Source organism: Camellia sinensis, chromosome 11, assembly GCF_055761805.1.
Source record: "Camellia sinensis isolate YWXY chromosome 11, ASM5576180v1, whole genome shotgun sequence".
NCBI classification, from domain to species: Eukaryota; Viridiplantae; Streptophyta; class Magnoliopsida; order Ericales; family Theaceae; genus Camellia; species Camellia sinensis.
The window spans coordinates 94,273,979-94,346,067 of NC_138971.1; the positions used below are offsets into that span (position 1 = coordinate 94,273,979).

At 37.4% G+C, this 72,089-nt stretch overlaps 2 protein-coding genes across 2 annotated transcripts; one reads left to right on the top strand and one right to left on the bottom strand.

Annotated features, from left to right (window-relative positions):
* Positions 1 to 14,062: 14,062 nt before the first annotated feature.
* Positions 14,063 to 36,627, top strand: LOC114257019 (serine/threonine-protein kinase VIK). The gene is made up of 11 exons (XM_028196731.2): positions 14,063 to 14,650; positions 16,139 to 16,213; positions 22,371 to 22,487; positions 25,614 to 25,708; positions 26,953 to 27,073; positions 28,154 to 28,233; positions 31,561 to 31,620; positions 31,792 to 31,913; positions 32,010 to 32,095; positions 32,178 to 32,293; positions 35,883 to 36,627. The coding sequence occupies exons 1-11, from the start codon at positions 14,360 to 14,362 to the stop codon at positions 36,007 to 36,009; spliced, it is 1,290 nt and encodes a 429-aa protein (XP_028052532.1). The 5' UTR covers positions 14,063 to 14,359; the 3' UTR covers positions 36,010 to 36,627.
* A 2,609-nt stretch (positions 36,628 to 39,236) lies between these two features.
* Positions 39,237 to 42,606, bottom strand: LOC114257020 (transmembrane emp24 domain-containing protein p24delta9). The gene is made up of 4 exons (XM_028196732.2): positions 42,140 to 42,606; positions 41,837 to 42,046; positions 39,649 to 39,725; positions 39,237 to 39,551 (listed from the first exon to the last, which is right to left on the bottom strand). Exons 1-4 carry the CDS (start codon positions 42,356 to 42,358, stop codon positions 39,407 to 39,409), a joined length of 651 nt encoding a protein of 216 aa, XP_028052533.2. The 5' UTR covers positions 42,359 to 42,606; the 3' UTR covers positions 39,237 to 39,406.
* Between the last annotated feature and the right edge of the window lie 29,483 nt (positions 42,607 to 72,089).

The following is a 72,089-nucleotide window of genomic DNA, read 5'->3' on the forward strand; positions in this document are numbered from 1 at the left end:
AATCAATAAAACATAACCTAAAACTCATGTTAATAGGATCTCCAAATACATACATATCAATCTAGACATAACTAGATTCTTGATTCTCAAACATAACTAAACTTTCTTATGCATTCGACATCACATATATATGCATGGTGAGTTCTTCATAATTCTCATGAGAGACAAAAGATAATTCCTCCACATATATGTATAGACAACTTAGTTCAAAATCATCCAATTCAAAAGCATGTTCCAAGTCCAGGTTGTGCAATTATGATGGAATCACACTCAAATTCGAGAGAGGAGTTAGAGAAGCTAAAGAACTTATTTCTGAGCTTAGATCTTTCCAATTCTCACTAGATTATTCAATCTCTAATCTTGTTGAAGTTTCCCCTCTAGGTCTTCTCTCACTCAATCCTTTCTTGTTCCACTCTTCCCTTCACTTGTCTCCCAAGAGGGTTTTATGAGAAATTCCTAAGTCTTCTTCAAAGAGGCTTCTCATAGACATATATATATATATATATATTGAATAAAGACAAAAATCAATTGTTCAAACATCCGAAATTGAAATTTCCCAAACATGCTTAATATTACATAAAAATTATGTTGATCATATATATATATTCAATTTCAGTTAATTAAGCCCCTAAGACTTCCAATTTCTGCTTCTAACTTAGAGATGTAACAGATATTTTCCCTTGTTGAACAGATGAATATCCTTAAACATGGGGTTTACTTACTTAGCCTCAATTTCTCAGGGAATTTCACAACAAGTATTCAAAAAGCACAGAATAGGGTCTGAAAACATATCAGAAAACATGCACGAGGGTCGGGTCATTACACTCTCCCCCCTTTAAATAAGTTGGGTCCTCCAAACTTGTTTTACCTTAGGGTAGAAACAAATGTGGATACTGGTGTTGCATTTCCTCATCTCTTTCCCAAGTCGCGTCAGTTCCGTAATGTTCTTGCCATTCCACTTTTACCATTGGAATTTATCAATTTCGTAATTGTTTCACTTGCCGGTCCAATATACGGATTGGTTTTTCCTCATAAGTTAACTTGTCATCCAACTCAATTTGGTGGTAATCAATGACATGTGACAGATCTAGAAGATATCCGCGAAGCATGGAGACATGAAACACGTTATGCACTTGACTCATAATTGGCGGAAGAGCAACCCGATAAGCCACTGGACCTACTCTTTCCAGAATTTGGAAGGGACCAATACAACGGGGTGTCAACTTACCCCTTTTTTCGAACCTTGGGTGGCCTTTCATTGGAGTGACCTTCACAAAGACATGATTATCCGCCTCAAATTCCAAGTCCCTCCGTCGGTTGTCTGCATAATTCTTCTGTCGACTTTGCGCAGTTTTCAATCTTTCCCGAATAGTTTTAACCTTTTCAGTTGTCAATTGAACAATTTCAGGCCCTAGCAAGGATTTATCTCCAACTTCAGCCCAACACACGGGAGAGCGACATGGTCGTCTATACAAAGCTTCATAGGGTGCCATATCTATACTCGAATGGTAGCTATTATTGTACGCAAATTCTACCAACGGTAGGTGGATTTCCCAACTTTCTTGAAAATCTAGCACACATATTCGGAGCATATCCTCTAGAGTCTGTATCGTTCTCTCGAACTGACCGTCGGTCTGAGGGTGGAAAGCTGTGCTGAACTTTAATTCTGTACCCATTGCTCCTTGTAAACTTTGCCAGAATCTGGAGACAAACTTCGGATCTCTATCTGATACAATTGAGACTAGAATGCCATGAAGCCTCACAATTTCGTTCACATAGAGTACCGCCAGTTTATCCGCATTGTACTGAGTTTTCACTGGTAGAAAATGAGTGGACTTAGTTAACCGGTCTACAATGACCCATATAGAATTCATACCCCGTGGTGTCCGTGGTAACCCCACAACAAAATCCATGGTTAGATGTTCCCACTTCCATTCCGGGATTGGAAGGAGTTGTAATAATCTTGCTGGTTTTTGATGCTCCGCTTTCACTTGCTGACATTGCAAACACTTTGGAGACGAATTCTGCAATCTCCTTTTTCATGTTTGGCCACCAAAAATTTTGTTTCAAGTCTCGGTACATTTTAGTACTTCCCAGATGCATAGAAAATCTTGAGGCATGTGCTTCTTCCATCAATTTCCGTTTAAGCTCCAATACGTTGGGGATACATACTCGATTTTGGAATTTGAGGACCGAATCCACTAACTGAACCCCGATTTTGGTTTTATCTCAAACTCATCACATACCTTCTTTAGAGTATCATCCTCCATTTGATGTAACTTGATCTCTTTAAGTAAAGTCGGTTGAGCTATTACTGCTGCTAATACTACCTCCTGTCCATGTATCACAAGCTCCATATTCATTTTATCCAATTCACTTATCAATTCCTTTTGTTTCGTAACCAGGTTAGCCAAATCTCCCATATTTTTCCGACTAAGAGCATCTGCAACCGTGTTGGCTTTACCAGGGTGATAATGGATCTGTAAATCGTAGTCTTTAATCAACTCTAACCACCGACGCTGCCGCATATTCAATTCCTTCTGGGTAAAAAGGTATTTGAGACTTTTGTGGTCGGTGTACATTTCACAAGTAATGCCATACAAATAGTGCCGTCATATCTTTAAAGCAAAAACTACCGCCGCGAGCTCAAGATCATGCGTAGGATAATTCTTTTCATGGAGTTTAAGTTGTCGTGAAGCATAGGCAATAACCCTTCCACCTTGCATAAGCACACACCCTAATCCTTTATGGGACGCATCACTATAAATTACAAACCTGTCGGTACCAGACGGTAAAGCCAGAACTGGAGCTGTGGTTAACCTCGGCTTCAATTCCTGGAAAGCAGATTCCCGCTCTTCTGACCATTCGCATGCAACTCCCTTTCGAGTCAGTTGTGTAAGTGGCACGGCAATTTTGGAAAAATCTTGAACAAACCGTCTGTAATAGCCAGCTAACCCCATAAAGCTACGCACTTCAGTCACATTAGTGGGACTTGGCCAATTCATGATCGCCTCAATCTTATGTGGATCAACAGAAACTCCTTCCTTTGTGATAATATGCCCCAGAAATGCCACCTCGAGTAGCCAGAATTCACATTTCTTTAGCTTTGCGTACAATTTCCTTTCTCGGAGGGTTTGAAGAATTAAGCGAAGATGGGTTTCATGAGCTTCCGCATTCTTTGAATAAATGAGAATATCGTCAATAAAGACCACCACAAATTCATCCAAATAGGACATAAAAACACGGTTCATCAAATCCATAAAGGCTGCTGGGGCGTTAGTAACTCCAAAGGGCATAACCAAAAATTCATAATGACCGTACCGGGTTCGAAAAGCTGTCTTCTCAACATCGTCAGCCTTGACCTTTAATTGATGGTATCCAGACCGTAGATCAATCTTGGAAAAGACTTGTGCCCCTTGAAGCTGATCAAATAGGTCATTGATTCTTGGTAATGGATACTTATTCTTGATGGTGACTTTGTTCAGTTCCCTATAACCAATACAAAGCCGGAGTGTCCCATCCTTCTTCTTCACAAACAGAACTGGTGTACCCCACGGAGATACGCTCGGACGGATGAATCCTTTGTCCAGTAAATCTTGCAACTGCATTTTCAATTCTTTCATCTCAACTGGTGACATTCTATACGGAGTCTTAGAAATGGGTTGAGTTCCTGGTGCTACTTCAATTGTAAACTCAATTTCATGGTCTATTAGCTGCCCTGGTAATTCTTCCGGAAAGACGTCCGGAAATTCACAGACAACAGGGATCATGTCGGTATTCCTATTCACCACTTGTCCCTCTAACACACTACATAAATACCCTTGACACCCTTTCTGAATTAATTTACAAGCCTTTGCTGCGGAAATCAAGTAAGGTGGAGAAGTCACTCCATGTCCCTGAATGGTAGATTATGATTGTCCCGGAGGGTGGAAACTAATTTGTTTAGTCGAACAATCTATGGTTGCGCCATATTCACTCAACCAGTCCATTCCCAGAATAATATCAAAATAGGCCATATCAAGAGGTAACAGATTGGCATATACCCGAATATCCTCAAGTTGGAGTTCACATGCAACATACACAGAAGCATAAATTATAGGGTCTCCCAAAGGTGAAGACACACACAACACATAAGACAGTTTTTCTTCAGTCTCATCTAAATTAGGAGCAAATAGTTTCGACACAAAAGAATGCGTAGAGCCGGAATCAAATAACACACAAGCAAAGTGACCATGAACCATAAATGTACCTGACACTACCATTGCAGCATTTTGCACATCTCCTAGACCAAAGCAAATACCCTGCTTTGCCTTGCAGTATCTTTGTTATTAGTAGATTTGACCGGTGCCTTGGTGTTGGTGGTTGGTGCCGACCCTGCTGAACTGGTAGCAGTCCTATTGCCATTTTGTTGCTGCTTCCTCTGAGGGCAATCCCTTATCACATGACCTGTTTTTCCACAATGAAAGCAGGCTCCAGACCCCCGATAGCACGTCCCACGATGCCTCTTTCCGCACTCTGAACATATGGGAATCGAACCTTGACTGGGGTAGAAGTAGTCGAAGTTCCTGAATTTTGTTTCTTGTTTGGTGGAGTAATTGTCCCCTTTGACCATTGGATATTCTGTCTCTTTCCTTTCCATTCAGAGATTCGGTTCTGATTAGCGAGGTTTCCTTCTGCTATGACCGCCCTCTCTAACACATCGACATAAGTGGGTAGTTTCAGCATATTGACCTTGTCCAGAATAGCACCCCGTAGTCCCCCTTCAAACTTCCGTGCCTTCTTATAATCCGTGTCTACCATATGAGGCGCGAACCGGGCTAGTTCCGCAAATTAGGCTTCATACTCAACAACGGTCTTATTCCCTTGTTGAAGAGTCTCAAATTCAGTTACCTTCTTATCTCGTACACTTTGAGGGAAGTACTTATCATAAAAAAATTCCAAGAACCTCTCCCATGTCAACCCTTGATGCATAGTTCTTGTAAGCATCCACCACCTCCGCGCCTCGTCTTCAAGAGTAAAGGCAGCCAGTTGCACCTTTTAAGCTTCGGTGCAAGGAAAAACTTCAAATAACTTCTCTATTCCCAACACCCATGCCTCTACTTTCATTGGCTCTATTCCTCCTTTGAAGGATGGCGGCTTTATCTTTTTAAACTCCTTAGTGAGGGTAATGGTCTGGCCTTCAATATGAAAGTCTTGTACTACAGGTGGAGGTATCAGTTGTGGTGGCGGTTGATGTTGGGGCTGTTGCTGTTGTTACCGTAATGTTTCCACCATTTCCATGATCATTCTCTCCATCCTGTCCAGCCGTGCTGAAGTAGAATCTTCCGCATCTTCTGTCCTTGTCCTCACCATAGCCTACACAACAATCAATTATATCCAATAGACATAATTCCAAATTGTTAGCATTATCAGAGTTCATATAACGTTGCTATCGACTTTTCATTTACTTTCAGGGTGTCATGCATAATGCCTAAATGTTTTCTAGACACCCTAAAGCTCAATGGGTTCGTGTGTGAGATAGCAACTCGTGCTCTGATACCACTTGTTACGCCCTCAAACCCGCCCCTACAAGTTTGGGCATGACCCGTTCGAAAATGAACATTTAACCTGTTGTATATAACATACGGGGCCTTATCGGAAGCATATAATAAGAATATAACGATACATATAATCTCCATTGAGCTATATCTACATGCCAGGACCTTACATGCATCACAAGCACCATAGAAAATAGATAAAGTTCCAAACTATATCTCGTAGCATCGGTTATATACAAACACACATACAGTCCCAGCCCCATCATGGGCTTATACAAAAAAAAATCATTGAAGTTCTATACTTTCAACCTTAAATGGGTAATCAAAGGTAAGCCAATATCTTAATAAACTTTACAAAAATAAATGGCTTCGTGCAGTGCCTGGACCCGCGAAGGTTGACAAAAGAAAACGGGTGTCAGGGCTAGGACTGACCACCTGGTTGGTTACCTACAGAAACAGACATAACACAGAGTGAGCCAAGCTCAGTGAATAGTAATGCATAAATAAAATAATGCTTGACTTGAAATAGAATACATCAAAGCATAAAAAGGTTCACACATAGTTGGTCTGAATCTGTATTAATTTCATGACGGTCTTGGCTCATTCTTGAAACATGGTAGCTTGCGACATGATATCTTGAAACATGATGGCTATAAGCCCTTAAACGTAATGGCACAAAGCCCTTAAACATGGTGGCGTTAAGCCCTTGAACGTAGTGGCACGAGGCCCTTGAATAAGTTAGCATTAAGCCCTTGAATCATGTGGCACTAAGCCCTTGAGTAAGTTGGCATTAAGCCCTTGAATCATGTTTGTATGAACTCAAGAGGTGTCTCACACGGACTCTAGAGGTGGCTCACATCGTAGCACTTAGTTCCGCGCAGCACTTTGTTTCATATTACAATTCAGAGTCTTACTAAATGAATGTTTTTCATCTTTCCCATTTCTTTCTTTACATATTTTAAAACATAACATAGTTGCATTTTATGCATGAACATAATACTTATGACAATCATTAGCTACATTTGAAGCATATAACGGTACTACTACTCACAGTGTTGTGATGACGTGCTTGTTCCTCCCGTAGTGTGCCCTGCACACATTCAAACTTACAAATTAGTTCATTTCTCTTTGTTAAATCCTCTCTTGGTTCAATTCACTTCGAATTAATTTTACACATGTTAGTAGGCATAAAATGCAAATTCTAAAAATATCCGAGGGTTCAACACGCAAAACGGAGAAACCCGTATTTTCCCACATGTGTCGCACGTGCGGCTGGGATCCCCGCATGTGCGGCAGCTGGTCCCGCACGTGCCTTTTAGGCAGAATCAAAACCCCAAATTTGTCCTTCTCCCGCACGTGCGGCCACAACCCCCGCACGTGCGACGATTGGCTCCCGCATGTGCAGCCATGAACCTCGCACGTGCGGCGATTTTGCAATTTTAGTCCGAATTTTGCTTCAAAATCACACTCTTTTGGGACACTTCCACAAGGCTCAAATTAACATGTTTAATCAATAAAACATAACCTAAAACTCATGTTAATAGGATCTCCAAATACATACATATCAATCTAGACATAACTAGATTCTTGATTCTCAAACATAACTAAACTTTCTTATGCATTCGACATCACATATATATGCATGGTGAGTTCTTCATAATTCTCATGAGAGACAAAAGATAATTCCTTCACATATATGTATAGACAACTTAGTTCAAAATCATCCAATTCAAAAGCATGTTCCAAGTCCAGGTTGTGCAATTATGATGGAATCACACTCAAATTCGAGAGAGGAGTTAGAGAAGCTAAAGAACTTACTTCTGAGCTTAGATCTTTCCAATTCTCACCAGATTATTCAATCTCTAATCTTGTTGAAGTTTCCCCTCTAGGTCTTCTCTCACTTAATCCTTTCTTGTTCCACTCTTCCCTTCACTTGTCTCCCAAGAGGGTTTTATGAGAAATTCCTAAGTCTTTTTCAAAGAGGCTTCTCATAGACATATATATATATATATATATATTGAATAAAGACAAAAATCAATCGTTCAAACATCCGAAATTGAAATTTCCCAAACATGCTTAATATTACATAAAAATTATGCTGATCATATATATATATATATATTCAATTTCAGTTAATTAAGCCCCTAAGGCTTCCAATTTCTGCTTCTAACTTAGAGATGTAACAGATATTTTCCCTTGTTGAACAGATGAATATCCTCAAACATGGGGTTTACTTAGCCTCAATTTCTCAGGGAATTTCACAACAAACATTCAAAAAGCACAGAATAGGGTCTGAAAACATATCAGAAAACATACACGAGGGTCGGGTCATTACAAGTATGGAGCCGAGGTTGACGGTTGATCAGCTGGATCAGAAGTTGACCCTTGATCTGTCCGAGATGTGGATATAGTCTATGGAGTTGTGGCAGAAGGTGGAGAAAGGCTTTTCTTCTTCCTCTTAGGGATGTCGGGCGGAGCTGACCTATAGGTTGGGATAAAGTTGAGAAGCAAAGGCGCCTTCCGTTTATGGATTGGCAGGTTTAGTAGCTTCTTTAAATCCTTGCTGGGGAGGAAGGATTGGCGAAAATTCTTTGGAGGCTGAGGAAGAACTGCAAAGATAGAACAGCACAGACACTAGAACAGAATACTAAAAACTTTATGCAAGAAGATAATAAAACTTATGAAGGGTGGCCCTTACCACCTCTTTCCCTAAGAACTGTTCGGCTTAAAGGATAAAGATGGAGGTCATCGTTTGGCTGAAACTCCCAATTGCCCGAGACGATGAAGTAATCATCTCCAACGCCCTTGTTGGAGTCGGGGAGGTCGGCTACGATTTTATATTCAGTGGATCTCGGCTTGAGGTAATAGACATAGTCCGTGTCTTTTCTAAGGCGACACATGGTATAACAATACTGGAAATCGGCAAGCATAATCCTGACATTCTCTTATTTGACTAAAGTTGTGGTACCAGTAATAACTCGGTAAGAATTGATGGCGAGTTGCATTGGGTTCAACTTATAGAAGTGAAGAATTTGACGGAAAAAATGGTCAAGTGGAAACCGAAGTCCACACTTAATAAAAGCAACTACAGGGAAGGGCATGGAGTTGTCTGTAGGCATGATGGAGTCATCATCCCCAGCCAACCTCAGATTGACATCAGCTGGGATTTCAAACTCTTACCTAAAAAATTCTAGCTTGGAGGGAGTGTCTACCCGATGTTTCTACATACCCATGATATCAGGATAGCTAAAGGTATTGGATTTCAGAAAGAAGATGTATCAAAAAAGGGTTATTGGGACCTCAACAAAAACCTAGGTTTGAGCTGGTGCAGAAATTTGTAAGGGATGTTTCAGTTTTGCCCTAAATTATGGGTTCTACAGACAAATCCCAAACCTAAATATATGAAAACAAAGACTGAAGGCACGAATCTGAAAAAGACACAAAAAACAGAAAATAAAAACGGAGTTTCAGAATCAAGAACAGAGATGGTCTATCAAGAGCATAAAGAATACAAGGAGTATAGGGCCAAGAACAGTGGCAAAAATACAGGGAAGTGGTGAAACAATGCGAGTGTTCAAGATATGGGTAAAGGCAAAATCGTGGAAAAAACACATGTATGATTCACAGATTAAAAATTTGAACAAATGCAGTAATGGCAACAAGTTCAAGAAAAAATTAAGAAACTGAAATAAGAAGGAATAGTGTATTACCAGAGGAAGAACGAAGCCGGTGTTAAACGTTGCCGAGGTCAGACGATAGTGGCAGACCAGAGAATCAGCACGAACCTAGTCAAAGAAAGCAAACACCGGTGGCTGCAGAACTTTGGAAGCTTGAGCAATAGAGGATTTCAAAGGGTAAAGCAAGAAAGAGAGAGAAAGAGCTTCAGACGCGAAAGAGTAAAGTGAAAAGACGGGGGAAAAAGAAAGAGTTTGATTAAACTTGAAACGGCAGCAAAAAAGGAAAATTAATGATTCTAGAAAAACGAATTCGTCAGGCGGCGCATACAAGCGCAAAAACGATCTACAAGCACGTCTGGAGTACGATCCAGTAAAAAGAAGACGTGTGGCTGAAACAGTTGAGTTGTTTGTGCACAACAGCTCACAAAATTCTTGATCTTTAAGAAGACATGTCGGCCTAAGATGATGATCTCGGATTAACCCGATAAATTAGCATAAGGTATTAATATAGGTTCCATCACCTCAGAATGCCGAGGTAATAGAACTTAGGGGGCAGTTGTGGGGATATATTTTTTTGAGTACCAACACGTGGCAAGGTGACGCCGACGTGTCAGCCGAGGTGCCACGTGTCCTGGTCGTTATGCCAAGGTCATCTCGGTTAGGCCGAGGTTATCTCCGAAGATATCAGAATCCAAGATAAGCGGATAAGAGATAAGTGACAAGAGTCCTAGAATAAAAAGAGACTTAGCCCAGATAAGGATAAAGCTCTCAGAGAGTTTATCTTTATCTCTTGAGGAAGTCCAAAGTAAGTACTGAAGAGGAATCCATAGAAGTCAGGCTTCTATTAGGATTAGGATTGAGGTAACTATAAAAGAGAGGTACCCCCATGAGTCTAAGGTACGCAATTTATATTCTGTCTAGTGAGTTAAGCACTATTGATTATCTTTGAGAGATATACTAACTTGATTGTCAGAATGCCCCTGGGTGGACGAACCACTGCCGGAATCTTCTCTTTCTGTTACAGGTTAGCCAGGTGTCATCTATTCTGCCAGTGTTCTCCAGCTGAATACTGAGTCGGGCAGTGTGATCAGAAAATCACTCATACAAGTATCAAATCAATATGCATAGATATAACATAAATCAAAGTGACCTCCAGCTGAACGAGCAATTGCAATTGCAATTGAATATATAAAACAAACTTGAACTATTCTATATTATGTATATATATATATATATATAGATATGAAGAGATGAAGAGATTACTTAACTAGTATATCATTCACAGAATAGTGATATACTTAACCAGATTAAATAAAAATCCAGATCATTACCTCTCTTATATCAAAATCAAACAAATATGCATCAATGTATAAACCTATACACACATATATAGCAAGAATGCAGTGATTAAAACTTAAATAGATTGATACAACAATTGAATAAAACAAAAAGAAAAAAAGAATAACTCAAACTTCATGAACAGAACTAAAACACAACTCTTTAGAACAAACTCGAAACAAGTAAGCATCGATAATTGAGAAAAGTCGAAGCCAAGTACTCGCAAAATCACTAGAACAAATGCAAGTTAAATAAGCTCCAAGTTTTCAACAATTCGAAGAAGAAATTGAAAAAATCTATTGAACGAGTCGATGATTCTTTCGAAAATCAAAATGGAGAGAGTTGAGGTTTGAGAGCTGGAGCTATCAAATAAACAATATATAAATGTTTGTTATGTTCTTTTATGGTGGAGAGAGATAGAGAGAGAGGAACGAGAGGGAAATATGTTGTCCATAGTGGCAAAGGCGTCTTTTTTTTCTTTTTCTTTCTAGAAAGTCATCAATTCGAAGCTCTACGGCTCTATCAAAGTCAAATATGATTGAATCTGAAGTTCTATGACTGAAGCTTAGCACGCATGACTTCAACCAAGATCTGAACAATGAAAACAATGGTCATCCGCATATCTACACCAATCCTCTGTAGTCTCGGCCATTGGTCTCCAAATCTACACTGATCCGCCATCGTACTGCGCCATCATAACAAGGTTCTCTCGATTTTTACTTGCAGCTTGATCTGGAGACAGGGACGACGGAGGAGGCTAGAGGAGGATCATTGATGGGAGACGACAAAGGAGTGCGATGAAAGAGCAGAGAGAGAGAGAGAGAGGGGGGTTTAAGTGTTGGAAAAAATGGTTTTATGGTGACTTTAATGTGAAATTAAAGTAGGTCTCAACCATTGGTTGAAATGGGATTAAATGGGTTTAGACTCTTTGTAACAAGGTCTTTACACCACAAAAAGAATGACAAAAAATTATTAAGAATTGAATGAGAAATTGTCTCATAAAGATGATCTCATGAATGAGGTATTGGGAATTGTGTATAACTACCAATCCCACATTGGTTGTAGAGGAAAACTTTGATGAGAATTTAAACTTTAAGATTTTGATAAGGACATAAGTCCTTTGGAGCATCTAAATTTTTTGAAGGAAATGAGTTATGGGTGCTTCAAGGATGGACTTGGGCCAAGACTATGGTCTAAGTTGGTTATGAAAAAATTGTCACACGCATGCGCGCCGCCCTCCCGCCTGGGCTGGGCCGGGTCTGGGTCCATGGTCCGTGATCCGTGGGTACTTAGGGTTAGGCTTGGCCCACCCATCTTAATCTTTTTGGGCCAAGCCAGGTCTGTGGACTGCAGGAATATATACACAAAACCTATGTGTATAATAGAGTTGGTAACTCCTCTATTCATGATGGATTTAATCCATTAGTTTTGCAGGTTAATACATAATTGATTTCTGCATTAGTGGCCAACCTTCATGGCTAGAAGGTTTCTCCTCTCTCCTCCATTGTGTATAAAAGGAGGCCCATCTCCCTTGGGTTAAATTAGGGGTGCAACTCGGGCGGGCTCAACCCGAGCAACCCGAGCCCAGCCCGAGTTTTTTTAGGGCTTGGGCAACTATATCTTGTAATCTGGACGGGCTTGGGCAAATTTTTGATGCCCGAATTGCAATTCGGGCCGGGCTTGGGCAGAACCAATGGCCAACTCGAGCAACCCGAACCCGAATTGAATTTAATATATTATATAAATTATATAATAAATTATATATAATATATATATAATTTAATAAATTATATAATATATATAAATTAAGTAAAAGAGTTAGTCTTAATTTTTATTTTTTATTTTTTTTTTGGTTAGTCTTCTATTAAGTAAAAGAGTTAATCTTAATTTTTATTTTTATTTTTTTTTTGGTTAGTCTTCTACCATTAGATTAGCATCTTTTATGCCTACCCTTAGATCTATCTACAGGTTTCTAGACTCGGACAATTCGGGCAATTCGGGCTAACCCGAGTTCAAAATACAAAGCTCGGGCCGGGCTTGGGCAGCAATGCTCGGGTTCATGGTCGGGCTTGGGCGGGCTTGGGCACTGCCAAATACAATTCGGGTCGGGCTTGGGCAGACCCCCAACCCGACCGAACCCGCCCGAGTTGCACCCCTAGGTTAAATACAGATTTTTTGCTCTCTTATTATAGTCAAGTTAGTCTCCTCCTATAATATATTTTTCCTGTGTGAGAGAGTGTTGCCATTGTTGGTTCGCCAAAGCTATCAGAAGGTGCTTCTGCGTTAGCCAGTCTAAACCGTCGTATCTTGGAAGACAAAAGTCGATGTACCTCCAACACCCATAATGAGATAGTTAATCTGTTTTAAGGAGACTGTGGTATCACAAAAGCTTCAGTTTGCGCTTCTTTACCATTTTATTGTATTGTCTATTTCTGTGTAATATCATTGTAAATTCCAGCATATTTTCTTAGTCTGTAATTTATTTGATTAATTATGAGTTTATTTATTTTAGTTAATTATATTAATTTATACAACAATATTAAAACAGATTATCTATTTATTATAAAATTAGATAATTAGATTCATATGTTATGTGTAATATTTTCTCTACAATTGTACACTGTTATTGCATCTGTAGAATATTTTTTTTTTAAAAAAAAACACAGAATGTGATTTATTTTTACTGGAATCCACATAGGAAATACCACTGTGGCATTCACATGAATTCATGAATACTACATACATGCTTGCAACTGCTTCCGAGGCCCATTGTTTGGTCTATAAAATGCTTGATTAAAATTGGTTGTTTCTAATTTATGCAAGCAAATTTAGATATGTATATTTGTCTATTCTGTTCATAGACTAGGAGTGTATGCTACTGTTGTGCTGGAAAAACAGACACTGCTCTTTATGATAACTGAATGAATCTTTATTTGGTTCCAAGTTTAGCAATTAAATGTATTTCTTATGGTGTTTGGTTTTAGTATAATTTATTTAGCAATGTTAGGAATCATGAAAAGTTTTTCATGAAAATAATCATGAAAGGTTTGTGATATTTGGATTACACTTAGAATAAAGCATCATACACTAGTCAAGGTAATCTAAGAGTCACAAATCTTTCATAATCATTTTTATGAAAAAAATTTCGTGATCCTTAACATTGCTCTAATTTATTTGTTAAGTATGATTTCTAGGCTCCTACCATGACTAACATGCTCATGACTATCAATTTTCTAGTCCAGGATTTTCTAAAAATCTAAAATTAGTTGCATGATTTTATTAGGACAACAAAAATAGAGTTCCAGTGCGGTATAAATAAAAAATTGTGTTAATATATATTAATTGGTATATCAATTAATATATTAACAGATAATATAATATGACATAATTTAAATTTTTTTAAATATTTATAATTTATATGATGAGTGAGATTATAATTTCAAAATAATAATATTATAATATATATTAATATATTAATTAATATCTACACCCTAAAAAATACCCTAGAATATCAATTCCCCGACCAACCATAATTGTAGTGGTGGACATTTGAAAATGGGCACGTGAATTACCCAAAATAAAGGACAAAATTGATTAGTGACAGAGATGTGAAAAATACTTTATAAATAACAAAAATAGAAAACGATAATGAATGCAAACAAAGATCTAACCAAAAACAGAGAAGTTTCAGAGCTTTTGTATTGACGGCCAGCACAGGAACGAACTTTGATCGTTCAAATCTCGCATTCAAACAAACAAAATCAATCAAAATTCTCTCTTCACCACCCAATCCGATCTTTCAATCAAATGAGTGGCAGCGAAGGGAGCTCTGGTCATTCGGCCGGAGATTCGGCGGCGGCGGAGAAGAAGGCGAAGTCGAAGGTGAGCAGAACGTCGATGATTCTGTGGCACTCTCACCAGAACGACTCCGCCGCCGTGCGGAAGCTGTTGGAGGAGGATCAGTCTCTGGTCCACGCTATCGATTACGATAATCGCACTCCGCTTCACGTCGCCTCTCTCCACGGCTGGACCGATGTTGCCAAATGTTTGATCGAGTATGGAGCTGATGTCAACGCCCAAGATCGTTGGAAGAACACTGTAAGTAAATGTGTTTGATAGAGTAGATTTGATGAATGAATCCATGCGTCGTTGAATTTGAAAAAACTGTTCTGATTTGTGTGTGATATACCGTATTTTTAGATTTATTACTAGTTTGAATATTTGTTTATGTTGTCTTGAGTCGATTTTCATTGGTGTATTCATCATCAGAGATGGTCTGATTGTTAATTTAGAGCCAATTGAGTTTCGTTAACTGTTGTTTATTGTCGTTTGCTTTTAGAAATGAAGTTTTCAATGCATATAGTGTGAATATTTGTTTATGTTGTCTTGAGTGGATTTTTATTGGTGTATTTGTATCATCAGAGGAGGTCTGATTGTTAATTTAGAGCTAATTGAGTTTCGTTAACTGTTGTTTATTGTCGTGTGCTTTTAGAAATGAAGACTTCAATGCATGTATGCTATACCCGTATTCTTAGATTAACTAGTTTGAATATTTGTTTATGTTGTCTTGACTGGATTTTTATTGGTGTACTTTTATCATCAGAGAACGTCTGATTGTTAATTTAGAGTTAATTGAGATTCGTTAATTGTTGTATATCGTCTCGTGCTTTTAGAAATGAAGACTTCAATGTATACTTGCTATGTGCATATATGTACTGTTTAGAACTCTAGATGATCTCTTGAATAAGCAGGCACTCTAGAGCCAATTGAAAAATCATCGTTGTTGTTTTATTCCCTTGTTTAGAGACTTCTAGCTAAGAATAGCATGGCAATCATGCAAAGTATGTATAGAGGCAATAAAAGGCAATTTCTTTAGGTGCCAGTGTTCATCCATGTTTTTACTGCAGAGCGTTGTGGACCCTCATCCTTGTGGAATGCCATCTTTGCATCCTTTTGATAGATGACGTGATATATCTGCTTTGTTAGTGCTTTTGGGCGTGAGAATGGTTTGTGAACTCTGTGTTGAATCTGTTATGGAGCTAGGCATGCTTGTTTTTCATAGATGCAACTGCAATGTTTTGGTTTATATCATATTCAATTAGTTTATGAAGTTTTTAAATATTTTAAAAGCAAGGCTTCTGTAATCTTGAACTCTTCTTTTGACACTAGGCAGACCTCAATGGTGTGCACTGAGCTCCACGTAAATAGTAAACTGTCTCATTTTTGTTTCCACTGACATTAAGATGATACTTGGTTTTCCTTAATCCAGGCTCTATCTTGTAACGAAGCACTTGCTACGATGTTTAAGTGGTTGAACCATTTGCGAATATGATTTTGTTTATATCCTTTCAAAAAGTGAAGTTAATGCTGCTGAGTTTTGTATTTCATCTGCCTTTATTACATTCTGTTGCTCTATTACATGAATAGCATTATTTTTTTCCCCATGCTCGTTCTTCTGCGTTACAAATTATCAATTTTTATTTTCTACATGCCTATTTCTTATTCATTCTGCAGTTCTCATCCAGCTTTAGTGTTTACAATTATGCTGCCAATGTTGTTTTCTGAACTTGATATCACTCATGACAGCCTCTAGCTGATGCAGAAGGAGCTAAAAAACAGGCCATGATTGAGTTGTTAAAGTCATATGGTGGTCTGTCCTACGTAAGTTCAATGCTTTCCATTGCACTCATTTTATTTATTGTCAAATTTGAATGTTTACTAGTACATTTTATATTATTTTGGCTTTGTGCTTGTATTGTGCTTGAATGTTCTTCTTCTTTCATTCATTTTTTCCCCTTCACTATTCTTTGTAAGCTTGGTGTGGTTGGTGGCTGTTTCACAAGCTGTGAATGTTGAATGCATCTCCAAATTGCTAATAATTGTTTATGTTGAAGCATTCCTTCAAATATGCAAATGTAAATTATGAAATTATGGTGCCTGTTGCTTGGTTTTGGATTTACAAGCTTTTCTCTAAGTTGTTTTCCAGAATTATCGATGAACCATAATGTCAACTTTATTCACACTGAAACTGTCTACTCTTTTTTGCTGTTTGTGCTCTTCTACAGTGTTGTTATAATTGCTCTGTTGAACTTGTGATGTGGATTGTATGCAGCATGATGTGGAGCATAATTAATACTTTTCCTATATTAGGGCGACTCCTTATTGCTTAATATCATAGTTGTCAAATCGGGATTGAAATCATGAATCAAAATGGTCTTACACCGAATTGCGAATTCAATTGAATCGTGTATCATAAAGATGTGATCACTTTTTCTAAATTACTTTGAAAAATATATCTACTCACTTAGATGTTAAATATATCTTATAAACTCTTGTATTAGAATCGTATGATTTGATTCGATTCAGTGGGTAATCGATATGAATAGGTTGCATGAATTGCAAACAACTGTGAATCGTGGGTGAATGGTTGATAGTGAAACGATCAATTCACTTGCGATTCGCTGAAATTGGTTATTAGCCTTCTTTTTTGCTCTTTATTTGCTAGAAAAGGGTTCACACAACCTTTTTAAAGTCTTTAGGGTTACTGTATGCGATCCTTCGACTTTGTCCTTCCTTATTTACTCTCAAAGACTCAAACCCTAGGGAAAAAAAAGAACATTCTCTCTCTACAAATTCTAAGCTTACACTTTCAACTTTGTCCAAGTGTTTACACTTATAAAAAGAATCTTTTGAAGGCATCAAGTGAGATTTTTAAAAAAGTTAAAGAGATTTGGGTTTCTTGACCACCCTTTGAGGTGAGTATTCTATTACTTTAATTGTAAAAAGTTTCAAATATTGTTGTTGAGTTATTGTTACTTGAAAATTGAGAGTTTGTCTTTATTTACTTTATTTATTAAAAATGGTTGATAAGAAATTTCTAAAGGAAAAAAGGTAAGATGGTGATCTTACATGAGACCCATGTGTACTTCTTACTTACTAGACCACATGATCATCGTTCAAAACAACATTTTCATTGATTTAGGTCTAAATATTTTATATTTAGAAGATATATTTAATATCGAAGTGTGTAGATATATTTTTCTATGTAATTTAGAAAAAGTGACTAAATCTTTATGATTCACAATTTGATTGTGATTCAGTATAAGGTCATTTCGATTCACGATTCGAATCCTGATTTAACAACTATGCTTGGGATATAATAAGAAACTGATTAAAGGTGATGCCTTAATTGTCATTCAAGATCAAGGCAAGCAAAATATGGCTTGCCTTGCCTAGACCTAGACATCAAGTTTCAAACATGTAAAGGAAGCTTTTTGGAACTTCCTTAATAAGCCAAAATATCTCATTTATATAAACCATATTAAAAAGGGAAAATAGGTTATTAAAAAATGGGATAGAGTCTGAACAAAATGTTACATGGAATGAGATTGCATCTCCCTTGCAAAGGACGGTGCTTGTCAGATTTGACAGGAAGATTTGTTCCTAGGGTTCTGTCTTTAGCCTTTATATTTTGCTATATTCCTAACCAAATAAATGAGAAAATATGAAACCGTGGTAAATGAGTCGATCCAAATTCATTTGAATACCAACACAGGATGTCTACCTCATATTGCATTTGCTAGTAAAATTGAAGTAATCAATTGGAACTATAGTTCTAATCATATCTTGGTATGCATTACTATGTGATGACTAACATAGTTCTTCTATTATATGTTTAGATATGAGAAAAACAAAAGGAAACAACTACTGATTGAATTCCCTTCCAGCCATCAAATTATCAGGAAGAGAATGCTATTTATGACCGGATTTATTTCATAGTGTATTGATGCCACAAGAGCCATGTGTATGTGGGGGACCCACCATAACCAAACCAAACCAAACCAAACCAAACCAAACCAAGCCTTAAGTTTCATCAAATGGGGTTGGCTACATGAATCCTTCTTCTCCACGCGGCCCTATCAAAGAACATTTCGTTAGTCAAATTAAGTAGATCCATATCCCTATTTACAATGCTAACCAACGTTAATCTAGGCCTACCCCGTCCCCTAACACTTCCATCTACCGTTATAGCATCGCATCTCTTCACTACTGCCTCTGTTGGTCTCCGTTGAATATAAACAAACCATCTCAATCAATTCTCTCTCAACTTATCTTCTATCGGTGCTATTCCTACCCATTCCCGAATACACTCATTCCTAATTCTATCTTGTCTAGTCTTGCTACACATCCACCTTAGCATTTTCATCTCAACCACACCCATCTTATCTACATGTTATTTCTTGGTTGTCCAACACTCCGTCCCATACATCGCTGGTCTAATAGCCGTTATATAGAACTTACCTTTAAGTCTAATGGGTATTCGTTTATTGCACAGTACCCCATACGCACTTCTCTACTTACACCATCCCGCCTTAATCCTATGGGCCACATCCGCATCAATCTCCCATGCTGTTGTGATAATCGACCCTAAATAACGAAAATGTTCACTCTTAGACAGTTCTTGGTTTTCAATTTTCACTTCTCCTCTGCTTTCATTGTTACTGTTACTTAATTTACACTCCATGTACTTTGTCTTAGTTCTGCTTATCCGGAATCCTTTAGATTCAAGAGTTTTTTTCCAAATCTCCAACTTTGTATTAACTCTTTCTCTAGTCTCATCCACCAGTACTATATCGTTTGCAAAAAGCATACACCATGATACACCTTGGGGGACCCACCATATTTTAAAAATAGTGAGAATTACCATGCTACATATAAGAAACCAGAAAGGGGGTGAAGAGTTCCAGTGAACAATTTCAGTGATATATAGCAGCCCTCTATTAGGAAAATAAGGTTTTAACAGGGATGTTGGATCATTAGAATGCCTCTTGGCAAACTTCTATAAGTTCAAAATTTACACCCGCATAACAGCATATCTTGGAGCGAATGAAATCGTCCAATGAAATGATCACACAGACATCTATGTTACTATTGAGCCAATTACTAAATGCAACAGCCAATGCAAATAAAAATTAACAATGTCAATATTTTCTAGTAGCCAACTTGACAGTATAATAAGAACATCAATATCCTTGTGAAACAAAAATCATTCCATTGAATAGATTAGACATAAAACACAAGCACCATAGTTTGGATTGTAGGAAGATCCTAGCAAATCTAGTGTGGCTTAAGATTAGCTCAACGAAACGACCAGTTGAACTGATTGATTCCTGTGATGAAAAAAGGCTAAAAGATAGATTGTATCATAGAACTCGTTTGTTTTGAAATCAAGCTCAATCTCACCTAAGTGACACTCTACATTTGTCGGGCAACCAAGCTACTGAGCTTGGATTCAAATCAACTCAATTGACACCAGTTCAAGATTGTTCACTGTGGAGGCAACAAACCTCAACCCTAATTCAGGGGTCATTAATTTCACAACTGACATTTGAGCAACCTACCACTCACCTTGATTCAGCTTGTTCATGACCTTACTATGGGGGTGTTTGGGAAGAGAGTTGGGCTAAAATAGCCCACTAAAAGACAAAATAAGCTAAAATAGTCAGTAAGACAATGTCACATTCAACCTATAATCATTTCATTTTTTCTTTCACAACTATCAAATCAACTATAAAAAAAGCCAACCAACTTCCCAAACACAACTATTTTAGTTAGGCTAAAATAGCAAAAAAGTCAACTTCCCAAACGAGGCCTATAAATTATTAGCTTCATCGGAGCACCATCAGATGAAATGAAATATTCCATATACAACGATAACACAATTATTATGCAATGATAAAGAATGCATATATTAAGCTCCGTTATCAAAACTTACGATTCACAATTCGATTTACAATTTTTTCAAAATCGATACGAATCTATGGATAGATCTACCTTGGAAGTGAATCTATGGTGAGTCGCACGATTCACGATTTTATTTACTTTTTATGATTCTTGCAATTTTTAAAACTATGTTGTTCGACTTGTTTTGATTCTCTCTCTCCCTCTTTAGTGAAAATGACATAAATACGACTTCGAATACGGTTCAATATGAAAACAACCAATATATATAAATGATTTGTTATTATTTTAATGATCATAAAGTTTTTAATAGGATTTGATTAGATTTAGTCAGACCCAACATGTTTTTAATATTTTTTTTTTGATATTTTTATATCTTCTAAAGATGTTTAAAGTTAAAATAACTTGCACCATACCACCACGTCTTCCTTAGGGCTTAGTCTGAAGGAGGTCATGGGTTCAATTCCCTTTAGGGGAATTGAACTAAGGGAGTGTAAGCACTTAGGTGCTTTGCCAAGGATGGAGAGATTTTTTGTCATATGTGCTAATCTAACAACTAACAACTAACAACTAACATTTGCCGATCAAAAAAAAAAAAAAAAAAAGTAACTTGCACCATAAATTATCTATTGCTATTTTATTGAAAATAAATATAGTTCAATATGAGTGAGTTTAGTTAAACCTAGTAGTTCCGCAAATATATATATAAAACACTTTTTTGAACAATAAGCAAATATAATTTTAAATGTTTTATGTTTTAAAATAAAATATTCCAATTAATCCTTTCTTATTATCAAGTCATTGTTACTTAGAAAGGTATGTATGCTTATTGTCCAATTATCAATATCATTGTTAAGTTATTGTTCTTGAAAGTTGAGGGTTTGTCTTTGTTTACTTTCTTTATTACGAATGGTTGATAAGCAAAATCTACAAAAAGGAAAAAGGGAAGGTTGTGATCTTACATGGGAATTTATGTTAACTTCTTACCTATTAGACCCCGTGATCATCATTCCAAACAACATTTTCATTGATTTAAGTCTAAATATTTCATTCCCAAGTAAAATGTATGCGTGATGCAAACTCTAGTGGTTTTACCTCTTTTTCTGTCAATATAGTCAAGACATGTGAGGTTAAACTTTAAGATGTTAGAGACAATTTAAAGTTTGTCTTTGGTCTTATATTTTTTCTTTGTTGCTTTCTGAATCATTATTTAGTTGATAGCTTCTGTGATGGTGTGCCTTCCCTTGGCATTTTATTTGAAGTATCCGTCAAAAGTTGGCTAACACTATCCGAGTCGTGGACACTGTGTTGGCATGGAGCTGCAGTTTCAACTTTGGAATATGTGCAGCTTTCAGATATGAAAATAATTGTTTAGTGTATATGATTCAAATTTATATGAGCATAATTACTTTTGAAAAAATTTCTCCATGAAGCTTACAATGCACCAGGTCTCACCTGCAAAAGTCGGACTTTAAATCTTCAACTGGAATGGATGTATGTGCTGAGAACAGAAGGCTTCTGGATCTAATATGGGTTTGGAACTCATGTTTTTTGGTTAAGAAAAATATCATTCGAAAAATGCCAAGGGGGCGTCACCCCACCCTTGAACAATTTTGGAGCAATTTGATGAGGTTGATTAGGTTGTGTAGGGATTGTCACTGATTAATATAGTAACTTGTGACCTAAGTTTCAAGGTGTCACGGGATGTAATTTTAGTGATCTCAGCGACAGCTACTGCATTACCAGCCAGTAAAGATGTTTAGGAGGATAATCAGTGTATCAGGTAGTAGTGGTGTACATAAACCAACATTGTGTTATCCTTTGGAATCTGTCCATCATATAAGACTAAAATCTACACAAAATTATTTAAAATTCAGTGGCCAACTTCAATTATTCATAGAGCTTGAACATGAAGATGCACTATACATTAGTCATACTCATCCATTGATCCTTAGTTTCTAGCTTATTAATGATCTACTATATAATACTAGATTACTTAATGAAAAAGTTAATATTCCTTCTTGATATTGTAATTATGTGCTCTTGGTGGGCTCTCATATCCTAGATTTTGCTGCAGGGACAAAATGGAAGCCATTTTGAACAGAAGCCTGTTCCACCTCCTCTACCAAATAAGTGTGATTGGGAGATTGATCCTTCTGAGCTGGACTTCTCAAACTCAAATATCATTGGGAAGGTATGATGTTGTTTGCCTAAATACTGTCAATACGCAGATTGAATTAAAATTGGAAGCTGGGATATAAGATTGGTCTAATGATCCACTGTTACCAGGAAGTATGTCTGATCTATAATGGCAGTTTGGTAAAGATTTCTTTCTTTGCCACCATTTTTAGGGTCAGTCGTGTTTCATGATTAACATGGATTAATAGTATTCTATAAGCAAAATGTATGCTTTGCTTCTCATCACTAGCAGTGATAAAAGTATAGCTGGAAAATTTGCTATGCTGTCTAATTCTGACCTCAAATTTTTCCTTATGTGATGATGTGATCAAATTTCATATACTGGAGTTTGTCCTTCTACACACGTAAATTGGAATGCTATTTTGTTAGGCGTCACTATGCACTACTTTCCTGTATACATCTAGTTGAGGCGTGTCTCGAAATTACTGGAGACACATTAAGCTCAAGGTTGTTTCAGTTTCAAAAACTCTGGCTACCAGAGGTTTAGGGTTCTTATATGAGATTTAATGGTCTCTTGGTTAGGAACAGACATTTCAAAATAGGCGCTGTAGCAGTGTTGGACATGGGGACACGTATGGACATGCCAAGTGGCGTGTCCCTTTAATTTTATTATTTTTTGCCAGGGACACACTGCGGGCATGTGTGTCCAAATCTGGACACGGCGGGGGTATTTTTAAAATTTTTGTAAATGTCTTTTGGAGTCAAAGTGTAAAATTAAGAAAGTAAAAAATGAATATTGTTGGATGTTTTTCCCTCGTCGTCTTAACTCTTATTGTTTATTATGTCTTTTTTTGTGGAGGGACGATCTATTAATTTGTTTAAATGTAGTGGTTTATATATTGAATTAATGTTAGTTTTTATTAATTTTGATTGTTTGGTAACATAATATTAATCTACACAGCAAATATATATATAAAAAAATTAAAATTTGTTGTGTCCCCCACTGTGTCTATGTTCTTATTTTTTTGAAATCACCATGTCTCTGTCCGTGTCCATGTCCATGTCCGTACTTCATAGTCTCTTGGTTATAGTAGGATCTATTTTTTTTTCTTTTTCTTTTTTTCCTTTCTGCTTGTTTGTTCTCTCTCTCTCTCTCTCCCCCATTTTCTTTTGTTCCCTTAGTGATATTCTTGGGGAATAAAATGCAGTAATTTGAAGTTTATGCTTTTTGATCACATTAAAGGTGCTTAAGGTACCCATTGCTGTCAAATCGAGAATTGTTTTTTTGCAATAGTAAATCGTGCATCATAGTGAACCATGAATAGTAAGATTCACTCTATTTATCATAATATATAATTTTATACATGTATGCATATATTAAAATACAAACCTAGTGTTTAAAGCAAAATAAAGATTAATCTAACTAAATTATATATATAAATATATATAAATTAATGTTTACCAATATAAATATTTTCTTTTTATTTTGCAAAGATGACACCAGTTCATGCATTATGCAGACTAAACTAAATTGTAATAAATTGCAATTGTATGAATCGAATCATGAATCGTAATATTCTAACAACCATGAAGGTACCTATTGTCTCGAGAGAATGATATATTATTTATCAAACAATTTCATGAACGTGCTAAATCACCATTTTTCCCAAAAGCTTAAATTATTAGGAAATGGGCCCAACAATGAATATTAAGCTATTCAACACTCTCCCTTACGTGTAACCTCGTCTTGCATGTGGGGAGACAAATAGAGAACCAAACGGGGACTGAATACCAAATTTCATTAGAGAGACTTGAATGCAAGACCTCTTTCAACCTACTATGATACCATTTACGTAGTCTTGGGTAGAACTTAACCCCAAAAGTTAACTATTGAGGTGAAGATGCCCTCATGCTTATATACTTAATATTACTTTAGTACTCAAGCATGTGGGATTTCGTTTCACGGGTGTCGAAAAGCTTGATATATATTGTTGGGCCCATTTCCTAGTAGTTTAAGCTTTTGGGAAACTTGGTAGCTTGACATGGTATTAAAGCTGTAGTACTAGAGATGGGTAGGGTGCATTCGTGCACGCCTTAGGTGCTGCCGAGTGAGCATGCTAGGTGTGAAGTGAAGTCCCACATCGCTTAGTACCAAGGTAATGTTAAGTATATAAGCGTGAGGGCACCTTCACCTAAAAAGCTAGCTTTTGGGGTTGAATTCTATCTAAGACCATATAACAGAAGGAACTATTGTATTGATTATAGTCACAAAGAAGTTAAAAAGCATCTAGAAGATGCTTGATCCATGGCTTTTGGAAATACAAATACATGGCAGAAGGTGATGAACTAGTTTTTGATTCTTTCAAGGAATCTTCTGAAGGTGTCTAACCGTTCTTATATTTCTGTTCTTTATAGTTTTTGAGTCGAACATTTGTATATAGGACTTGATGTGGTGGTATTCATTATGTTAAACTTTGTACTTTGATATTTAAGTAGATATAAACGCTTACAAATGTTAAATTGTTCCACACACATGCACATTCACTTACAACTTTATTTTGTTAATATCTAATCTTCAACACAGTTAGCCCCAAACTTGGGGACAGAGTGTTCTGGTGTGTTGATGGTAAATTTGAAACACATGGTCACACACATGTGACATAACTCCCTTTTATATACAAGCTGAGGCATCCCCTATTAGTGGCATGCTTATCAGTACCCTGATAGGCTGGTCCACTGAAATCTAGATAAAGTTGCTCAGGGAAAAAGGTGCAGATTCTACCTACTAGGGATCAATGCTGTGGTTGAATCGAGCGTGGTTGTGTCTGTGTGGCTACATGTTATAATTGTTTCTTACATTATCAGAGCATCTTTTGATACGCTTTCAGTCTGTCTGATATTTCTATTCAACCCATGAAGTTGAATTTTCCTTTTAGATCATGTCATCTCTTTTGGGCTAAAAAAACTACAAATTCACTCTCCATTTTTTGCCAAGTTTGGTGTGGCTAACTGACTCTTCTTGTTTACTTGTTAGTTCATGAGTTTATGTCATTAAGTTTGAAGGACATAGTCCTTTCAATACCATTTATACTTTGCCTGTCAGCTTTAAAGCTATTAATGTACTTTATTTTAATTTTATTTGCATGATCTATTCTCACTGGATGGTTGTTGTTGCTCGTAGGGATCTTTTGGTGAGATTTTAAAAGCATATTGGCGTGGTACACCTGTAGCTGTTAAACGCATTCTTCCAAATCTTTCAGATGATAGATTGGTGATGTAAATTCCATTATCTTTCTCTAAATTACTTATCACTGGGTTTGAATCTATTGATTATTACAATATTACTTAATCATTTATCTATTGCATGAGCTACATCACCACTGCCACCATCACAGTCCCTTGACCCCTTCTGCTTCCATCTCATTGCTGTCCCACCCCACACCCAACCCCAAATCTCAGCTCTATCACACTTTGTTCTTGTCGAACACATCCGATTGAACTCTTTATCATCAAATGTGGAGTTACAATTTTGGGATCTAGGACGATGTTACCCTCCATCATTGCCAACTTCAGTGGGTTTGATTGGGATTAATGGTGATGTGTTCTGTTGGATGAAGGTAGAAGAAGGGATGGTGGAGCTGGGTTTTGTTCTGTGATTTGTTAATGGTGGTGGTAGGGTAATTATCTCAAGGCTGTCGGCATGAGTTTTGATGAGGATGAGAGGGGAAAAGAGAAAGAGATCTAGGCGTGGCAGTGGTGCAATGGGTATGGAGGCAGATGATGTTGTTGCTGCTATATTGGTATTTGATAGTGAGATGAGATGCAAAGAGAGGGGAAGGTGGAGAGGGAGAGAGATGGGAATTGAGAGGAAAAAAAATGAAGGGCGGTTCCGTCTTTTTGACCTATTCTGTTTACTCCATTAACGTCTGTTTTGTTTCATGGGAGGTTGTCGTAATTATCTCAAATTAATGGAGTCAAATATAATTATGTCAATTATCAGGGGTGGTCCATGTAATTTACCCTAGAAATAATTGTCAACCATAATCTCTAGGGATTGGGCTGCTATTTGCCATCCTTACGGTTTTGAGTTTTGTGATTTTGTTTTGTTTTTTTTTCTTCCTTTCTTTGTATGAGGACTTCTTGTCCTCTTTCTATTTCATGTTTTAATAAAATTTTGTTGTTTCTCAAAAAAAATAAAATAATTGTCAACCATATTTATTAAAAATATAGCCCGACAGCATTTAATTGTAAATGGGCAAAGCTAAAACATAGGACCTGACATTTTAATTGTTTCAAATGACCATGTGCTCTTTTTAATTCATACATCAAGGATTCGTGTCATAAGAGATTATGCTTCCCGTGAAGTTTACGAAATGATTTTACTGATACATGTAAAGTTTCATGGTCCCCTTGAGAAGAAATCAAATTAATTGTTGTTGAAATATATTTTATATTCTCCACACACCACATTAACCTTTTTCTCTTTAAAATGATTATTATGTTTTGCTTCTCTTATTCAGTCAGGACTTCAGGCACGAGGTGAATTTGTTAGTGAAGCTTCGCCACCCAAATATAGTCCAATTCCTTGGAGCTGTAACCGAAAGAAAGCCCCTAATGTTAATTACCGAGTATCTACGGGGGGTAAATGAATGCATTTTTTTTTTTTTGTCAAATCAGAATCTTCATTTTTTTTTCATAAAAAAGTAGGCTGTGTTTAGTAGAGTTTTCGAAAATTAATTCCACCCTAACATTCTAATGCTATGTTTGGTTTGAGTTTTCAAATCATGATTCCAAATCAATTTCAAAATGCATTTTGAAAACATGTTTGGTAAAGTAAACAATTTTCGAATTTTTGATCTACGCAGCCGTCCGCTCGAACATCCTCCCGGATGTCCGGCCGGTTGACCGAAACAAGGTTGTTAAAATCGGGATCCTAAGTAGGATCGGTGAGAGGGTCTGGTGGATCGGATCGTAGGATCGGATTGAGGATCGTAAGATCCTACTTTCTATTAAAAAAAAAGATAAAAATAAAAATTAAAATGATACATATTAAAAATAAGGTGAAAAATCATAAAATCTACAATCCTACTTGCGATCCTACCTACGATCATATACGATCCCATACGATCCTACACGATCCCATGCGATCCTACACGATCCTGTTATAATATCGATCCTACAACGATCTGGATCGTTTTGGCAAAGTAGGATCGTACAGATTGCGATTTTAACAACCATGGACCGAAATAGTATTTTTTTTTTTTACAATTGCCAATTGTCACCTGTTATTTGGAAAAAAAAAAAAAAATTATATTTGTTTTTGATATTTTTTAAATATAGAAATTGTTTTTTTAAACTAAAATGACATTATTTTTTTGAATTGAATTTTAAAAAAGAGTTTGGTCATGAGTTTTGAATAGAATTTTCAATAGAGTTTTAAGTTGTGTGTTTGGTTATGATTTATAAGTTTTTCAATTAAGTTTTGAAAACTCTTTTCAAAACTCATAACCAAACAATTTTTCTCATTTCATATGTTACATCAAAAATTCAAAGCTCTTTTCAAAACTCATAAACAAACAAATTTTCTTTTTTCAAATCATAATTCCCAAACTCACAAACTCAAAATACAACTCTATTCTCAAATCATAATTCTAAAACTCTACCAAACACTACTGTAATTTTTCCATGCTAAATGATAGCATTTATTAATTTTTGCTATAGGGTGACCTTCATCAGTATCTGAAGGAAAAGGGTGCACTGAGTCCATCAACAGCTATCAACTTTGCATTAGACATTGCCAGGTGCTTTATGTCATTTTATCTCATCCACTTCCATTAGATTATGCAAGATAGCCTTCATTATGTAGATAAATTTATGTTATTGCCTGAGCAGCATCACTAGATAATATGAAAAAAAGAAAATTTGGGGAGCTTTAATAATTATCTGAAGGTAAGAAACAAAATGGAGAAAACCAGGAATAGAACGTGGTAAGTTTTCTTTTAAAAATATTATAAGTTGTTGAATCTTCAATTGCATTTTTTAGAATGAAAGTTTTGCATAAGTTTAATTCCCCAGGAATCAAAATCTGGCATTTGAATCTTCTTTTGGTATTTGGTATATATTAATTACCCACAATCCCACAAAGAAAACTGTGTATATAGAGAGAGAAAGTAGAGAGCCTAATTAAAAAAATAAAACTACTTACTATGTAGAGCATGTGGCCAGTGGTAAAAAGGTATTCATAACTTATTTTAAAAATTAACTTAGTTACTAAATTGTTTTAAAAATTATGTTTCAGTTTACCATAACATTGTCTAATCTTTAGGTTATTTTAGGAATGTTAAAAGTCTATAGGCTTCAAGACGCCAACTGATGTATTGCCTTTATATAACAAACAACGGCCAAGGCACATGCGATGTGTGTGCAAACTCGTAAAATAAATATAAAGTTTGAAATAGTGTATTAAAAAAATTGAGTATATAAATTTAAAAAAACAAATTGAATATGACAATAATTTTGGCCAAACTCAATATTCTTAACTGAATATAAATTTAAAAAAAATTGAATATAAAAATAATTATACACAAATTCAAAGACTAAACATTTGCAATCAAAGAGATTTGATAAACATGAAAAAAATTAATTAATTAATTAAAACTCAAAAAAAAAAAAAAAAATTTCAATGATAATGCAAAGTATATGAGAGTGTGTGTATAAATATTTCACATCAAACCTTGAAATTGAATTTTTTTTTCTTCTAATTATCTGTTTCTTCCTTCTTCTTCGTCTTCTTCTTTTGTTTCTAAAATAAGTAACTTTCAAAATATATATGAGTGTGTATATATATCCTATCAAACATTGAAATTTAAAAAAAGTTCTGAATATCTACTTCTTCCTTTCTTTTTTCCTAAAATAAGTAAACTTTTAGAATATATTTTCAACTTACTATTCTCATCCATCCAAGAATTAAGGGCTTTTTTTGTTTTTTAATATTTTATTATTATTATTATTTTTTGTGTTTCAAAAAATGTTCTTTTGTGTGCTCAAAGTTTTTTTTTTGAAAAGTTTGGAATACTACTTTTTAAGAAACAATTTGGCAATTGAAAAACAATTTGCCTACGTTTTAAAGAAAGATAGAAAGAAAGAAAGAAAGAAAAAAAAAAAAAAATTTTGAAAACGCAATGAATAAAACCCTCTTTTCTTCTTTTTTGTTTTCTTTTTCCAACTTCTCTATTAACCGGTTAAATCAATGTGCAAGAAGAAACAAAGAACTTTTTTTTCTGAAGAATACAAAGTCGTAAAAACATTTTTTTTATATATATATTTAAAATGTATACAAAAAAAACTTTATAAAAAAAATAAATTTATACTCGGAATGATAACCTATATAATTTAAATTCAAGTTTGTAATGTAAAATCTGTATCTATCTATACTTTGCATAAAGCATCTAACATATATGTGCATAAAATCTATAAACAAAGAAAATAAAAATATTCTCACAAAGATAATATATACACAAAATCTGTACGGTTATTTTTATTTTTTGCAATGAATGTAATGAAGAAATAAAAACTATTAAAGAATTACCAAATTTATACAAACAAACAAACAAACAAACAAACAAAAGCCTTAGTCATTAAGAATTTAGAAAAAAAAAATCAAACACTCTTAGATCACTTACAAGCAAAGAGAAACAAAAGATAAATATTGATAAGTAACTACTTGAAAAGTTATTTCTTCTTAACAACACAAAGTTGTAAAACAATTTGAAAAAAAAAAAAATTATGTATGTAAGTTGTAAGACAACCTTTGACAAAAAAAAAAAAAAAAAAAAAAAAATTGTATAAATTTGTGTAAAACAACTTGGGAAAAAAAAAATTAGGAATACCAATTTTGTGAATGTAAATTCTTCATAATGACTCACCAAATGGCCAAATCTTGTATGAGTCTGTACTTTGCTTTTGTACTTTCTCTGCAAACCCAATCTAAACCTCCGAATTTTGGCCCCAAAAGACCTCTCTTTCAATCTCTAAACCTAATAATTATTCTTCTTTTATTACATTTCTTTCTTCCTCAAATTCCCATTTTTCTTCGGTCCATTTGGGCATCTTCAACATACTCAATCGCCTTCTCTGAAAAATCAAAATGTTAAAAAAAAAAAAAAAAAAAAAAAAAAAAAAAATCATGTTACAGAATTATTGTAAAATGAGGGGGGGGAAAACAAAATTTATACAACAAAATAAATAAATAAACATATAAACAAAAGTTTCAGTCATTGATAATATAAAAATTGAAAACTCTTAGATCATTTACCATAAAAAAGAAACAAAAGATAGTCTTCTATTGATTTGTACTTCCTTTGCCATAATTGAATCAAATAGATGTGTACTTTTTTTTTTTTAATTTTTAAAAGAGAAAACCATTGTAGAAAAAGAGGAAGAAAGAAAGAAAAAAGTAAAAAAGAAAATGATAAAAGTAAGTTATTGGAGAAGAGAAGTCATTGTAGAGTAATTATTTGGAGAATGTGGTTGAGTGGAAAGTTATTGTAGACTAGTTATTTATTTATTATCTAAATGCCACCCGGCAAAAGCTTCAAGAAATCAAAAAAGGGCTTCACTTAATATAATAGTATAGATAGTATAGATACGGATAGTACAGATAAATTTGGTCTTGCTTGGAATATAGGAAGTAGATCCAGCCAATGCTTTCAAATTTTTCCTGTTGATCTTGAATTTCAGCTAGCCGACCCCATTTGATGGGACTTAAGGCTTGGTTTGGTTATCTTGAATTTCAGCCGGACTCAACAATATCTAACATTTTCTGGTGAAAGAAAAACAAATATAGATAAATTTGGGCATGCTTGGAATATAGGAATTAGATCCAGCCAATGCTTCCAGCTTTTTCATGTTAATCTTGAATTTCAGCCGGACTCAACAATATCTAATATTTGGTCCCTGTTCTCCTCATATTGTATGCAGTGTTTTTATACATTTGGCAAAAACTGCAAAACAAAGATGAGAAAAGTTAAAATAGCCTAGAATGATATGATTGCCTAGTAGTTTTTCCAAATTTCCATTGCAGCTTTATTGATTTGAATGTCATACTAATGTGAATTTTATGTGCCCAGAGGCATGGCTTATCTTCACAATGAGCCTAATGTTATAGTTCACAGAGATCTAAAGCCAAGGCGAGTTTTTATCTTTTTTTCTAGATCTGAGTTGAAATATGAATTGTTTTTTTTATTAGTAACTTAATTTTGAACTTAATTAGCCGGGGTTGCGGAGATTGCGATCTCTGTTTCTCTTGGTTTTGGGTGGTTGTTTCTGTATGTGCTGGCTGATTGTGGTGATTATTTCAGGAATGTTCTTCTAGTCAACTCGAGTGCAGACCATTTAAAAGTTGGGGATTTTGGACTAAGCAAGCTCATCAGGGTTCAAAATTCTCATGATGTTTACAAAATGACCGGCGAGACTGGAAGCTGTGAGTGTTGTGTATATGTGGATATATTTATATGTTTAATGCTATAGGACCTTCATAACTCAAAGTTTCTTATCATTTCATGGTATAAAACAAAAGATCGGTACATGGCTCCTGAAGTTTTCAAGCACCGTAAGTATGATAAGAAGGTTGATGTTTTCTCTTTTGCGATGATACTATACGAGGTAATTTTGGTTTGTGTAAGAATTGTGAAGATGTAAACTGATGGAAACAAGATTAAGTTTATGATGTTCTTAAATGGTGCAGATGCTTGAAGGTGACCCACCGATGTCTCACTATGAACCTTATGAAGCAGCCAAGTATGTGGCAGAAGGACACAGGCCCTTGTTCAGAGCAAAAGGTTACAGTCCTGAATTGAGAGAGTAAGTCAACTCAATTCCTTTAGTCTGCAAAGAGTTTATGATTTGCACCATACCTTATGCATGAACTTCAAATTAAACCTAACATTTTCAATTGGCAATCCATGTTTTTGTTGGTACTAATAGACATGTATAGAGGAAGAAGTTTGATGGTTGTTTCCCATGAGTGGAGTTAAATTTGTGTTAAGATTGTTTTTGCAGCTACATCTAAGGTGGTGTTTGGTTCATTGCAATGGAGTGGAATGGAATGATGATTCCATCAAAATATCCATTCCTATGTTTGGTTGACTAAAAAAAAATAATGAAAAATACATTATAAATGGATCATCATTCACCATTGTAAGGGAATGATCATTCCACAGGGGAGCCTAGGGAATGACCATTCCATTTCATTCCATCTCATTCGAGTGAACCAAATAGAGCATAAGAACCTTGGCATCGAAGCTTCTGCCTTTTACCATTTGTGTCCCTTCAAATACATCCTAACAATTGTAACAATATGATTCAATTTCAAAGCTGAAAACATCCTACATGTTCCTTGCGTACTGAATTCTGCTATTGTGTGGCTTGTAGACATATTAATCCAATGATCTAATGTGAATAAGATTGTTTAACTTGTTTAAATGCAAAAATGAAGTTAACTGCAAAACTTGGTGCAAGTGGCCGCTGAATTCTGCTATTGTGTGACTTGTAGATATATTAATCAAATGATATGATGTGAATAAGATTGTTTAACTTGTTTAAGAGCAAAAATGAAGTTGACTGCAAAACTTGGTGCAAGTGGCTGCATGTTTAACCTAGGCACCCTACTTGCTGGTTTATCCATCATTTGTCTCTTTGGTTCTTGCAGCACTGCCCCTTTTGTCCATCCTCTCTATCTAGGTCCTATCTCGTCCAAATCGTAGGTCATCATGCCTTTATGATGACCTGATCTGACATTATGTACTTGACGATACTTGCTAATTTGCAATGTTTAATAGGTGTAATCAGAGATTTCCATTGCAGGTGATGAAACTGTAATAATAGCTCTCTCTCATCTTGGCCTCAGTTAATGCTACCCTTGACTTCTCACCAATGTTGTATCCTTTCCTGTCTTACCGATCTATCCATACTTGCATCACCAATTCAACTACACATTTTTTTAGAAAGGATTTCAACTACAAAAATTTTATGGAGATGACATTATTAATTTTTTTTTCATGTAGAACTCAGCCATCTTTGTGAATATTCATGTTACACGATCTTGGGTAGAACTCAACCCCAAAAGCTATCTCAAGAGGTGAGGGTGCCCTCACGCTTATATTCTTCACATTACTTTAGTATTCGGGCGATGGGGGGACATCGCTTCACACCCTCCTTCACGCCCAGCGTGTCACTTGGTAGCACCTATGGTGTGTAGGCTAAGGACACGCACCCTACCCAACCCTGAGTACTCTGGCTCAGACTTGATCCTATGTGCCTATGCTGATGTTGATTGGACTGGTGGCATATGATCGCAAGTCTACTTTTGGTCTTTGTATTTTTCTAGGAGATTCTCTCATCTCTTGGAAAAGTAAAAAATAGTCTATTGTTGCTCGTTCCACTGCTGAGGCTGAATATCGTACCATGGCTCATGCTACTTCTACGATAGTTTCACTTCGTTGGGTTCTTTCCGATATGGATGTTTCGCTCTCTTCCCCTACTACATTGTATTGTGACAATCAGAGTGTTGTGTAGATTGCCCATAATTCAATCTTTCATGAGCATATGAAGCATATTGAGATAGATTGTCACTTTGTTTAGCTGCATCTTTAGGTCAGCACTATCACTCTCCCTTTGTTACTTAAGGTTATTTTAGTCTTTTGCGTGTAATTAGGGTTTTGGTAGATTAGCATATATTGTACTTCAGCCTTTGATTAATTATTGAATAACACAGAAGTATTATCTTTGTAACATAGTATTAGAGTTGGAGTACTTAGGGATGGCTATGGTGCGTGTCCTTGGCCTGCCCGCCGCAGGTGCTATCGAGTGAGCACGCTAGGCGTGAGGGAGGATGTGAAGTGAAGTCTCACATCACTCGAGTACTAAAGTAATGTTAAGAATATAAGCATAGGGCACCCTCACCTATTGAGCTAGTTTATGGGGTTGAGTTCTACCCAAGATCGTGTAACAATTCATTAATCACTCAGCACTCAAGAAAGCATATGCCCTTTATCTTGGTTTAAATTCTTGTAAAATGTCCTCTTTTAACTTATGCGACTCCATTTCATGATCAAAGATAATGAACTGGCTTTTAGATATCTTTTGTTCATTTTAAAATTGAATCTGGTATATTTGCTCTAAACATATGGATTTCAATTCTAATAATAGCAAAAGAAAATAATAAAGAATGATATAGGCAAGATGAGGATTGGTGGTAGGTGGATGGCCAATAAATAGTCGTACTCAATAATATTGTGCTAGATATGGGGGCTGAGCTTATGGAGCCACTTATAGCTTCATTTTTTTGGGAATTTGTATTACAGTGTTTGGTGCAACTTCTGCTTATAGTTTTTGAGACAAAAATAGCTTAAATAAGCTGATTATTGAAAAGCGGGGGCAGAGGTGTTTTTTAGCTTCTACTTTCTGATCATCAACTTTCAGCTTGCTGAAAGCTTCAGTGAATAGGCCCATGGTTGATGGTGGCGTGAAGGATGTGTAATCATACCCAACTAATTGTGGTTTAGGCTTTATTAAGTTATAAACTCTTTGATTTTCGTAAACCTTTTGATTCAAAGGCTTCTCTTGTGGTTGTAATGCAAGTTTTAAGTCTTAGTTGTGTCTCAAGATTGCATATGTTTGTATGCATCGGCAGCATACGACATATGCCCCTAGCATCTCCTCAACCATATGGCTGGTTAGTTCATTTGTTACTAACACAAGAAGATTGGGTTTCCATGTTGAACCCTGGTGCATCATGTGTTGAGTGCTGTTAAATTTGATAAGACCGTGGAAGATGTGAGTTGCGTGAATAATTGCCTCACGGCTTTGAACCCAATGGGGCTTGAGTTCAGGAAGTGATATGGGCCTTTTGCTTTCTCTAAACAGGCCCTGGATTGGTCTGGCCTCACCCATAACTGGCTTTAACTCAATCATCCTTGGTTGGGCTTGGGGCTTTGTGTTCGGAGAGCTGGGGGTCCAAAGTTTGAAATTGAATTGTTAGGCACATGCAAATGTTAGAGTTGAAGATGCCGATGCTTTATAGTTTAGGTTCAGTTCGGTTGTCTTGACTCACCCCAGTTTGGCCCGTTGTGCATTTTGCTAAAATGACTATGCATATATGAAATTTGATGTCATGTAATAAAAAATAATTTGAGTTTTCTTTTCTTCTTTTTTTCTGTTTTATTATTATTATTATTATTTTATTTTATTTTTTTATTAGTTTTTTTTAAATAAAGAAAAAGTAGGATACAGAGTAGATGACATTATTCATCCGTCTGACATGAATCAGTTAGCTGACATGGTCTTCTTTTCTTTGTTTAATCACGTTCTTGTATAGTTTTCCATGATGTGACAGTTAAGAAGACCTAGAATGTCGGGATGCTAATTCTGTTGTGTGGTCTGAACTTTTTAGGTTAACGGATCAGTGCTGGGCTGCAGACATGAACCAAAGACCTTCTTTCTTAGACATTCTCAAGAAGCTTGAAAAGATTAAAGAAACTGGATCGTCAGATCATCATTGGAACATCTTTACTTCATGAAACAATGGATTCTGATGCCAAGCATGGCCAAAGAATTGAATGATAAATGCACACAATGTCAATCACAGGTGGGGTTGTGAATGTAGTAGCTGTGACTGATTTGTCTACTTTTTTTCCATTCAGAGTATTGTTATTAACATGGTGAGTGGTGTGTAGCATAGAACCCTCTGTTGCTGTAGTCCATTAAGATTATCCTGATATTGAAACCGCTTGTCGAGGGGTATGATCCAAATCAACATTGTAAAGAATGTTCATCCTCTAACCAGATTTTTGTTTTTTGTTTTTTGTTTTTTCGTTTTTGTTTTTGGGTAAATTGTTGTGTTTCAAAGTGAGTGCTTACAAAGCTGGCTGGATAACTATCATTCTGAACTTTTCACTATTGTTTCTCGGAAGAAAAAGTGGACTGTAATGTTCCTTAAGCACTGAGGCAGTGTTTACAGGTCTTAGACTGTCTTGTCTTCATTTTGTTTTTTGTTTTTAATTTTATTTTCTCCCTCTTGTAAAAGCATAAATTGTTTATTTTTAGAGTATCAGGATTTTGTGGTAATGTTTACTCTTGCTTGATTTCTGTGAATTCAACTACATTGATTGTGAAATTTCTTGAGATATTTGCACTAATCGTGACTCTGTTTGTTGTTTTTCTTATTACTCTTATTTTTGTTTTTAAATGATTTTGTTTCCTTCATTTTAATACAATTATCTAGTAACTTTTTCTGCAGGCTAACTAACTTTGCTGTGTTGGTTTTGCTTAAAATTTCTTTTGCATGTTTTCTTATGGTGTGCATTTGCACCTTACCAAAAAAAATGTGCATACCATAGGTTTAGTTCGCTCGACTTTGTCTCTACTGCAGATGCCTTCTTGTAGATCGGTCACCATCAAAAGCTAGACTTGAAGAAGAACACCCAAATAGTAAGGGAGGAGGATTAAAAGAAGATAGGACCAAAGGCTTCTTTGGCCATAATCAAAATTACAATAACAATGCATCATAATTAAGTTTCAACTAATATTACAATGTGTCTTAACTAATGGTCATAATCAAATATCATTTGAGTTATGACCAAAGATCTCTTTGGTTATAACTAAAATAACAATCATAGATAAAGCATAACTAACACCATAACAACTCAGTTAAATCATAATAGATATGACAATAAGTCATAACCAAAAATTACAAAAATCATATATATTGGATATATTATAACATTTTTTAAAGCGTATATTATATAATCTCTTATTTCCTTTCACTATTGAAAGAATAACAACAGTGGGACTTAAGAGAAAAGTGAACTCAATCTGTTACTCAGTTAAAAAAAAAAAAACTCTTTTCTGTAACTTCAATTTTCTCCTGCTTATATGTCCAAACATGGAGCAACACAATCTGTCCCTCTTTCTCATGTGTTGAATTCAAGAACCACATGGGGTTAGAATCCGAGTTTGGATCACCTCCCAGTTTTGTGTCCCAAATTCTTGTCCCAGTATTTCACTCTGTTAGCCCTCGTTTTCGCACAGAAACCACAATAAACACTCCCTCAACTGCCAAACAACTCCTCCCAGTTTTTCCCTCCAATTCCTATCTTTCACCTCTGGCCACACAATGCCGCTGACCGCCAACTTTTGACTTCTCTGTCTCTCTTGCTTCCTCTTTTCTTCTCTTTCCTCTCCAGCTCTCCTCTGCCACAACTTCCCTGTGTGTTGGTTGGCAGACAGAGCACTCCAACACAATTTTGCAACAACCCCATTCACAATTTGAATTGCCTCTTTTGATTACGCACCATATCAAATGCCATTGAAATTTGACTCGTTTGCGTCTGCAATTACAGATTACAAGCCAAACCCATTTGCCCAGCAAACCATCAAAATGTAGTACTTTATATCATTTTTTCAACCTTTTTGATTTCTATATATATCCGTCACAAAATTTAGAACCTACGACCTGGAATTTTTCAATACACACACACATATATAGCAGTGAGTGAGAATTTTTATTGTTTACAATGTTACAGAAGGTAAGAAAGAGAGTGAGGTGGTCATGACAGAGGATGTAGAGAAGTGGGAGGAGCAGTGGAACATGACAAGGAAGCATGAGTCTTATTTGGAATGGTGGGTTCGCTTGAAGGGTGTAGTCGAAGATGAAAATGAGTTTGTTGGTGGCGATATTAGGAGTTCACGGAGGTTTGAAGGACGAGAATTGTTTCCATTTATTTTTATTTTTATTGACACATGTTCATACAAAGAAGGTGGTACAGAAAGGTGGGACACAAACTTCGAACAAATGATCTCAAACCTTAGAATTCTGTGTCTCATTTACTGTCCCAACTCCCTATCCTGTTATCTAGGAGTTGCCACGTGCCCATCACCAAAAAATTAAACCTCAATCTTGTTCTCTCTAGCTCCACCTCTGGGTCAAACTACCTTTGAACCACTCTCCATCCCCAACCCTCTCCAGCTCCAACAGCATCCCTCTTAATTGTGGCCTCGACCATCTAAATTACAAACAACAAAAGACAGTTAAACAGTGAACCCAAATGGGGTATGGGGTATGTACATAAATTGATCCAATCAACATAATTTTGAGATGCGCAAAATGTCAAGAATTAAAATATTAGGGTTTGGGTGCGAACCCAAAAGCAAAATCCTATGGAAATAAGATAAGTCAAGAGGAACCCAAAATCTCCATCTACAGATTACCCAAACTCTCTCACAAGTCATGGAATCCATGTAGGAAACTCAAAATGGAAAGAACACCCCCGATAATACAACAAATATTTTGTTGTATACATATAATATAATAGAGCGACAGAGAAAGAGAACCTGTGAGATTTTAATTTTCAGAGATAGAGCAGGAGGTGGGGGTAGAGGGTGTAGGGAGGGGAGTGTGGGGGGCTAGAGACAGAGGGCTCACAAACATAGGTGGTCACCGAAGGGGCAAAGATTGTGACACGTGTGGAGGGAGAGTTACAGATGGTTGGCAAAGTAGCGGTTAATTTTTTTAGTAATGGACACGTGGCAACTCATGAATAATAGGACAGAATTGAGACGAGTAATTGGGGACAAGGATCCCAACCTAACCACAAGCTAGTTGTAACTCCTAAGAACACAAAGGGAACGGCTATTCTTGAACCTATAACTTAAAATTCTACCATTAATCCCAAGGAAACCAAAGATCAAATGGCATTCTAGTTTGGTGTATATGTATACACAAAACAGGCGGGGGTGCACATGAGGTAAAACTAACACATGAAAATGCTCTTTGGGTATGTTTAATTGTTCATACATGTTTAGTTATTTGTAACTTAATCATCTGACATTGAAAAAGGAAATTCCGTCTCTTTAATAATACACTGATGGTGGTATATTGTACACTAAGGAAAATTATGAAAGAAGTCCGGGCCATATTTATATAAGCTTCTTCTTCTCGAAAAAGGTCTTCAAGTGCCACAGTTGCAAACCTGCTACAGATAAGCAAACAAAAAGCGAAAGAATACTCAACCAACCCATTCTGGAGTTGGTTCTTCTGTTAAGCTCCTGCATTTCTTCTTCCCTGAAACAAGCATCAAGTATATGTACAAAACTGCTCATGATAAATTAACATAGATAATATATTATAAATGGTTCAGGAAAAAATTATTTTGACTTACCTTTCACGGAGGTAAAACATCTCTTCATGAATAGATGTAACAGTTGCATATAATTTCTTCAGCTCTAACTCCATGTTCTGGTAGCCAAAAAAATGACATAGTTAAACTAACTTGGACAAGAGCAAATAGCAAAATGTTTAAAACTCGGCTATTATATCCGGAATCTAGGATAGGCCAATGTTGAAGATTTGTGTTAAGTTTGGAATACGATTAATATAAACACAAGGAAATGTATCCCAATGTAAAACATGAACATTTTTTTGTTTCACAGATTGAGCCAACACAAGTGAAACTAAATTTAAAGTCGACAGCTCTACAAAATTAGGAAATTTGGTTTACATTGTTTTACACTTCGTCAGAAAACAGAGATTTATATGTGTCTAAACTGCTTTTAAGATTTTTACAGCTTAGCCATAGCCACAATAACAGATATAGGGCAAGGATTTTTACAACCACAGGAGTCCATAGACTCCTTACCCCACGAAGATATGTTGCAGCCTAAATCAAAGGCAAGGCACTATCATGACACTACTATATATATATATATATATGGAAAATGCTTAAAAAACGGAATTTCTGTACATAAATTTCATACATAATGACATGACTTTGGGTAATTCTATTTACACAACAATGCTACCTCATTACACCAATTTTCTAATATCTTATTGAATTTCTTTACATATTTATTCCACTTATACCCTCAACTCTAACCTCCTCTATTCTCCTCACACCCAAAATCTTTAAAACCTGAACTCCTCCATCTTCAACTACTATTGCTGCCACCACCACCTCAACGCACCACTTGGCAATCCCACCGCCATGACCACCACCTCGCAACCCCGCATCGCCGCAATCATCACTTTGCGGCTTCACCCGTGACCACCACTTCCACAACTTATTTTCAACATTTGTGTTTTGTTGGGCGACCCAGAGCTGAACAAATTTTGTTTGTTCGGTGGGACACTGCCGAACAAACTTTGTTCGGTTGGAAATGGCCATGTCCTACTAAACGGGCCAAAATTAATTAACTAACCATGTTTGGTTATAGAAGTCCGAACAAACTTAAATTGTTCGGCTACCGAAGATCGAACAATCTCAGTTTGTTCGGTGAACCAAAGTCGGAAGGAGTTTCAAACCCACATTTTTTAAAAACATGAAACTACACCAAAATGATTAAAAATCATATCAAAACATTTTTTAAACACAAATATCTTGTATATTATTTATAATAATTATATATATATATATATTTTAAATACAAATTTTACTTTTTTTTGTTTGTTGTTATTTATATGCGTGTATATATATATATATATATATATATTTTAAGGTAGATGCATTTGAATTTGTAGATGGATGGAGAGAGTGAGAGATGGGAGAAAAGGTGGCGGTGCTTGGTGGAGAGAAGGGATGGTGGCTAGCTAGCGGTGATTGGTGGAGGAGAAGGGTGGTGGTAGTAGTGGGTGATGGAAAGAAAGATGAAAGGTTTAAAGAGAAATATGAAGCGAAGGTTTGAGACTTTTAGTCCTTAATAGTACTTTTACAAAGGGATAAAAATGTAGTAAAAAAATTAAATAAAATGAGGGGTGTAATGAGCTAAAAAGGTTAAGTAAAATTTCCCCATGACTTTTTATGATCCTTTTATTTCAAACCATATAATACCTATCATTGTGTCTTATAATTACAAGAATGTTACTGCTATCACATCATTCTGGATGTGTTTTATTTACAAATTTTCTATTTGTAAATCATTTTTATCTACTTTTTATGTTGCTATATTTTTTGTCACAAGGGACAATTTATGCTCTCTCACCGTTTGGATTTTTGAGTTCCACTCAAAAGGAGTAAATTGCACATAACTTTTGAATAATTGGTCCATCCTTTGCTTTTCTTTATTTTCGCAAGAAGATTTCGGAACGCAATCAAATACATCAAAACCCCACATGATAAAATCTATCAAACAAGCTAGAATCAAAACTGAACTTAAAGACCAATCAATTGGAAGATCCTCACCAACCATTCAAATGTGCAACACAAAGCTCATTGTCACCAACAAACTAAAAAATTTTCTAAATCACCACAAACCCAACATGGAACTTAGCGAATGAAAAAAAAAAAAAAAAAAACACAAACATACAGAGAAAGAAAGCAAGAGAGGCAGACACAGAGAAAGATAGATACTCACATCGATTGTGCCTTTCTTAGCAACGTTGGTCCAATCCTTAGCAGCCACACCAGTCTTCCAATCGAAATCAATGGTGATCGTAGACTGTGGCTTGTGATCTAGGGCCCAAAAGCAAGTCATGTAATCCCCAGCCTCAGCCGCCTGAAAAGAAAACTGTCCTGACTCCACAAGTTCTGCATAGTGATAGCTATGTCCATGCGCAGATGTCACCTAAGAAAAACCCAAAAAAAATCTACTGAGAAAAATTGAAAATAGGCCGTTTGGCAGGTGAGAAAATGGAAGAAAGTGAAAATGAAAAGATACCCTGACGGTGATTTTGTGAGATTCGGGGAAGGGATGGGGATCGTTGGGGTTGACTATGCTGTACTTGGCAACAGACATGGAATTGGTCTTGATGTCTTCGGCTATGCACTTGGAGTGACCCGATTGGAGATCGAATCGGAGTGATTGGGCGGTGTTGGAAATAAACCCGAAGAGGATCAGAAGAAGAAGAGAGACGACTGTGAATCCGTGAATCACCATGGCTGTGATTTGATTGATAATAGCTTAATAATAAAGTGTAGAGAGAGAGAGAGAGAGAGAGAGAGATTTTCTCTGTTCGTCGTATGACAATCAATCTGGTATACAAAGCGGGGAAAGAAAGGGTCGCAGAGCAACGGACAAACCCAGAAAAATAACCAGAGACTATAAAATTTATTCATCATTTAAAATCTATTTCTAAAATCTATTTCATGCATGGAGTGATTTTGCTCTGTTTAGAAAAGAATAATTCACCCCTTTGTCACGTGGCCGGGGTGATTAGAGGAGCAGAAAAAAAAAGAAAAATAAAAAAAAAAGAGTAACGAATGTGAGAGAGAGGGGGTTAAAGGGGTGGGGGAAAAGGGGATGAATCATTACTCTTTAAAAAATAAGAAAAAATAATAATAATAACGGAGAATTACATCTTGGGTCAGAGTTTTTCTTTTTGTTTTTTGAAATAAATATGGGGTCCTTTCACTTGCATTCTATTATGGTGCTGTTTGGTGTACTTGTTAAAACAGATTATAAATTATAATTTAACACATTATAAATTATAATTTTAATCAGAAATTATTAATTTATTTGGTATAACTGTTAGATTATAAATTTAAGTTGCTGAGTAATGTTTGTCAAATAAGCTGTGAAGTAACTTTTTCAATTAATTTTTATTTTTTATTATTCACTATTTGTTTACATTTCTCATAAAAATAATAATACTATTTTATAGTCCATTTGGGTCTTTTTCTATTTTTTAAAAAATAAAAAATAAAAAATTCTAAGAGTATAATCATAAATTAATATCTCCACAGCAGAAGCTGATAATCAGAAGTAAGGGGTGAGCAGTTTCTCAGAATCAGATTTTTTGACTTAAAATAAGCTGTTAGAATCAAAAGTTATTTGAAATAAGTTTAACCAAACAGTCTAAAATAACTTTTTAAAAACCAATAGCCATAAGTTGGCTCAAAAAAACCCCACCAAGCACCCACTATATAATGTTGCATCTCACATGTTTTTATAATTTTTTTTTCTTATTCTCATTGTGTAGAGTGTAAAATTGGCCTGGTTTAGGCCGGCCCACTGTCAGGCCACACGGGCTCTTCTATCAAATTTTGGATAAGGTCGAGCGGGCTAATTCACGAGCCAAAAAATTAGGCCCAGGCCTAGGCCTACTCAAAATAGGGCCACGGGTCGGGCCTGGTTTTTTTTTTTTGTGAAAAATAATTGATAGATATATTATATATATTATTTATGAGTGATAAAAAAACAAAAGAAAATTTATACTATAATATTTTAACTATGATTAATGAGATATTTGGTTATATTTTATGTGGTGTTATTTAGTTATATATGACTTATGTTTTTTTAATTATGACTAAAAAAATATAAAGTTATGTAATTTTTTTTTTCTTTTATTATGACATTATTTAAGTTATTATGATTCATGAGAGCTATTTGGTTATGACTTGTGTGGCGTTTAGTTATTACTTTTTTTTTTTAGGTTATGACTAAGGTTTGGTTTGGGATGTTCTAAAAAAATGCACTTTTTGACTTATTGGCTTATATGAGTTGGGTTTGGGTTGGGTTTGATGTGATGTGTTAGAGAGGCAATGTGATTTAAATAAGATGATGTGACTTAAATAAGATAGTGGCTTTTTGACTTTTTGTATTATTTAGTTTATGCCAAATCAACCCTAAGTATCAAGTTATGTTATTTTTACTTTATTATGATTAATTTTCTTTTTAAATTATGATATTATTTTAGTTATAATTAAGGGGACTTGACTACTAAAAATCCCAAATTGTCATCTTGTAACCCATGTGGTCCTAAGTTATTTCTTTTAAACTGTTTAGCCCTTACGACTGATTGTTTATAATTTTGCCATTGATGTGTTAATTTGAATTTATGGGCACATGTTTGTTATAGGGAATGATAGTGTTTGTGGTTCACGTTCCCAATAAAAGCGTACTAGTGGGTTTTTGGTTTATGATACTAAGTTAATGTGGGAATGGGACCACATTTGGGTTTGATCGAATGTACGATGTGGGTGTGTGGGTCAGGTTTTATTTGAGGCTCGGCAATACGAATGTGACAACGCGGCACTCCAATTTGGTGTGCCCCGTTTAGATGTTTTCGAAGTAAGAATCATCCCCAAATTGGAAAAACGAATTGGTTTCTATTGGCGACGTGAACCCTAGCAATTGTTGAAATTGCGCCCTTACAGTTTGCAAATTCACGTCAACCTAATCCCGAAACAGACGGAAGAGATTGAAGGAATAATTGATACAGTATTTGTGCATATCAGAAGTGGTGTGTTTGTACCTGTCATTGATTGCTGTGGGGTGCAGAACCCTAGTTCTGTTGCTCGATCAACGGTGTCGACTGTGAATCCAGTTTAGCGAAGTAGTAGTGGACTATTTTTCTGTGACGTGAACGTGGACAATGTCTGCGAGTCATAAGTTTTTGTTTTTGTGGTTAATGTCATATTCTTGTTCTTTGTTTCTTTATGTTGTACGTGATATTAAGCCACATCAAAGGGTGAGAGTTCATGGTCAAAGTTCCATAGTACATAACATAGGCCTGCGGGGGCGTACACAACGTAGACATTCGAGTTTTTTTGTATAAAGTTTATGTGTTAGAGTACTGATTTGGCAACCTCGTCGTAAGGCCAGTGTGTGCAACACCAACCGGAAAATTTTGGTTTAGTCAACGACGTAGCTATGTGACATTGCACTCGTAGTTAAAGTTAATGACACAAACGGGAAAAGTCTGGTGGACAGTCGCCGAAATTTGTGTAAGTTGTGCAACCCAGAAATTGGATGGGGACTGCATAAATATAGAGTGTGGAACATAACTGTGGGAAGCCGACGATGTTCATGTTAGACCCAACAATAGTGGACTGTCACAGAGGAGGTTGGCAGCAAAACACAAACACTAAAGTGGAGTATACATACATCCCCACCAATATCTCAAACCCCCAATCCTCCCACCAAACGTGGGATTACTTACTCAAAATAAAACAAAAAAATCCCACAAATTATGTGAGGGCATATTCGTCCACCACATAACAATGTAAATTTAAAGAAGGAGTTATCAGTAAAATATCCCTCCTAACATGGACTGACCAATCAAACAAAAAATTCGTGGGGCCAAACAGAACATAATTTAGTTAGATGGGACTTTCCGATAAATTCCCCTATAATTAATGAGGTATTTGGTTATTATGTTATGTTTTGTAGTTATGATTCAAAAAGTATGAAATTATATCATTTTCTATTAGTTAGGAGCAAATGGATTAGATCTTACAGGAGATACCCGTAGGAGAGAACCTGGTTATAGGTGGAGATTTTAATGGCCATGTGGGCATAGATAAACTAGGTTATGAAAGGGCGCATGGTGGATACGGTTTTGGTGACAGAAATGAGGCTGGAGAGAGTATCTTAGATTGTGCGTTGACTTCTGACCTGGTGGTTGCCAATACTATGTATAAGAAGAGGGAGGAGCATTTGATAACCTTTAAGAGTGGATTAGTTAAGAGTCAAATAGATTACTTCTTAGTTAGAAAAGTGGACCGCCTAAAATGCAATGATTGTAAGATGATTCCTGGAGAGAGTCTGGTCTCTCAACTTAGGATTTTGGTACTAGATTTATGTTTTAGAGGACAATACCAAGCTAAGAAGGATGGTGGGTGTTGTAGGACGAGATGGTGGAACCTAAAAGGGAATAAATTAGAAATATTTAAGAATCGAATGGATAAGGAAGATACTTGGGACTTAGAAGGTGATGCTAACACTATGTGAAACTCGATGGCCAATTGTATGAGGAGAATCTCAAGGAAAGTGCGAGGAGAGTTGAAAGGAATGGGACCCAGCTCTAGGGAAACTTGGTGGTGGAGGGAAGAGGTTCAAGCGGTAGTTAAGGCACAAAAAGAGTACTTTAAAAAGTGGCAGAAGGATAGAACTAAGGAAAACCTTAAGAGCTATAGATTGGCTAATAAGGAGGTCAAGAAAGTAGTGAGAGAGACCAAGTTAAAAGTATATGATGACCTATACACTAGACTAGATAGTAAGGAGGGAGAGAAGAGGGTATACAAACTTGCTAAGATACAGGAGAGGAAAACAAGAGATTTTAATCAAGTAAAGTGCATCAAGAGTGAGGATTCTAAGGTATTGGTGAAGGATGATGAGATTAAGGAAAGATGGAAGAATTATTTTGAGAAACTATTAAATGAGGAACATGAAGGTATGACAATAAGGGAATAAATAGCCAGTAATACGATAAACCAAGACTATAGGTTCTATCGTAGGATTAGGAACTTTGAAGTAGAAATTGCACTTAAGAAGATGAAATCAAATAAGGCTTTAGGACCTGATGATATCCCTATTGATGCTTGGAAGTGTTTGGGTAAAAAGGGAGTTGGTTGGTTGACTAGGTTGTTTAGCAAAATTTTGTTGATTAGGAGCACGCCAGATGAGTGGAGGAAGAGTATTTTAGTGCCAATCTATAAGAATAAAGGTGATGTCCAGAATTGTAACAACTATAGAGGAATCAAGCTAATGTGTCATATAATGAAAGTGTGGGAGAGGGTGATAGAACACCGATTGCGAGATATAACAGAGATGTTAGAGAATCAATTTGGGTTTATGCCTGGTAGGTCAACAATGGAAGCGATCTATCTTTTGAGGAGAGTAATAGAAAAGTATAAAGAAAAGAAAAGAGACATTCATATGGTGTTTATCGACCTTAAGAAAGCATATGACAGAGTGCCCCGGGATATAATATGGTGGGTGTTAGAGAAGAAATGGGTGACAAAAGGTTACATTGACATGATTAGGAACATGTATGAAGGGGTGGTGACCACTATTAGATCGCCAGCTGGAGAGACAAATGAATTTCCTATCACTGTAGGGTTATACCAAGGATCTACCTTAAGTCCTTATCTTTTTGCTTTAGTTATGGACGAGTTGACGATAAATATTCAGGATGACGTGCCATGGTGCATGCTTTTTGCAGACGATATTGTGCTAGTGGATGAGACTAGAGAAGGAGTTAACATAAAGTTAGAGATTTGGAGAAAAGCTCTTGAATCTAAAGGATTCCGGATAAGCAGAACTAAGATAGAATACATGGAGTGTAAATTTAGTAACAGTAACAATGAAAGCAGAGGAGAAGTGAAGATTGAGAACCAAGAATTGCCTAAGAGTGAACATTTTCGTTATTTAGGGTCGATTATCACAACAGCGGGAGAGATTGATGCAGATGTGGCCCATAGGATTAAGACGGGATGGTATAAGTGGAGAAGTGTGTCTGGGGTATTGTGCGATAAACGAATACCCACTAGACTAAAAGGTAAGTTTTATAGAACGACTATTAGACCAGCTATGTTGTATGGAACGGAGTGTTGGGCAACCAAGAAACAAAATGTGGATAAGATGAGTGTGGCTGAGATGAGGATGCTAAGGTGGATGTGTGGTAAGACTAGACAAGACAGGATTAGGAATGAGTGTATTCGGGAATGGGTAGGAGTAGCACTGATAGAAGATAAGTTGAGAGAGAATCCTTTGAGATGGTTTGGTCATATTCAACGGGGACCAATAGAGGCAGTAGTGAAGAGATGCGATGCTGTAATGGTAGATGGAAGTGTTAGGGGATGGTAGGCCTAGATTAACGTTAACTAGCGTTTTAAATAGAGAAATGAATCTCCTTAATTTGACTAATGAAATGGCCTTTAATAAGGCCGCGTAGAGAAGAAAGATTCATGTAGCCGACCCCATTTGATGGGACTTAAGACTTGGTTTGGTTTGGTTTGGTTTGGTTTGGTTTGGTTTAGATTATTGACAATGGTAGAGAAATTACATCACTATAAGTCAAGTACATCCCAACTAGGTTGGCACCTACTAACCTACCAATCATTTGCATTATCCTCCACCTTAATAATCTGATAAAAACATTACGAAATTAAAAAGTGAAAAAAAAATTGTTGATCAATTATCGGGGGAGCTGAACAATTCACTCAGGGAACCCAATTCTATTCTTTTCACTACAATCTTGTCTTCTTGTAAACACATGCATATAATCTCTCGACATTATAAGTGTCTCAACCATTTGGGGTAAATGTGATGTCTCGAACCTTTTTTAAAGGCAATTCGAATATATTAACTTAAAATTCTGTCTTTTTTAATTTTTCTTGTTACTGTTAAACTCTTTGAATTTCGTGTGGTTACCTATTCTTTTCCCTGTGGATGTTCATATACATCCTAATGTGTTCCAGAGTGTCAATTTGTATTTTGGGGTGTATGAGTGAATCTGGGAATGATGGGGATGCTTTTAGGTTGTTTTGACTCACTTTTGAGTTGAGACCACTCGAGCAATACTTTCGTCACTCAAGCAATAATGTTATCCTTCTAGAACCTTGCTTTGAAGTCAGAAATACTGGAAGTATGCTTTCACCGCTCGAGTGAAGGTTCCATCGCTCGAGTGATCTGTTTACAGAGTAAAGAGAGATTTTGAGAATTTGAATTCACCGCTGGAGCACAGGTTTTACCGCTCGAGTGATCTGTTCGCAGTCAGCTCCGAAAAATGTGTCCAATCACTTAAAAGTTGAGTCTATACACTATTTTCCTTCATTTTTCACCTCAATCTCTCTTTTCATTTTACTTCCTCTCATTGCTTTCATATCTCTCCAGAAAATTCTCTACTCACCTTATTAATTCTTTGATCTTTCTTAATCCATTAGGATTTTGACCCAAGTGTCTTTATTAATATTGGGAAACTCATCAAGGGCTACGTGGTGTACAGTGGAGATCTAATTTCGACATTGTTGATTTTGGAGCCTTTCTCATCTTTTCATCCCAAGACTTGAGGTAGAGAGTTTCTATAGTGATTCTAGTTTAGACTCGACCCGTTTATTATTTTGGACCAGGGATTCCTTGTCTTATTTGGTTGTTCATACCCTTATATATTATATTCTTGATTGAGTTTGGTTATTTGGATGTCGTTGTTGTGTTTGGAACAGGTTGGGAGTCCGTTTTTCAAAGGAGTCTTTGCCTAGAATTTTGCTTGTTCGCTAGCGAACTTTTTTGTGCTCAAGCGATCTTTTATTGTCATGACCCAAACCCACCTCCATAGGTTTAGCATTGTAACTGGCTAGCAATCCTAGGATTACCAAAGGCCTGTGAAACAAATTAACAAAATTGAAGGAGCTAAAGGAAGCAAATATCAAAATACAATGTCCATAGAGCTGTGCAGACGTATATGGGATAGAAAATTTAAACTTGATTTACATAGATATGTGACATCAAAATTACATCAATCTTACATCACCCCTACACAAATGAAACAAAACAAGACTTAGCCTTATTTATAAAACATACAAAAACTTGTCCAACAAACGAAAGAAAATAAAGTTGGCATTAATGTCACAAAACTTGACCACTAGAAACACTTGGGAACCTCCTCGAGAGGCACGATGGTTGGCTTGACAAAACAGAACTCCAGGCTAGCAACTTAGGCCTGGTCCCACACCTGTTCACCTACATATATAAATAATACAGTGAGCTGGAGCCTAGTGAATAACAACAGAGTAAAAGGTTTATGAACAATGTCCACCACGATTCAGAAATCATAGTTCATATCAGAAACAAATTCAGATTCATATACATATACAGATTTCATAAGTAGTTATACGTGGTACATCCATTAGCTACAGATCACTTGGTCATAAAGACCCACATGTAGAGTAGGTGATCATTAAGACTGTAGTCGGTACCGACGACCATATAGGTCAACATCTTTGTGCACATATAGCCTGGTATTGTTACTCCCAAGCAAATGCTACATGAACATAGGCTGCGGTATTTTTACCCCCAGGCGAGGGCCACATGAACATATACCTCAGTATTGTTACCTCCAGGTAAGGGCCACATGAACATATACCTCGGTATTATTACCCCCGGGTAAGGGCCACATGAACACTTAATGCTAAGGTTACCACAAATACATTTCAAAAAATTGGACAATCATTCATGATTCACAAATAGCATTTCAGAAAATAGATCATATCATATTGGTAAGAAAATACTTAAATTCAAGCATAGCCTTACAGAGTTGTTACTCACAGATAGCTCCAGAAGCTGAACAGAGCACTTGGACAGAATAGACTGATCAGGTGGGCGATAACACAAGACCTATACAAACACATGACATATACACTTGAACACACGTCCCAAAGGTGCTTAACTTATAATTTTTATTTCTTGGTGTGTTTCTATCTCTTATCCTCATTATTGTAGCCTAAACATAGCCTAGGAATGCTTTAGATGCAATGAGGATGCAAAATTGCACTTTGGAACACTTAGCCAAATTTCAGAAAATAGGGCAGTTTGCTCGAGCAAAACTTTGGTCACTTGAGCGGTCTGCAAAGTCTGTAAAAGTACTAGATGCTCAATTTTCACGCTCGACGGTCGCTTGAGCGCACATTCGGTCACTTGAGCCACCGTGCAATTGTCTGTAAAACTACTGAGAGCTTGAATTTTACCCTGGAGCCAACTTTTGATCGCTCAAGCCAAGGTTCAAAACAAAGGATGGTTACTCGAGCATAGTTTTGGTCACTCGAGCGAAAATGCAGAATCTGGAATAGATTTCAGTTCCAAGTTCAAAATCCATTTCCAATGCACAAAATCATATTCTTTTTGGGACAAAACTTAGGGAAGCACTTGTAAACTCATAGAACTTTATGAATTGAAAGCTATTTAGAAAAATCAAAGCCCAATAGCATGTGAATTGCCCAAAACCAAACTTGAAATACATACACACACACACACACACACACACACACACACACACACACACACACACATATATATATATATATATATATTACATGCATGTAATGATTTAAGTTCAAAACTTCCAAAACATGTGTAAATGAAGTCGTTTTTAGGTAAAAGCATGGTGAGCTCCCAAGAGATAGCAAATATATGCACTTGCATGTAAGAATTGAGTGAAAATGAAACTCATAATCCATGAATTATGCATGCATGCATGGAATGATCATCTTTTCTACTTCTTAAGCTCCATTCTCTTGCTTATTCTTCTAATTCTCTTGATTTCTTGTACTAAGTAGCTCAAACTCATAATTCAAGAGTTGGTTTTCTTACCTAATCCTTCAATTGAGTTCTAGATTACTTTGTCTTTGAGCTTCCAAGTCAATTCGCTACAATTTCTTTCCAATTCTCTCCAATTCTTCTCCACCAAGCTCGAATGCAATCTCCCCTTATTTCTCTCTCCCTCTCTCACATTTTTTCTCAAAGAAAAGGAGTGTAGAATAAGTTTGATGAGTAATAAAGGGCCTTATATAGGCTTCACTAATCAATCTAGCTTAGCGTAATCACATTGTAATTGTTTATTGTAATTATTTGATTCCAAATCGAATTTCAATTAAACTTATCATAAAATTCTAAAAATTCTAAATAACACATACGTAGTAAATTTCATGTTCAGATGACAATAAGGCCTTCAAGTCGTGTACTGAAATAGAATTTTAGACATATAGTCCTACCAAAGACAGATATAAATACAAATAACACATAACACATGCAATTAACTTAAGATTCATCTTAATTACTTGTTAGGCATTCTTAATCAATGATTATAGGCTAATTATAGGTCGGGGTTGTTACAGTCTTTCCCCTTTAAAGAGTTTGGTCCTCCAAACTCGAATTATATTCATTTCGGAAGAATGTTAGGTCTAGGGGAAATAAATCTGGATATCGTCTCATCATATCTTCTTCGATCTCCTAAGTTGTATACATCCCTCCATGATTTTTCTAGTCTACTTTCACCAACGGGATTTTTTTGTTTCTTAATCTTTTAATCCGACGGTTCACAATTTGGATTGATTGTTCTTCATAAGTGAAGTCATCTTTCAAAAGCACGTGTGTCGGTTCAATTATATGTAACGGATCCTATAAATAATCCCGAAGCATTGAAACATGAAAGACATAGTGCATATGCTCCATGACCAGAGCTAAAGCCACTTGATATGTCACTAGATTGATTTTCTCTATGATTTCATACGGGCCAATGTACCGCGGTGCTAGTTCACCTTTAACTCCAAACCATGTCTACCCTTTCGTAGGAGTCACTTTGATAAACACATGGTCACCGACTTCATATTTTCTGTCTCTTCTTCGGACATCCGCATAACTCTTTTGATAACTCTGTGCAATTTTCAACCATTGTTGAATCAGTTTTACTTTCTCAGTTGTCTCTTGCATAAGTTTCGATCCCAATAACGGTCTATCACCTACTTCGGCCCAACAAATTGGAGATCGGCATTTTCTACCATACAAAGCTTTGTAAGAAGCCATCCAATACTCGAATAATAGCTGTTATTATACACAAACTCAGTCGAAGGCAAGTACGTCTCCCAATTTCCTTGGAAATCTAACACACATATTCTCAACATATCTTTCAAAGTTTTAGTGGTCCGTTCAGATTGGCCATCTTTTTGTGGGTGATAAGCACTACTCGGTCTTAATTTAGTTCCCAAAGCTTGTTGTAAACTCTACCATAATCTTGAAGTGAACTTAGAATCTCTGTCAGATACAATAGACACTAGCACCCTGTGTAGTCTCAAAATTTCATCAATGTAAATGTATCCACATTATTAAAAGTTTTGACAGGTAACAAATGTGCGGATTTAATCAAACGATTAACAATTACCCAAATAGAGTCCATATCTCTTGAAGAGCGAGGCAGTCAAACAATAAAGTCCATTGTGATATGCTTCAATTTCCATTTCGGTATTGGAAGCGGCTGAAGCAATCCAACGAGTCATTGATGTTCGATTTTCACTTTTTTACAATACAAACACTTGCTACATAATCGGCAATACTTTTCTTCATTCTAGGCCACCATAAATTTTGGTTCAAATCTTTGTACATCTTTGTATTCCCCGAATGCATAGCAAATTTAGAATTGTGGGCTTCAGTCATAATACACTTTCTCAAGCCTAAATGATTTGGCACACAAAGTTTACCTTGGAATTTCAACAGATTGCCCTCAAACACAAATCCTGGTCTTGGTTTTTATTCAATCTCATCAACAATCTTTTTCAGAAATTCATCTTCTAGCTGTTTGTCTTTCACTTCAATTATGGCTGGCTATGCAAAAATGGCAGCTAGAACCCCACCTTGCTCACGCAACACAATCTCAATCTCATTTCTTTCCAAATCACACAATAATTCTTTTTGATCGGTAAGCAAACATGCTAAATTCCCAATGGATTTTTGGGTCAAAGCAACTGCAATTGTATTTGCCTTTCCCAGATGACACAAAATTTGCAAATCATAATCTTTTATTAGCTTGAGCCATCATCTCTGTCTCATGTTCATTTCTTTCTGAGTAAAGTAAAATTTCAAAATTTTATGGTCCATACACACTTCACAAGTCACTCCATACAGATAATGGTGCCAAATTTTTAAAGCAACCACCACAGTTTCAAGCTCAATGTCACGACCCAAACCCGCTCCTATATGTTTAGTGTCGTAACTGGCTAGTAATTCGAGATTACCAATGGCCTTCCTGTTCAAATCCCAATAATCGGGGCTAGCAGAAGCTTAATATAAAAATTAATATCACAAGTAGTCCAATGAGCCGTGATTCTATATGAAATAACACATGCACATAAAGTAAATTTACCCACCCTGTTTTACATACATCACATCTTGTATAAAAACATTTATATACATATACATATATATCAAAATGTCAACATCATAATCAAAATCTGGACGATGGTCTTCCAGACCTAGCCTCAACTCGGAGGCACCAAAACAAAACTCCAAAGGCTTTAAACGGTGGCTCGGCTAAACAGTTCCTTCTGGGTTTACTCTTCATGACGCTCACCTATACATATATATACACACAGTGAGCTAAAGCCTAGTGAATAGCATTAAAGTAAAGAGGTTAGTGAACGAATTCCATACATGTCATATACATAAAACAAATCATAACAAATCAGTCTCATATCTGAACATAATAATGGAACATCCAATAGAACAGGACATATCGTCTTCTGACTAGAATAATTAGTTCTGGATACCGATTAAACATATCACCACTTTGTTAAGTGGCTAACGAGATCTCGTAATCACATATATGTCATGGACCCGCATTAATATGTTGTCCCCCATACTTGGAACCATTCTTTGGATGCCATAGTAGATTCAAAATCAGATATTCATTCACTTGAGCAAATAATGTTTTAGGAACATGACATATCAAATAGCATTTCAAATATATTTCATATGAACATATCTTTACAGTAATGTTACTCACAGTGGGTTTCCAGAACCGGTTGCTAGGCCTTCGAGTCTTGACTTACAAACACAAACATTCATAGCATAACATCTCAAAGCACATTTAATTCATTCAGTCGGTTTATTCGTTATTTGTTCACTTGGTCATTTCTATTCGTTTGTTACTTTATTTCGTGTTCATGAGATGCACATGACTTTGAAATACACCTGAAAATCATGCAAATGAAGGCCCGAACCTCAAAAAAGAAGCGAAAACAAAACCAAAAATTTGCTCTAAAAACTACACGTGGGGAGGTCTTGGCCACACGTATGGAACCTCCATTGAACATGCGCCCACACGTGCAATTATAACAGAATGCAAGCTTTGGTCTATTATGTGTTCCACACATGTAGGGCTCCCTGCCGCACTTGCAGTTCTGGGCCAGAACTGTCCGAAAATCTGTTCAAGTTTTGACACTCATTTTTCCAAAATCTAACACCAAATCCATGTATACTAAAGCCCAAATTCATAAAAAAAAATGTTGAATAAACAATTCCTAACTTCAAACAAAACTCATATCAAACCTCAAATTTCCATGTAAAAATAAATCAATTCTTGAATTGAAATATAACTTAATAAATATGCAAGGTCGAGCTCCAATTCTCCAAATTCATGGAGTTTCCTTCTCAAATCACAAGAATCATGCGAGAAAACAAATGCAAGTTCAAAAAATCCATGAGAACTTGCCTTGCATGTTGCTAAATGAAAATAATTCTTACAATTCATCGCTTTTAAGCTTTTATAAGTTCACATCATCAATTTACACTCTTAAATCCATAATTATACGTGATTTCCTCTTTAATTCAACTTAGATTCAAGAGATTAGGGATGGATTCTTACCTTAGATGGTCAATTTGGTGAAGATTTGCTTAATTCCTCTTCTTTCTCATTTTCTTCTTGAGCTATCTCTAGAGTTCTCTTTCTTTTCTCTCTTTTTCTTCTTCATTCTCTTGTCTCTAGAACTCTCTCTCTTGCTCTCTCTCTCTGTCTCTCTCTCTCTCTCTCTCTCTCAGAAGATATTTGTTGAGTCTACGGCTCAACTAAGGCCCAACCATATATATATAATATTTAATTAAATCCAATTAATTCATTCTGAATCGAATTTTTACAAAACTTTGCAGTAAGTCCTAAAAACCATGTTGATCACAAATATTTAATCAATTTTGGTTTCTGGTGCCTCTATGACCTTCAATTTTCAGTTTAAAGTTGTAATTGCAATAGGTTTTTCTACAATCAACGGACATAAATTCAAATCCTTCTAATTCACACCATTAAACATGCAATTTCACAACAAACACATAATCAAGTAGCACATAACAATGCAATTAGATGACTAATTAATCAGATGCATGTCTGGGTCATTACATTATCCCCACCTTAGAAAGTTTGGTCCTCCAAATTTGTCTTATTACATTATAAATCAAATTCGGGTCCCGTGTATCCTTTCATTTTCCCATTGCACCACTAATTCCTCTTTTTATATGGTAATACAAAAGGTCGATCAGATTTCCCATAGTCAAAACCCATGAGCACAATTATCCGGCAAGTGAACAAGTAACGTTTCTTAGTCCTTCCCAGAATGTTAACAACATGAGGCAGCAAAGGTCAATAAAGTTTCGTATAATTCCCATATTTCATACACGCAAGCCATTCATGCAGTCCACAATTCCCATTTCCCATAAGAACAATTTCTGATCACAATAGCACATAAGTAACCATTTTCTAACCAATCAATCTCAGGGTAGTAAAGGTAGTACTAAAGCAATCATTCTTCAACATAATACATATATTCCCCATTTAGTCGGAGGTATAAATCCAAGCCCGGTTCATATCATAATTACATAATCTACCGTTAGTTTTTCACATAAGGTCAAGGTAAATGTTCAAATCACACCAAAGTTCTCAGTCTACCAATTTTTCTTAGCAAACATATCCCAGTCATTTGTTCATAAGCAAATTATAGTCCCTCTTAGACGGAATCAAATCAGATACATGTTCGATTCTGTGGGAGCCGAATAAATTTATATGAAGGAAAGCCAAATATATTTGAAGGAAATCCAGATATATACTATTCGGCTCTGTCCTAGGGGGTCCTGAAGCCGAATAATAGAATCGGCCATAGAATTAGCCGTACAAGAAACCAAGTCGGAATAGGCACACAACAAAAAGGCCGAGTGAGAAGTTATGCGCTGGATTAAAAGTGGGCCCGACCCCCGAGACCAGGGATGAGTATAAATAAGAGGAACATCAACCAAAGTGAGGTATATGAGATTAGATTAAATAAATTTAAAACGCAAGCAAATGAGAGAGCATATTCTAACTTGTCCGTTGGAATGCTAATTCCGGCACCCCCAACCGGAGTGTTAATCCCTTTTTCAGGTGGCAATTAGAGGATCAGGAACATCCTTCAGGATCCAATAGTATTTTCAAACCACATCTCCACAATTGGCACCGTTTGTGGGAATACTCAAGCACATCCATGGTGGGCGTAATAGAAGATCCTCCGATAGTCGCTGACGAAACTATTTCAAGAGACAACCTCACTCCAAGAAACATGCTTGGACTGGAGAATATTCCTGCACGATGGGCCTTGAACTTCGATTCAGTAGCTCAGACGTCACCTTCAACTTCAGTGCATGAGACAATGCAGACGATTATGGATCAAACAAAGCAAAATGAACAGCGGCTGGAGAACATGATGGCTGAGAACGAGCGCTTGCGCCACGATTTGGCCTTAGAGGTGGCGAAATCCCAACAGGCCACATGCCAAAATCGGGTTCGAGCTTCAGGAAAGAAAGATGGTCGACGACGTTGACTTTGGAAACGTGATAATGACAGTGATTCTGACTCACCATCCCCGGAACCCAGAAAGAAATGACGAGTTGACGTATCTAGCTCATTTGAAGGTAGTCCGTATGTACGACATAAATGAGCGAAGAGCGATGATTCGGATGAGGAAGATAAGCATAACCCCTTTGTGCGACGAATTGCAAGGGCTGTGCTACAAATTGCAAGGGTTGTGCTACCCAAAAAGTTCAAAGCACCGTCGTTCACCCTCTACGGCTGAAAATCGGACCCCACTGATCACATTCGTCATTATAAGGAAGCAATGACACTTCATGCTGATGATGAAGCCCTCATGTGTCGAATATTTCTAAGTAGTCTGGGACCACTGGCCATCAGGTGGTATTATAAACTAGAGCTAGCATCAATTAGGAGCTTCCATCAACTCTAAAAGTCCTTCAAGGCAAGATTCATCACTAATGAGATGCAGCCAAAGCAAGCCGATTCTCTCTAGGCGATGCAAATTAAACCAGAAAAAACCCTTCGTGAATATTCGGCACACTATTGGGAATGCTTTAATCTGGTAGATGATGCTTGCAATGACTTCATGGCCATCACTGCCTTTAAGATGGGATTGTATCTTGATAGTCCCCTTCGCAGTTCATTGACCAGACAGCCCCCCAAAATAGTCTGGGCGTTAATGAAGAAAGTCGAAAAGTATTGCAAAGTGGAAGACGATGCCCTGCGTGTCAAAGCCGGGCAGAAAGCCGTTGAGACGGCTTCGCCAGGAATCGTTCAGCCGATTAGTGTTGTGCCATCAAGAAGCCCCAAGCCGTGGAATTAGGCTAAACGAGACAAAAGGTGTGACTCGCACCGATCAAATGATCAATGTTCACATCGAGTGAATAAACAATATCAAGTGGATAGTAGGCGCACAAGTCACTCAGACAAGAAATACATGGAGTTAACAGAGTCAATCAGTAAGATTTTGTCAAAAGTTCAACACCTTCCGTTCTTCAAGTGGCCGCCCAAGATGATGGAACCTCCCGATACGAGGAGACAGAATAAATGGTGTGAGTATCATAAAGACCATGGTCATGACATCGACAGTTGTTATGCACTGAAGGATCACCTGGAGGAGCTAGTGCAAGACGGCCGACTGGTGCAACACCTCCAGAAGAATAGTTCATCGAACACGGTAGCCTTACGACCGGACTCACCTCTAGTTGGTGTAATTCATGTGATATATAGCTTGCCAACATCGTCTGAGGTGCATACAATTTAGTTGTAGACTAGCCCACATAGGCCAATCACGCTAGCGAAACGGCACCATGAAACTGGGAGGATTAGCTTCGATGACACTAACTTAGTTGGCGTAACTCTCCCCTACACTGATCCCCTCATCATCGAGCTACGCGTGAACAGATTCATCATTGAACGTGTTCTCTTGATCAAGGAAGTACTTCGGAAGTAATGTATTACAAAACTTTTGTAAAACTTGGCATCACTGACTCGGATCCGTCTCCGGCCGATTATCCATTATTCGGCTTCAATGCTAACCCGGAGTATCCTTTGGGCAAAATCACACTCCCAGTTCGAGCGGGCACTAGGTCAGTAGATGTAAAATTTCTAGTTGTCAAACTTCTTTCACCATAAAATCTCATCATGGGAAGAACTTGGTTGCACGCCATGCAAGCTATGCCGAGCACCTACCATAAACTACTTCGTTTCCCGACTGAGTATGGCATTGAACAAATTCGAGGTTCTTAGAAATCAGCACAGGCATGTTATATTCTTACTGCGAAGAGACCAAAAGAGCTGGAAAGTGAATTCAATTAAGGTATCGAATCGGGAGAGCCTTGAGGACATTGGGAAAACCCTGTGTGAAAAGGCAACCGAAGCCCTGGATCGGGTCGAAATTAACGGGAATCCTGACAAGTTCTTCATGATCAGTGCTTCCCTTAACGAAGTTGAAAGGCAAGAGCTTATATCCTTCTTACTCGACAACCTCGATGTGTTTGCATGGTCACCATACGAGATGCCAGGGGTGGATTCGTTTGTGGCCTAGCACTGCCTAAACGTCGATCCAAAATGTAAGCCAATTATTCAGAGAAGTCGGCGGTAAGCCGCAGAGCATACTTCGGCCATTGTTGAAGAAGTTGATCGATTACTTGATGCCGGGGCAATTCGCGAAGTAATTTATCCTACATGGCTGTCCAATACCGTGGTTGTAAACAAGAAGAATAGATCTTGGTGCGTTTGGGTGGATTTCACGGATTCAAACAAGGTTTGTATCAAGGACTGTTTTCCCCTCCCTAGAATAGACCAGCTCGTAGATGCAACGACACATTATCAACGTGTGAGTTTGTTGGACGCGTACAGAGGCTATCATTAAATTGCCATGTATCCGGAGGACCAAGAAAAAATCGCATTCCTCGCCCCTAGAGGAACCTATTGCTACAAGGTCATGCTTTTCGGGCTGAAGAATGTGGGGGCAACTTACCAAAGATTAGTCACTGCCATGTTCAAGAAACAACTCGGCCGTACCATGGAAGTATACATCGACAATATGGTGGTCAAATCCAAGGAAAAGCATACCCATCTAGCCGATTCGCTAAAGACATCCGGCATTCTGCAAAAGTACAAAATGAAGCTGAACGCCTCGAAATGTGCTTTTGGCATCGAATCTGGCAAGTTCCTTGGCTACATCGTTAACCACTGCGGAATCGAAGCCAACCCAAAGCAAATCACATCAATTCTAGAACTTGGCTCTCCTCGGTCGGTCAAAGAGGTTCAGAAGCTGATGGAAATGGCCGTTGTGCTCAATAGGTTCATTAGCCATTCCACAGATCGCTGTCAACAATTCTTTCATACACTTCGGCAAGGTAAAGCTTTTGAATGGACTCCTGAGTGCCAGGCCTCTTTGGACGGCTTGAAGACTTATCTCCGATCAGCACCATTCTTGGCAACACCTTCGGCAGGCAATCCACTTATTTTATATCTGGCAGTATCTGACTGGGCGATCAGCGCCATACTGTTAAGAGAAAAACTTAGGGAGCAATGACCAGTTTATTATATGAGCAAAGCAATGGCTGACGCCGAAACACGTTATCTTCCTTTGGAAAAGCTCATCCTTGCTCTCGTCATGGCAGCAAGAAAACCGATGCATTATTTTTAGGGCCATACCATTGGGGTACTAACTAACTATCCACTCCGGTCGGCGCTCCGCAACGCCAAGGCAGCAGGGCATGTTTCGAAATGGGCTTTGGAACTGGGCCAGTATGATATGCAATTTCTACCCAGAACTTCCATCAAGGGACAAGTGCTCGTCGACTTTGTAGTCAAATTCACGGGATCCCTCGCCGATTTTAAGTCTGATCAAATATAACCTAAGCCCAATTGGAGAATGTATGTTGGAGACATTTGGTAGATGTACTGTGACAGGTCATCTAACCAACGTGGCAGTGGGGCTGGCGTAGCAATCATGACCCCCGAAAGGGTAATAATCGAGTAGGCTATCCAATTCGGCTTCGATGTGTCAAACAATGAGTCCGAATATGAAGCATTGTTAACCGGCCTACAGAATGCACTTCACCTCGGTACACGGCATCTGCTTGTTTTTTGTGACTCGAAACTACTCATCAACCAGTTGAAAGAGGAATATGCAGCCAAAAACGACCGTATGGCAGCCTATATGAAAACAACAAATTCTTTGCTCGCGAAATTCGATCATCATGAATTGAATCAGATAACCCGAGATCAGAACACGTATGCGGACGCCCTGGCTTGCCTAGCCTTTGCTATCAATTCAGAAATTAAACAGCCAATCAAAGTAGGATTCGTCCCTAAGTCGAGTATTTCCTTTTCTAAATCAGTTTAGATCAACACCATTGAACCAGGTCCAAGTTGGATGAACCCCATCGCTGCATTTCTATCCTCAGAGCAGCTCTCAATGGACAAGAAAGAAGCACACAAACTGTGAAACAAAGCCTTGCGATACTACTTGGATCTGCAGGGGAAGTTTTACAAAAATTCCCTTTTTGGGCTGTACTTAAAATGTGTTCACCCGAATAAAGTAGAGGAACTCTTGGCTGAAATACATGAAGGTAGTTGTGGTGTCCATTCTGGTGGATGTTCTTTGGCCCATCGAGCCATGACACAGGGATACTATTGGCCGACCATGCGAATAGATTTCGAATGTTATGTCAAGAAATGTGAACAATGGCAGAAGTTTTCCCCTTTAACTCATCTGCCTGCCGAGGAGTTAAACTCTATCACTAGTCCTTGGCCGTTTGCCCAATGGGGACTTGATATCGTCGGACCACTACCACGGGCTCCAGGGAATAAGTGATTTCTGATTGTCGTGACATATTATTTCACAAAATGGGTTGAAACAAAGGCACTAACACATATTCGAGATACTGACGTTAAGCATTTCGTATGGAAAAACATCATAACTCGATTCGGCATACCAAGAGCACTTGTCTCAGACAATGGCACACAGTTTGATTGTGGCGTCTATCGAGAATTATGCAACACGTATGGTATTCGGCCCTACTTTTCCTCGCCGGCTTATCCACAAAGCAATGGTCAAGCCGAGGCCTCCAACAAAGTCATTCTGGATGGCATCAAGAAAAGGTTGGAGAAAGCTAAAGGCAGATGGGTCGAAGAGCTGCCCAGTGTGTTGTGGGCTCATCACACTACTCCAAGGCGGTCCACTGGGGAAACGTCGTTCGCTCTATGCTTTGGAACCCAAGCAATCATCCCCCTGGAGATCGACCTACCCACTCTAAAATCGAAGGTTTTTGACATGGGTCATAATGACATGATGTTGGCCTTGGACTTGACTCTGATTGAAGAACGCCGAGACTGTGCCCTTGCTTTAATGGCGTGGTATCAACAACAGCTCGCTAAATCGTATAATCAACTCATACATCTGCGTTGTTATACACCTGGAGAATTGGTCCTTAAGAAAGTGCTTCCCGTTACTAGGAATCCCGCTAACGGAAAGTTAGGTCCTAACTGGGACAACCCTATCAGGTTGACTCAATTGCAAGAACAGGGGCATATCAGCTTGCCACGTCCCAAGAATTCCACACATTTGCGCAAATTTTATCATTAAGCAAACTTGTGCATCATGCTAGCTTGTTTTGAATTTTCGCTATGTACATTTTTCATTTTTCCAATGCAATGCCTTTTCTTTCTTGTCTTGTGAATTATGGTTCTACAAAAAAAAGCCTCCAAATTCAGAGCACCTTTTGTGGATGTCACAATTGGCCAACACAAAAAGTCTTCGAATTTGGAGCCCCATCCGTGAATGACATGTTTGGGCCGAATAAGCCTTCGAATTCAGAGTGCCCTTTGTGGATGTCGCGATTGACCAACACAAAAAGTCTCTGAATTCGGAGCCCTATCCGTGAATGACACATTTGGGCCGAATAAGCCTCCAAATTCGGAGCGCTCTTCGTGGATGTCACAATTGGCCAACACAAAAAGTCTCTTAATTCGGAGCCCCATCTGTGAATGACACGTTTGGGCCGAATAATCCTCTGAATTCGGAGTGCCCTTCGTGAATGTCACGATTGGCTAACACAAAAAGTCTCCGAATTCGGAGCCCCATCTGTGAATGACACGTTTGGGCTGAATAAACCTCCGAATTCAGAGTGCCCTTTGTGGATGTCATGATTGGCCAACACAAAAAGTCTCCGAATTCGGAGCCCCATCAGTGAATGACACGTTTGGGCTGAATAAGCCTCCGAATTCGGAGCGCCCTTCGTGGATGCCACGATTGGCCAACACAAAAAGTCTCCAAATTCAAATCTCCATTTGTGAATGACATGTTTGGGCTGTATAAGCCTCCGAATTCGGAGTGCCCTGTGTCAATTGGCTAACACCGAAGAAAATGTATAACTCAACAATATAGAAATTGTATGACTCAACAATACGATTACTACAAGCAAAAATAAGCATCTAAATTGGAACAATATAGAAATTGTTTACTGTATTAAATAAAACATCAATACATAACCACCTACAAATTGGTACCATGTGATATATAAATTTGACATATAAGTTTATTCGGCGTCCTTTTCATCGTCGGTCTTCTCAGCATCATAAGCCTCGAAGGGAAACTTGTAATTTTTTGATATAGAGGTGACGCCGCTTCAATACCCGCCGTCTGCAGAGCCTTAGTCCACCCATGCTTAAACCCACGATTTTTGCACCGGCAGACCTCCTCGGCTAACTTTTCTTTCGTCTTCTCGATACCTATTTTCCGGCCGTCAAAACAACCCTCATTGTAGGCATTCATTCTTATTGCTTCTCTTGTGAACATGCTCGCCGTATCTCGGTTGGCAATGGCATGATCTAAGAGCCGCTGGTTTACCCTTTCGGCTACAATCGGGTTGACTTGACTGGCTGACTCCTTTTCAGCGATTTTTGCCTTTTTTAATTCATTCTCGGCCATTTCTGTGCGTTGTTCCAGGCTTCAAATGCGGTTGTCTTTTTGCTCTATCTCCCTCTGTGTGGCACGAAGACGCATATCGATTTCATAAGAAGTGTACAGACCCCTTACCGCTCCATGGATACTGTCCCAAAAAACTTCGTAGTCAGGCCGACCAACCATTGATTGTTGGACCTCGGGTGGAAAAATCTGTCGAGCAAATTCGATCGCCACATTTGGGTCGCGGACGATCGAATCTGCTTCAGTCATCAGTTTATTCCCAACGAAAACCAAAAAACTCAACGAGCGTGGAGCTCTGCTTGGCTCACTTCGCGCAACACTCTGACCGTCAATATAACTCCTTGATCCCCCTCGTTGCTGCACCCCATCCCTGGGGGACCTCACCGTGTCACCTCTTCTGGGGGACCGACTCCGACACTTGGGAGACCGACATCTCTCCCTTCTCCCCCTTGTTACATGCCCCGCTCTTTGCACTTCGCTTCCTGCAGTACGATGGATTTTAGTGTCCAACTCAACTAAACTTCTTGCTTCTCCTTTACTATTGAAGAACAGCCTCTGCGACATTTATGGCCCAACTCGCATTTCTGCTCTTCCTTCATTTATCGATCGTCGTCGTCTGTGCTCGCAGCTTCTTAAATACTAACTACCTCGTTCATTAATTATGGATGCAACATTTCTGATGCGCCCAACAGTAGCCCCGCATCTTTCATAGGGTCTGATATATATTTCCAAATGGACACATGATACTCAGCGCAGTAATGTTATGCCCAAATTGGCCAAGTCCATCACAACATTCACAAGCTGTGACCTGCAAGTTACACAGGTTATTCGGCTCTATAATGGTATGCCCAAATGATATAGCCGAATGACAATACATCACCTCATTTGGCTAGACGTTAAGCTTTGAGCTGAATATTTTGTTCTCGAGTGGCAACCTGCAAAGGACACAGGTTATTCGGTGTTCTAACGGTATGCCCAAATGAGGCAAGGGCATCACTATGATCGACATCTAATGATATAGCCGAATAACAATACATTACCTCATTTGGCCAGACATTAAGCTTTGAGCCGAATATTTTGTTCTCGAGTGGCAACCTGCAATGGACACAGGTTATTCGGTGTTCTAACGGTAAGCCCAAATGAGGCAAGGGCGTCACTCTAATTGGCATTTGACGATATAGCCGAATCACAATACATTACCTCATTTGGCCAGACGTTAAGATTTGAGCCGAATAATTTATTCACCTGTTGAAACTTGCAAGATATACAGGTTATTCGGTGCTAACTTGTCCTTGCTAACAAGCTAGCCAGGAAATGTATACAATTTTATAGCCGAATTGAGCTGCGTTTATTTTGACATTCAAATTAGTTATTACTATTGAGCTCGGCATACAATTTGATAACTATCACACTCAAAATTAGCACACGAAAAATAGGAAAATGGATGATTTTCATTAGCAAATCGAGTACAATTGGTCATCATTTTACTCATGAAAATTTCCTTACAAAAATCTACAAAAATTACATATAAGAAAACGCTGATCAAAAAACAAAATTATACTTTATTCCTCAAGGTCAAACTCCAGCGGCTCAACCTCTAGCTTCTCATACGGAATTGCCTGCTCCAATACCACATTAGCTGCTGCTAGAGCTTTGAGCCTGCCATGCTTGAATCCCCGATTCTCAAATTTAGGCACTTCCTCTACATATTTCTCCAAAGTAGTGACCTTGCCAGCGGTGAACGCTTTGGAAACCTCGAATTCAGCAATTTTTTTTGCCTTATTCGATTCTTCCAAATCGGCATCCAGCTTCGCAATTGCTTCCTTGGCTAACTTTAGCGCCTCTTCGCTAACATTTGCTCTATCTTTGGCGGTAACTCTAAGAAGATCCAAGCGTTTAGCCTTCTCTTCCTCAGCATCGGCCCTTGCCTATTCTTCCTCTGCCTTCTTGGCTTCAGAATTGGCCCTGAGGGATGCCACCGCCAGTTCGGCTAATGCCTCTTTAGCTTTATTCTTTTCAGTTTCAATTTCGGCTTTGAGAGAGCTGATTTGCTCAATGGCATCGCAATGTCGGCGACCGATCTCCTCGATCTTGCCTGTCGTCTGAAGCAAAGCATGCATAAGTTAACAGGCATAACAATAATGAAAATAGTAGTAAGTGTACATACCAGTCGCGTCGACTGAGCAGCTAGCGCTATCAACACCACGTCTAGCTCTGCACGGAATACAGCCCTATCAACTGGCAAGGATATCGATGAGGCCACACTTAGCACCACAGCGGGGTCCTTTAAAGTTGATGCGTCAATAGAAACTGGCATGTTCTTTACTTTTGGTTGGATAATAAATGGCGTCGCGATATCCTACGGTTTATCCACGCGTGGCCATTTGTCGACTAACTCTTCGGAAAGATCGGCCCCAAACTCAGTGGGGCATTTTCCCCTCCTCTGTTCAGCCAACTGATTGTCCGATTGGCCAATAGTCGACTCCTCCACAATAGCTTGCTCCGTTTCTTCAACAATAGTTTGAGAAATTACGGCCTCAACTGGAGCTGGAGGAAGAGCATCAGTCTGAACAGGTGGGGGCTCAAACTTGACGGTCTTGACCCTTCTTCGAGCCGTCATCTTCTCGGCATTCTTTTTCTTGGTCATTTGTGCAAGCGACTCACCGGCCATATCTTCAGGTTCGGTGCCAGGAAGATCTCCTAAGTCGGTAAAAATATCGTTGTCCAACGATATGTCAACCCGTCCTGAAGTGGACGGGGAGTTAAGGCCAACTTCTTCAAAAGTTGAGTTAAGAGCCGCGTTAACTTCCTCCAAATCGGCTTCGTTTGGTTCAGCGACTTCCTCACGGACTTCACCTTGCTCCAAATTCGAATCTCCGACACCAATTTCCCTAAGGTTCTTGTAGTTCAGGAAAATAAGTGCCATGAGCTGTTGTTCGCCCTTCGAAATCAGAATGTGATTCGTAGCCAAAAAAGTGGCGTACGTAGGTTCGTATCGCAACAATATATGGGTGGCCTGACTTTGTTTTTGAAGGTTTGGATGGCCAAAAACTTCTAGTGTTGTTTTGAATTGTTGAAGTACAACTTTGTCGACCGAAGGAAATACTTTCTTCAAATTGTTACCTGCACAAACAAACGATTAGTGCATGGGATTAAAGCTGAATAATCGTAGAAGAAATTCCTGGAAAAATGGGACTGTACGACCACTTGGTTTTCCTTTTCGTCTAGGCATAGGATCTAGGTGATATTCGCCCTCGTCGAATTCCCAGTTGCCTTGGACAATGACCATGACATCATCAACACGCTTGCCAGAGCTGGCAAGCAAAGTCACTAAATGGTGGCCGGTGTCCTTAGCCCTAAGAAAGTAGCGTCCCTGCTAGCCAGAGGATTTGGCCAAGGCATAATAATGCCGAATAGGAGGGATTCCAAGATTGAGCCTAAGGCGGTGGTTTAATTCTACAATTCCAATTATGATTCGGTAAAAGTTTATGTTAGGCTGAGAAGGGATTAGACCCCAATGGCGAAGAACGGCCCTAAAAAATGGGTGAAAGAGGAAACGGACTCCGCCCTCAGCGATTGACAGGAGAGGAAAGATGATTGTACTCTCATCGGTCCTCTCCATGTCAACTATGCTCTCTTACATGAGTGACAAATGGATGTCGTTAGGAATAGAAAAATGGCGTCGAAAACCAGAAACTCGATCTGCAGAAAGAAAGGCTTTCAAATGTTTTGCCATCCTAGCCAGTATAGGAAGTACGCTAAACTAAAACAAACAAGGAAATGGGAGTTGAAATGGAGAAGAGAAGAACTTACAAGAAGTAAAGATGACAATAAGGAACGGGAAGAAGTTGCAGAGGTCGTGAAATAAAGGAGGTATATTGACAGGCAACCAAGAAGCTTTGTGTATTCAAAAAACATACATTCGAAGGGACAACACGGTTTCAAATCGCATTAAATGAATTAAGCGTACGAAGGGGGGGGGGGAATTATAATGATTTCTAAAAAGCATAGACATTATGATGCTTGTGTTGGAATGAGTGTAACCGCCATATTTTTGACTCTTCAAGTTCGAGACCAAACATGCTGACTAACTGGCATTAGTAGGATGTTTAGGGGGCAATTGTGGGAGCTAAATAAATTTATATGTAGGAAAGCCAAATATATTTGAAGGAAATCAGGATATATACTATTCGGCTCCGTCCTGGGGGGTCCTACAGCCGAATAATAGAATTAGCCGTACAAGAAGCCGAGTGGGAATAGGCACATGACAGAAAGGCTGAGTGAGCAGTTATGCACTAGATTAAAAGTGGGCCCGACCCCCGAGACCAGGGACGAGTATAAATAAGAGGAGCATTAACCAAAGAGAGGTATGTGAGATCAGATTAAATAAACTTAAGACACAAGCAAACGAGAAAGCATATTTTAACTTGTCCGTCGGAGTGCTAATTTTGGCACCCTCGACCGGAGTGTTAATCTCCCTTTTCAGGTGGCAATCAGAGGATCAGGAACGTCCTTCAGGATCCAAGAGTATTTCCAAACCACATCTCCACAGGTTCTATCACTTGCAAATAAAATTTTGTCCCAAGGGTTAGAATCAATCCATTTAGGTAATCAAATCATAGCATAATGATTCAAAATGTACGCAATAGTTCTACATCTCAGTTAAGCATAATATGTTCCCATATCTATTCCTTTCAGCATAGTTCAAGTTGTTATGCATAACGATTGATATTAATTTGTCTAAATATTGTAGAAGGGATCAATCAACGGATTCTCAACATTCACAAGTTTCAATACCTTCCATAGCATAGGTAACTTGTCAAATCTGTAGAGTTAACATTTCACACATCAGTAAATCAGACATGAAGCACAGATTCATAATTCCAACAATTTCACATACTAAATATTTCAAGAAATATAGCACAAGTTCATGGTTCTACTAATCCAATGAGTTCAACCAGCATGTTCACAACTCATGTCAAGTCAAGAAGTGTACGAGTCTCACACTAATTTCCACATAAACATTTTGCATATAATTAGGATAATACCTGCATCAGTTGTCTATGTATTCAGGGTATTTTCTGAAACTAGGATGTAAACCCTTCCTTGCCCGGGATTGTTTCCTTCAGGAGTAAAAGTTGCCTTTGTTCTTGGTACGGGAGTGGGATTAGCCATACTAGCATTTGGCCTATTGTTGTTTGGATGGGCTTGTGGGCAAGACTTAGCCAAATGTCCTTTCTGTCCACATCTAAAAGAAGCTCCTGATAGGTGGCGACACATGCCCTAATGTTGTTTCCCACATTCCCTACACGTAGGTATTTTTTTGTTCCCTTTACTTTCTCGACTTGTATTGTCAAAAGTTCTTGAATTTGATTTTTCTTTCATGGAAGTCATTGAATCATTGGTCATTTCAACTTTCTGTTTCTTCTGTTTCTTACTCTCCTATTCGGTTGTTGATGTTGACTTGGACATTTTCAACGCAACAATATTTGCTTCCGACATCAAGGCTCTATCAAGGACATCCACTTACTTTCACTATAAGAAAAGTGGGCTTAAAAGACGAAAGCATTTGCGATGGCACACTCACCGTCTCAAAAAGTGACTTTTTGTGACGGGACAACTTGCTGTCGCAAAAAAGGTGGGTTTTTGCGATGGCACAACTTGCTGTTGCAAAAAATGTGAGTTTTTACGACTACACAATTTCTTGTCACGGAAAAATAGAGTATTTGTGACAGTAGAAAATACTGTCGTGAAAAAGGAGAGTATTTGCGACGGCAGAAATTGCTGTTGCAAAAAAAAGAAGAGTATTTGCGACAGCAGAGATTGCTGTCGCAAAAAAATAGAGTTTGCGACGGCACCAGCTGCAATCGTAAAAAAAAAAAAGGTAAAAAAAAAAATATTGTGGCTTTAAGATGGCTTCATATATATACAGTCACAGAATGGTTTGAACAAATGCAATGACATTTTTCTATCGCAAAAAAAATTTTAAAAAATGATGTCGTCTTACTCTTTTGATATAACATTTCTCTTTTCACTCATTTTCATCTTTCTATCTCTCTCTTCTCTTTTTCTCTCTCACTCATCACTATTCTCTGTCTGTCTGTTTGTCTCTCTCTCTCTTTCTCTCTCTCTCTCTCTCTCTTTCTCTCAGTGTCTCTCGCTCATCTCTCTTCTCTCTCTCTTTCGTTCATCTCTTTTTTCTCTATGTCTCTCATTTCTCTCTATCTGTTTCGCTCATCTCTCTATCTCTCTCATTTCTATTTTCTCTCTGTCTTTTTCTCTTTATCTACTTGTTTGTTTGTTTGTCTGTCTGTCTCTCTCCCCCACTATGTTCGTCTTGCTCACTCTCTCCCCCTTCTTCTCTGTTTACCGAGCTTCCTCTCGATTTATCGATCCATTACAAGAAAACGCACTTTTAGCGACAACTCTCTCTCTCTCTCTCTCGCTCATCACTATGTCTCTGTCTCTCTCTATCTCTATCTCTATCTCTCTTCTCTTTCTGTCTCTCACTCATCCGTCTCTCTCTCTCTCTCTCACCACTCATCTTCTCTTCCACCTCTACGACTACCATTACTACCACCATCGCCACCATTCCACTACCACCACCACCACTACTGCCACTACTACTACCATTACCTATTCTCTACCATTGCCACTCCATCTCCTCTACCATTACCACAACTTCACCACTAATCTCCTTCGCCATCACCACCACCACCACCACCACTACCACCATCACCTCTTATCCACCACCTTCACCATTACTGCTGCTCCCTCTCCTCTACCACAAAAAATTAGTTTCTGATTTTTAGTAACAAAAAAAAATAGGTCGCAGAAAAATATTTTTCATTGACCACAAAAAATTAATTTTATTTTAACAGAAAATATTTTTCATTAAAATATTACCCCTACTTCTACCAAATAAAAAAAAATATTTTTTTTTCATTAAAATAAAAATGAAACAAATAAATTTTCAACTTTAGTAACTAAAAAAAAAAATCAAAAATAAAAAAAAAACATTAACTACGAAAAAATAAATATATTTTAATAAAAAATAAATAAAATCCCATAAATGTGATCAATATAGTCTGATCAATATATATTCTCAGAAATAGGCCAAAATCTAAAATTTTCAAAATTTTCTCAAACCCTTTGGCGCCTATAATTTCTTTTTCCTTCTTCTCTCATTTTCACGTTCAAATCTCTCTCTCTCTCTCTCTCTCTCTCGCCATCTTCATCTCCATCTCCATTTCCATCTTCGCGCTACTCATCTCACTCTCATTCCGACTCCTCCACCAACAAGAGCTCGAATCTGCAGAGCATCAATGTCGAAGCACACTATAATATAAGGAACTAGGGATTCTAGAAAGCTTGAATTTATTGAGCAAGTTGTTGCCCTCGTAAACCCTAACATTGGTATGTATTCTCTCTCTCGCGCACACACACACACTTTATTTATTTATATTTTATTCTTTCATCTTCAAGGCTTGAATCTCATGCTCTAGGTTGACGACCCTATGTGATCTCCAAATTTGCTCTTAATCTCCAAATTCGACTTCCTTAAGTAAAAGCACCCTCCTTTGTTTCATGGTTTATATATGTGTTTGCTAAATTTACTCTGTGAATTTCTTCTTTTCACCTTCATTTTTGTTCTACATCTGTTCTTTATCTTTTATTACATTCACTAAACTTGATTGAATTCGCTGTCACTGTTTGTGTATATATATATATATATTTGTCAATTTGTGGTGATTTGTGATTTTTTTTTTTTTTTTTGATTTGGGGTTTTCATCATTTCATTATAAATTTTTTTTTGATTAATTCTTGTGAAATTTTTATCCCAATATATGTGGAACTAGGTTTTTTTTTTTTCTTTTGATTTAGGGGTTTCATGATTTTGTTTTCATTATAAAAAAATTTTGATTAATTTTTTTTTTTGGAATATTTACTATCAATTTAGAGAGTTCCATGAGAACTCAGGCATTTGTTTTCTTTTGAATTGAATTGCTTTTGGTTTTTGAATCTTGTGGTTATATATATACATGTGTGTGTATATATATACCTGATTATAGGGAATAGTTCTTATATGATTATTGTTCAATCCAATTAAACGTTTGGCTGGGTTG

What these genes read in the sequence shown, in the direction of transcription:
- LOC114257019 (XM_028196731.2), top strand. Translation starts at nt 14,360, where the DNA reads ATGAGTGGCAGCGAAGGGAGCTCTGGTCATTCGGCCGGAGATTCGGCG. An exon ending in AAGATCGTTGGAAGAACACT is followed by an intron (nt 14,651 to 16,138) that starts GTAAGTAAATGT and finishes CACTCATGACAG; the next exon opens with CCTCTAGCTGATGCAGAAGG. An exon ending in TTACCGAGTATCTACGGGGG is followed by an intron (nt 27,074 to 28,153) that starts GTAAATGAATGC and finishes TTTTTGCTATAG; the next exon opens with GGTGACCTTCATCAGTATCT.
- LOC114257020 (XM_028196732.2), bottom strand. Translation starts at nt 42,358, where the DNA reads ATGGTGATTCACGGATTCACAGTCGTCTCTCTTCTTCTTCTGATCCTC. An exon ending in CTCACAAAATCACCGTCAGG is followed by an intron (nt 42,047 to 42,139) that starts GTATCTTTTCAT and finishes GGTTTTTCTTAG; the next exon opens with GTGACATCTGCGCATGGACA. An exon ending in CTAAGAAAGGCACAATCGAT is followed by an intron (nt 39,726 to 41,836) that starts GTGAGTATCTAT and finishes TTTGGCTACCAG; the next exon opens with AACATGGAGTTAGAGCTGAA.